At 35.4% G+C, this 58,028-nt stretch overlaps 1 protein-coding gene across 1 annotated transcript; it reads right to left on the bottom strand.

The window, feature by feature from the left end:
• Positions 1 to 5,924: 5,924 nt before the first annotated feature.
• On the bottom strand, positions 5,925 to 16,223 carry LOC113043055 (ETS homologous factor-like). The gene is made up of 9 exons (XM_026202171.1): positions 16,067 to 16,223; positions 12,791 to 12,899; positions 9,381 to 9,629; positions 8,512 to 8,568; positions 8,223 to 8,279; positions 7,616 to 7,684; positions 6,869 to 6,898; positions 6,489 to 6,684; positions 5,925 to 6,403 (listed from the first exon to the last, which is right to left on the bottom strand). Exons 2-9 carry the CDS (start codon positions 12,888 to 12,890, stop codon positions 6,304 to 6,306), a joined length of 858 nt encoding a protein of 285 aa, XP_026057956.1. The 5' UTR covers positions 12,891 to 12,899; positions 16,067 to 16,223; the 3' UTR covers positions 5,925 to 6,303.
• Positions 16,224 to 58,028: the final 41,805 nt, after the last annotated feature.

Here is a 58,028-nt window from a genome sequence, read left to right as displayed (position 1 = left end):
CATTGAAAATGTACCCCCCTGTGAATGCAGGTAAATGGAAACTGTAAATGGATGTACTTTTCGAACACAAAGAAACATGGTTTCAAATCACAAGTTTGAACTAAAGGGTCATTCCACAATCCCAAAGATTTATTCCGTCATGACTCTTGTGGCTTTTCTTATTGATGAGTGTTTCGACACTGACCTCTAGTGGTGGCAAAGGAACATCAGTTTAGCTCTGTTGACCTAAATGTTACTGCAAAGATTTCTGAAATAGTTTGTGGCATGAAATCTGATTTTTATGTAACATTGCCAGTAACTTAAGGGGACCTAATTATAGTGAATCAAGGCCATGTTTCCCATCAACATAATTATTCTGGTTTAACCATAACAAAGCACTTCCCCGTTCCACGTTAAAGTGTTGTTTACAGTAGGACAGCTCAACGTCTTGGAGTGATTGATTGATTCATTCATATTTTGTTGTTTGAGGAAGTTACCTCTAATTATCAAAGTTTTTTTAATCTGCGTATGACTTTGTATTGTCTGTGATGTAACATCAACAGCATTAACTGTACTTTGAAATGTTTGCCAGAATACAATTTATACATTAAAGAGGCAACGAAAACCTTGCTGTTTTGGAGTTTTTTGGAAACAGAAAACGTTCACACTTCGTCTTTCTCTCTTCACCGCCAATGTCTATCTTATCAACTTATTTTCTTTTAAACGATACTATTAAATCTCCAAATGGGAGCAACTTCATACCATTTACTGATGACTCGGTGGAACTGACTGAGCTTGTCTGTTCTATTGTTTCAAGTCAGATGAATTTCAACCTTTGTGTGATTGTCTCAAACATTTGTGACTCACACATAATTACCGTCAAACACTGTTTGGGTGTCTAGCTTAAGAATAACAATACAATACATATGGTCAACCAACCCGAGACATAACATCAGTGTTTGGTAAACATTTACAATGCACTTTTATCAGCCTTTAAACCTTGAATATCATTGGAGGACATACAGTACCTAATTTTTATTTAATTTTGGCTTATATATATAATCAACATCTTTTGATTTTCCCAAAGATTCTGGACCAGGAAATAAGTATAGGGCTGGTGCTGCTGTTATATTTGCATGGTGGTTAGTGCCATTGAGCCTACAGTAGTATGCCGGGGAAACCCCTCTCAGTGGAATGAGACTTTTACAGGAAACTAAAGTTTCTTTGCACAGGTTTCACCTGTTTAGTGTGTAATCATTGGTCATGAGGAATTCAATGACCAAAATATGATGATTTTCTACCATTTGTGAATGGCATGTGTTGTCAAAGTCAAGTAAAAATGTAGACCATATGAATAAACCACGGTACATCGTGTTTTGTGTTGTTTGATAATTTATTCTAAGCTTATATATAATTATATATATATATATATATATATATATATATATATATATATATATATATATATATATATATATATATATATATATATATATATATATAAATTAATTGAACAAGAGTCATACCTGAGCAGGAAGTAGGCCTATAGCTATACAGTTTCACAGTACACAAGTTAGGCTAGCATGAAAAGCATATTGACATTAATAGGCCCATAACATGTACGAATTTACTGAACAAATACAACTTACCACTTTTCTGTAGGGCTGCGTCACGGTCCGTTTATCCAGGTCACCTGTGTCTGTTTTTCTGTCAAAACAAAGTATTGGCCTACCTCAGCGAAACGATTTCTTATAAGATTAAAAAACTGAAAGATACTGTGCATTGGTAAAAAAAAAAAAAAAAGTGAAGACGTGTAGTTGTCGTTCCCTCAAACTGTTCATTCTTTCGCCATCTACAGTACAGACCAAAAGTTTGGACACACATTCTCATTCAAAGAGTTTTCTTTATTTTCATGACTATGGAAATTGTAGAGTCACACTGAAGGCATCAAGGGCTATTTGACCAAGAAGGAGAGTGATGGGGTACTGCACCAGATGACCTGGCCTCCACAGTCACCGGACCTGAACCCAATCGAGATGGTTTAGGGGTGAGCTGGACCACAGACAGAAGGCAAAAGGGCCAACAAGTGCTATGCATCTCTCGGGGAACTCCTTCAAGACTGTTGGAAGACCATTTCAGGTGACTACCTCTTGAAGCTCATCAAGAGAATGCCAAGAGTGTGCAAAGCAGTAATCAAAGCAAAAGGTGGCTACTCTGAAGAACCTAGAATATGACACATTTTCAGTTGTTTCACACTTTTTTGTTATGTATATAATTCCATATATAATTCCACATGTGTTAATTCATAGTTTTGAATCTACAAATTTCATAGTCATGAAAATAAAGAAAACTCTTTGAATGAGAAGGTGTGTCCAAACTTTTGGTCTGTACTGTACACACTCATGCATGTTATAAACATGCACGACTTTCTCTCTTTAAAAAACCTGAAAGGGAAATATGCAGAAAACTGGCCTATTTGCTGGTGGCTTGCACGCATGATTCACATTCTGTGTTCATGAGAATATATAAAGTCATAATTTCATGTGACACGATAGTTTTATCGTGAGTTGAACTCCAATGAATCAGAGCAGTTTGGCGAATCGAACTTAGGAATGATTCGATAATGATTCCAGCATCACTACGTCTTTTCATCAAATGTAGGCCTATCATATTTTATATTTCATGGACATAAGGGTGAGTAAATAAAAACAGACGTTCAATTTTTTTTTAACTGTATGAACTAATTTGGGGTTGATTCAGTCCTAGTGAGTAATATTTTGACTTGAAAGCTGTTCACATAAGTTAATAATCATTCTAATTGTATGTTAAAAGGAAGACCATAGATGTAGTGAACTAAGCAGGCAAAACGTAAAACATTTTTACACTGTAAAACATGGCTGACACGCAAAATATGCCATCAGCCAAACGAATGCACCTCATTTGAAACCTCAAAGGATTGTTTGAATGTGAAGCAAAAAGATAAGATGTATCCAGACTACACAGAACAAGCACAAAGCCTGCTCTGATCCAAGATCAGCTGATAGACTCCCGTCTGTTGCCACTGTCTTTATACCTGTGCTTATCTGCCATCTCTTCCCTGTTCTGGATGCTGCATCTGATGATCAAGATGCTTTAAATAATGAAACGTCTGAGTACAACACACATGGCACATTCAAATAGGCTCATAATCAGTGTAGTGTATTGAGATATTGGGTCGTTTAAGCATGTAAAGCAGCATGCTATTGCTATCTCATTCTACGTGTAAAGGCCTTATTTAGGGTGAAATGGATGAGATGCGCAAGTGCATGAACTGCAAAAATCATTTATAATCAGAATTTTGTTTAGCTTTCCTGTAAAATATCATTTAAAACATCTTTAAAGCAAGAGAAAAAAGTAGTTAAGTATATAATAATAAATCTACTGCATTGAAAAGTATGTCTATTAATGCATTTAATTAGATTAGATCATGTATGCAACATTTTTGGGCCAAACATATGAATCTGTCGGGTATGTGAGGCAACCCTTTGGCCCACTTCTGAATGTATTAGCATGTCGTTCCTGTGATTTGGCCTAACAGTGTGTTGAGACATGCACCGAATTGTCTTTTATTTTTACATTTTATTGTTCAGTCTAACAGCAGACAGTGTGAAAGATGAGACGCTGTGAGACATACTCATTTGCTCTACCTCAGCCTCTCTTCTCTCCATGCCATGGCCTTTGAGCGCACTATACATGGATTCCATGCAGAAAAGTTATGTTTTATGTGCCATATGTGTATAAGGTCAGGAGTTCTCAAAGGTTTTTTTTTTTTTTTTAACCAAAGGCCCCTTTCATTGCCCCAAATTATTCACCAACACCATGAGAAAATATACCCCCCCCCCCAAAAAGAAGGAAATACAATATTTATTATTTATTTAGTCTTTTTTTTTTTACACAGACCCACTTACAGCTAGTTACTCTAACATAATTTTTTGTTTCCTAATTGACTTTAAATCTTTACAAACTTACTCACATAGACGCATTTTATAATATCCGAAATGTATTGATGTTATCAGACAGTAATTTTATAGAATTTATTGATTGACCTCAATTGCTATGCATTAATACCTTGTTTAAATTACATTTGATACATGTAATAAATTATTATTTTTAAATAAATAAATAAATATTTAAAAAATGCATTTGAGGATGCGAATAATGTATTTTGAATTAACGTGAACAATAAAAATTTTTTAATTTGACATTAACTATAATAAAATGATTATATTGTAATTGATAAAAAAACTAATATATATATTTATACACAAAAACTCAAATATTTATTAAAGCTATATGTGACATAAATGAATTAAGGGTTGTATTTATATATTTAAGTACTGAGTATGTACTTATTATAGGGTTTGATTTAGGGATACTTGCATGCAATCATGCATAATTTATCGTTATTATAATACTAAGTACATGTAATGTGTAACAAGAACACTGTAAAATAAAGTGTTACTGAAAAAGATTATTTTTCATTGATCCCCTGCCATTCCTTCTCAGACCCCCAGGGGTCCATGGATTGAAAACACCAGTATTAGTATTAGACAAAAATGCCTCAGTCGAAGGTTTGGGATTCACAGTTACAGGAAGTACAGTATATTGTCTTAAGTGTGTTACCTACACATAATAAACTCCAGCAGCAACGCTTCAGTTATTCACATATTTGCAGTTGCTGTGTTTTGTTTTACAGGTCTCCTTCCGTGATTGGAGCCCATTTTTCCTTTAGTCACAGATAGGGAATGGAGAGATAGCACAACCGTGTAGTGGTACATTTTGTGGGTGCGGATAAAGATAAGGATTAAAAAAATATCAAAATAAATCCCTGTGAAATCACGTTTATGAAAAGAACTATAATACTCCAGAGAGTGATGGCAAAGAGTTGGAAGCTGAGAGAGGGATTTGCCTATGAAAAATCCGACAGGAAGACAAAGAGAGAGGCCAGAGAGTGTCAACGGCTCTTATCTCACGGAGCAGCAGGGAGCCGTTTATCTATCGTCCGGAGGTGGCAGCACTGTGGCCGTGACACGCACGGTGGAACAATTAACTCGCTGGCATTTCGTCTTATCTAACATAACTCAGCACTGACAACATCTTTGGCCACAGCTGCTGCAAATCATTAGCTATCATTGGCATCCGAGCAACAAAAAAAGAAAAGAAAATACTAGCTTGACGTCCAGCATTGTCCCTGTGTTTGAAGGGATGAGGCGTTCCCGGACTCTCTGGGACATTATTGGCTACTGGCTCAATCAGGTTGAAATTCATCATTTCTGCGACAAGTCTTTTCAGAATGTGCCCTTTATGCATCTCAGTCTCACAGATGTTGAAATGAATATAACTTGTGCATGATTTTTTTTTTTTTAGTATTTTATATTTTTATTATTATATTTAATATTTTGATACATAATATTGATATTTAAACATAATAAAATATGAGTATATTAAATACTTTGATATAACTATATAAATTCTAAACCCCCCTCTCTGTATATATATATATACATATATATATGTATGGTTGTATAATTATAGATTTAATTATATATTTAACATAAAAATATATTACATGTTGAAGAATCATATATTTATTAGATTAATAGAAAATTCAAAGAAAAGCATAAAATTACATCTTCGGGCTAATATTTTAGTTGCCATCTTGTCTAAATCTGGCACAATTTCAATTTGATTAATAGAAAAAAAAAAGACTATTAAAAAGGTCTGTGTTTGCTGCAAGAAATAAAAAAACCCTCTTAATTTGGTGTTTAAAATCACTTTTATTATTTTTTTTTTTCTTCATGACTTTAATTATAAAATGCACAACTTATAAACAAGCATTGATAAAAACTTTACATTGTGGTTTATTGTGGTTCATGCCATACAAGACCACAACCGTTATTTATTTATTTATTTTTTTACAAATCTTAGTCCTTCATTCCAAATCCTTTGCTGTTTTACCAGGGTAAGTCTACTCTAAACGGAGTTCATTCTACTTAATGAACTGCTCCCTGCATTCAAGACAAGCTAAGCTATTTAAAAGCAAAGCTGGAGTTGGTTTATTATTTCCAAAAGCCAGTTAACCAGCTTTTCATAGTTGATACAAAAACATTTATGCCTTTAGAGTCAAATGCATATAAAATAGTGGTACATATGTCATGTAAACATAGTAAAAATAGAATCAACTAACAACAAGTTGACAGACGAGTACTTCAAAAAACAACTCAAATGGCTATAATGTTATAAATACAGGTTTCACTAGGAATCTACATGTGAAGACAAAGTCCTTCACTTCTCAGACTCTCTCCAGCCTCGAGCGTTCCGGCCGAACTTATAGACAAGTCTACGTCCATCCACCCGTTCCAGGATCTCTCGTTTATAATAATACCTTGGGAGAGAAAGAAACATGCGAGAAGCTCAGAATATTGATCAGAGTCCTTTAAAAAGTCGCAAAGCTCCAGGGAAGATGTTACCTCATCGCTCGACTGAGTTTCTCGTAGGTCATACTGCTGTTATTTTTCTTCTTGCCCCAAAGCTGAGCCACAGCTTCCGACTTAAGGAAGCGGAAAACCCCCTCGGAGCGATCCTCCCATTTGATCAGGCCAGGGTTGCGCTCGGGGTTCAGGAGGATGTCTCGGATGAACTCCCACAGGTGCGTCCCACGAGGGTCTGTGGAAACATGAGACGTTAGTTGAGAAGCAGAAGGAATCTAAAACGGCCTCAAGACATCCACGTGCCAGAGGATTCGGTGCGTGCTGCTGTCAAATTCTCTAAAGACAACCGCCGGGTGAAGTTCAGGACACATTAACAAAAAAAAAAGATTGTGTAAGATGTGAAAAAAATTTCAACTCACTGTGTCTTTTGACTTGTGACCGCTTGGGATCTGAAATGAGAAAATTACAATGAAACCACTGTTTTTAAAGGGCCAGCTCATGTTTCTTTTTGGGTCATGGAAAACTTGTGAATAATAACTTCAACTTTGGCTTTTGGCTTAAGGGTACTTTGATGTCTTTTTGTAGTCAGTATTCATGTATTGAACTTTTCACTCCTTTTATGGGAATGGAGGAAACCCTATTCAGGAAGTGCACTAGTTAATGCATGTATTTTTAGTTCCTATGTTTAATTGTGTTGTTTAAGTTTCTATAGGTGGGCTGTAAAGATTTCATTTGTATCAGTAGCTTTGCAACAGCACTGCATGACTATCTAATTGGCCTGATCTCAGTCCTTTTTGCCTGCAGTGAACAAATCCCTTCAGTTACGCAACACAGAATATAAGGAACAATACAGCAAAGAGACCTACGGCAAATTGTGTTTTATTATATCTTCAAACCTTTGTTTATAAAAAGTATTTATTTGCAAGCAAGTATAGCATGCATATATTAATGCATTTGCAAATGCTTTTATTCAAAGCAGCTTTCACTGAATTCAAGAAAAATCCCTTTAAACTGAAATATTACCAATGTTTTTGAACATTTACCATGGTATTACCCTCAAACACAATCCCTATACCATGGTACAGGGATAGTACTTTATTATCTGGAAAGGAAACAAGGAGAATGCTGTTTTTTTTAGGATTAGGTTTAGGATTAAGATCGTTTACCTGGGCTTGACGGAGCTGGTGAAGATAATATGGTGTTGGGCTGGAATGAGTTTTTGATGTCAAACAGTTCTGAGGAAAGAGAACATATGACACAATATCGTTAAACCATCAGGTTAAATAAATAATCTTCTTGTTTTATCTGGAAATATGTAAACAAATGTGATGCTGGACTATAAAACCAGTCGTAAATTGCACAAGTTTATCTGTAGCAATTGACAACAATACATCGTATGGGTCAAAATGATCAATTTGCCAAAAATCATTAGGATATTAAGTAAAGATCATGTTCCATGACGATATTTTGTAAATCACCTATTGTAAATATCAAAACTTAATTTTTGATTAGTAATATGCATTGCTAAGGCCAACTTTAAAGGCAATTTTCATAATATTAGTTTTTTTTTAACCCTTAGATTTTCAAATAGTTGTATCTCTGTCAAATATTGTCCTATCCTAACAAACCATACATCAGTGAAAAGTTTCTTTAGCTTTCAGAATATGTATCTCAACTTCAAAAAACAAAAACAACCCTTATAACTGGTTTTGTAGTCCAGGGTTATAAATTAAAAAATAAATAAATAAAATCATTGAGTAATTTCACAGGTACCTGAAGTGTTGTAAAAGTTGGATTCTTCCTTAAAGGGGAGGATTGAACAAGGGAAGTCTGTTGAAGAAAATGAAGTACTTGGTTACAAAGTCTTTATATATATATATATATATATATATATATATATATATATATAAGTCTTTAATTATTTCAAGAGAATCTGTTAAGTTCTGTTTTCAGCAGCAGATGTGGGTCAGTGTTTTGTCACTGATATTATGTGAATTTTATGCTAGGAGGATTGAAATGAAACCAAAAGCTCTTTAGTTTTACTTTGTGTGTGGTTACTTACTATCTATTTCTGTTTTAATGTCCACTGGTGTGAACATATCTGTTTGACCATACTGACCTGTGACATAAGAAAAGAAAAAATATATCTCAATAACAGAGTACATGTTTTGCAAGGACTACCATAAGATTTCATCAAATATCATCAAACCAACCAAGTAACTCCCGCGTCATGTGGTCTTAAACCAGTTTAACTTGTTGGTAAGGTTCTCACATGTCACCTGTATATGTTTTTCTGGATTTTATTAGGTTTAGTAACACACTGTAATGGAAAGTTTATCAAACTTGACGGTTTGTGAAAATCTTGGTCTTGTTAGCAACACTCTCCTGGATTCATTATAGCATTGTAAGAAGAGGTAAGAAGAGGAAAGATGAACAAAGAGTCTGTCAGTCAATGTGATTTTACCAACTAGGACAGGTTTGAATCCTAAAAATATTTTTTAGCCTTTCTGCCTTTATAGGACTGTCGAAGAGAGAAAGGAAACGATTGGAATGGAAAGAGGAGAATGGAACTGGGAAAAGACCACAAGCTTGGACTCAAACTTGGGTTATCTAAAATCTTTAACCTTGCTGCCCACAAGGCTATGTCTCCAACCTTGATTTTCAGCCTGTATGAAACAACATTTCTATAGCACACAACTGACAGCAAAACTCTATCCCTACACAAAGCCAAACCATAACATACTCCATCAGAAGAAAACTGCAGATTGACGAGAAACAATCTGTTTACTGGTTGACAACCATGTTGATCCAGGATCAACAAGATTGTTGATCTAGGAACATGTCAAAATCACATTAACCATCTTGTTCAGGGTTGGAAGGGTAGGCACTAGACAGAGGTAAAATGCAACCTCTAATCCCTCTGTATCTTACCGTTCCACTTTAGGTCAGCCAGGCTCTGGAAAAGAATGGAACCCACGGATCCGGCTGCTCGGGTGAAGTCTTGGAAGCTCATGATGCACAGTTGCCTCCCGTCAAGGTCAAAGTTCTGGAAGGGAATGCTGGTGGCATCGATTTGGTGCATGTCCAGCGTCTGTTGGAGCCATTCCCACACCTGGTACTTGGTCCAGTTTTGTGGGTGTAGATCTTGAGACCAGAGTCGGCTCATGTAACTGGAATTCACTGTGGATATGTTGAGATTTCAGAAAGGGTTTAGTAAATGCCCCTGCTAAAACCTGGTTTATGACGTTTATGACCTGGTTGGTGCTACTCAATTTTGGCCTTTTTAGTGAAGTTGGTTGACCAAGAGAAAGTCTTGTTGTCTATCTAAAGGGCAACTTATAGAAATACTAACTGGACCTGAGTGAAGTGAAACTGTTAAAAGCTGAGGTGTGTTTTCCAAAACCATCGTAAGCTAACTATGGTCACAAGTAGAGATGGGCAGTATTTATGATACGTGTATTTCAAATATAGTTTCAAATTAGTAATTTTTATTTGATAGGGTTGATGAAAATGGCTTCATATTTTGTATCAATATGCTATAGTTTTGAATTTTTGTAGTTTTAAAATACTGTAAAATACTTTGTAAGAAGTCTAAATGGTGACATCATAAAAATGCAGCCTCTACTCAGTAGTTTGCCAAGACTTGTTACTACACTATTAATGTGTACGTATCCTCTATACTTTTATGGCTCTCAATAGATTCAGTGGTTGGAGTTGGAGGTTAATACTCCCTGACAAGTTCTGTTGCTACTTTCTGATTACGTTTTTGGCTACATTTAAAGTCAAAACATATTGATCATTTAATAATTGCTGAAATGCCAAAATGTTGTTTTCAACTTCCAAATAGGTGTCCAATGATTGATAAATAAATAAATATTTGATTGCTGAATGTTGTACTATAATTGAAGTAGCGGTTTAGTTTAGTAGGATCATGACACCATTGTATGAATGACTGCCTGACACATAATTAGTGATTCAAGCACGTAGTGCTGAAACCCTAGTATTATTCCGCCCTAAAACTGATCATGCAGTCCAAACCATGAAAGTTGGTCAGACCGTAGTAGTCATTCGGCCTATTAGGGGTGCTACAGTGAGCAAAAATGTGAAATATAGCATAACTCCGTTTGTTGTAGATTCAAGTTTTTTATATCACTGGAATCCTTGGCTCAAGACAAACAAATCTATCACTGATTTTATTTCCATTCTAGAAAAATATTCTGCCATTTTGAATTTTGTCCAAAACCTACTTTTGCGAACTAGTCATAGGTTTTTTCGCCTGATCGGACCCAAACCAGTGCAGAGATATTATCTGGACAGACAATATCAATAATTATCAATAAATAAATAAAAAATAAATAAATAAAAATAGTTATAAAGGTTAAAAACACTGTGTTGTATGAGAAATTATTATGATTATGATTACATTGAAACCTGAAAATGACATATAAAGTCTTGAAAAGAGAAGACTTGGAATAACTATTGTGTCACTTATCATTTATTTCAAATTTCTATATGTGTAACAAAATGTGTGTGCATGTATGTTTGTGTCTGTGTATGTGTGTGTATAAGCATGCTTATTCAATATTAATATAATCGTTTAACCATTTCTGTGTGTCTGCAAAGCTATTCTCCATTTTGGATGTGTTTTACTGTCAGCTATACATCAAGGTTTGTCTAGACTCTAAAAGTATATATACCTTAAAGGTCTTAAAGTACTTGAACCCCAGTAATTGCTGCTTGCAGCTATATTATATTATTATATTTATGATTAACAAACTAATTATTAATTATTAATTTAATTTTTAACTAGTTAGAAACTTATTGCTATGAATTACCATCAGTTGTCTACTTATGAATGACTTGTTTCTCAATGAGTCCGTGTTGCTGATGCAAAGTAGGCCTTTAGTTACCAAACACAAAGTAACTAAATTAGGCCACAATTGTGAGTCATTCGCAAACTGTTAAAATTAAACTGATGTTTACTTTACAACTAACCTTCATCTGGGAGATTACAGGGATATGTGAATATTTGATCTGTCAACTGGTTGCGTATGTCAGATTTATGGCGTGACTCAGACAGATAAAAGCTGTTGCTATCAAACATTATTTACTTAATCAACTGAGTCAGTGTAATGGAGAAATGATAGATCAAGCAGGCAATTGATGGAAGGTTTGCTAAGAAATTTCATGCTCCCTTGCAAAAGTTTTTATTAGTATTTTTTAAAAAAAAAGAATATATATATATTTTACATATATAGAGTACTTTATTTTGATACATGGTGTGGTTTGCTGTGTTTTGTAGTTTATTTTGATACTTTTAAAATCAAGATATTTGGTATTTAAATACATTTAATGTATCTTTATCCAACCCTGGTTGCCAGTTTTACTGAACTCTATTGTTAACAATGGAACTTGCAATCATAGCTGCTTTTGTGAAACGCACATCTGGATAGGAGCTGTTCAAGCATGATGACCAGCATAATCATAGTGTTATAGCAAAGTTTGCCGGTGAAGTTTTTTGACTAGTAAGGTCATTGTTGAAGCAAACTGATTAAGGAAGTCTTGTGTGTATCACTAGAACAAAAGCCTTCAATCCTGCTTTTGGAGACCCATCATCCAGCAAAGTTGATTTACAACCTGCTTCAACAAACCTACCTATTAGTTTCAAACAGTTTTGAAGACCTTGATTAACTGGTTCAAGGTTGGAACTAAACTCGGATACTTGGGACCAGTTGCATAAACTGTTTAGACTAGTCTTAAAAAGTTAGTCATCCAATTTTTTTTTCTTTAAGACTGGTCACAACTTTTTAAATCCAGTAATGAAAAGGTTGATTGGTCTTATTTGTATTGGAAAAGTAAGACTGAAATCCCATTGGCAACTGCTAGGTGGTCAAACTGGTTTTTAAGACAGTCTTAATATGGTGTCTAAGTTTATGCAACCGGCATAAAAGCAGGGCTGAAGACCTCTGATCTAGATCATTCCAGCACACTAGCATCACATGTGGGGACCAACATCCAAAACAAAATATATTCTGCCGAACAGATAAACTAGTCTTAGCAGTCAGTTACACAGTATAAAAAGTAAATACAAGAACTGCACATGGTTTCTAGATAAGTGTAAATCACTTTCACTATCTGTACATGGTCCCCAGTGCATGCAACTGATAACCTAGTAACTCCAGCAGTGACTGCTAGAGTAAATGATTAACCTGCCAGAAAAGTCTCCGCCGATTAGATTATAAACAAAACGTACAACCTAAAATCTGTACTGGAATTGTACTTGATGGAGGAATAATCACAAGTGCACTTTCTCTGGAGTTTCAGATAAGAAGAAACTTTACCATCAGTGCAGTTGTAGTGGGATGTCCAGGAAGCAGGTAGCTGGTTATCGACACTCACATTAACTGGGATACTCATGACACCGCTGGCCTGAAGGACCATGATCCAGTGCTATTGAAAGAAATGGAAAGGAATGTTTATTTCTTGCCACCCAACCAGAGATGTTTCTGCAACTTTCATACAATGCACTAGAAAAGTCCAACTTAGCCTCAGGCATAAAGTTAATGCCTTATACCTCTTTCCTTGTGGGATTTGACCCAACAACCCTTACCTCAAAATACTTACACTGCACCATCAAACTCCCTACTCAAAAAATGTTTAAAAAACTTGTTGCATGGGAGAGTAACAGCACACTTGCCGCCATTCTCGTAATAATAAACATACATACTGTGCCAGAAATTGACATATAATTAAGTGTAGACTTTATACCAGATTACAGTTATGTTCAGTGAGTTAAAACAAAGGTCTTGTATGTTCAAAGGGGTAAAGGGGGGGGGGGGTGAATTTTGCATAGGTGTCCTTCGTGCCACGCTCAACCACACATGCAGACACATTTGCACAGGAATGTGTCAGTGTGTCTAAATGCTTTGCATACATAAAAAAGGTCCACCTGTCCTTCAGTTTAACAGTTAGATCAATGGTTCAGTCATTCCATGTACTATATGATCATATGATCAGCGTTATACAAAGCACTTTTTAAATTCATCTAATGCTGTGAATGCATCTGAGTTGTGAGTTACAGGTTAGCTGAAAGCTACTGCATAAGTACCTTTTGTACAGAGGAGCTCAATGAAAAACATCAGCACGATTGAATTCCAATCAAGTATCCCGAAACGTTTGTCTGTTGAACTTTATAAAATAATGATTCATTTAAAAACCTAGATTCAGGGAATTATAGATCCTGGTCCAAAAGGTATGCAACTTAATTTTACAGCCACCTATGAGACCTAATAACTTCAATGAAAAATCCAAGATGGTGGAATTTTTTTGCACAAGACAAATATGAATTGTAGACTTAGATTTTAATGCAACATTAGTGTTCGGTGTGAATTTGTATGCCTATTTTATACTTGAGTAGCAGCATGCTAAAAATTCAGTTTTTGTGGTTTGCATCGTATGTCGACTATTACAAGATGGTAATTTATGTGGTTCCACGAGGTTATGAAATGTGGCTTTATGTTGCATTGGAAATTCTAACGTTGTTTGTATGCTCATGAGATGCAAAGAAGATGATATTTTATTCTATCTGCTAAAAGTGACATTTTAATATAGCCTTTAAGTTAACATAATAACCTATACTTAACTACAGAATCTCACATGACACAGGTCAGGTGATCTCCGGTGTATTCCTATTGGTTGTCCCATCAGGATGCTGCTCATATCATCAATGTAAACTTTTACTAAGGTCGTACATATGGTTGTTTTTGGCGCTTCAAGTTGCTGTTACTGTGAACGAGGTGAAGACTTCGCTAGGTTTTGGATTAGATGAAGAACAATTCATATAATGATCATATTATAAAAAGGAAAACAACAGGATATGAACATGTAACATATGATAAAAATGTGATTCAGTCAAATGATGGTAGCAATGACATTATTTACAAGAACTGAGTTTATTGACATTCCTTGGAAGGGTTGTTAACCTGTTTAGTTTGGTGTCTTTGTCAACTGTGGAAAATTCTCTGATACGTTAGTGTATAAAGCTGTATGGGACCAACTTACCTGTCTTATCTGTTCCACTAACAAACTTCCTACTTGAAATCTGACCTATATTTGTCTTTTTATTGATCCGAAGATGACCTAGCAGATCATTTTATGGAATGTGTGTAAAACTGGCGGGGGAGCTGTGCTAACAATAGAAAATGTTCACACCAAGAGCAAATAAAGGAAATTAAAAACTTAATAAGAAAAACGTTCAGTTAAAACTAAATTAAGATGAACTGAAACACTGAATTTTATCCTTCCTCCCACATATCAATTATTTGTATTCGTGCTTTTTGTTTTCTTAAATTGAACATTTCCAGTTTACTCAAATTAATTCATGAATAATTGTAAAAATATTTTATGAATACATAAATATTAATATTAATGACTTTTTTTTTTTTAAATAATTACTTAAATGTCTGAAATAATTTCTGTAGTTTTCAGTGTGCTCTAATCCAAATTATTCCTATCAAATATTTCTTGATTTCGTATTTTTATTCATTATTAATTATACAAAGATTTCATGAATATATAAATAATTATACTAATACTAATAAAAAATGCTAAGTTGCTTATAATATCCTTTAAACTTAAATTTAAAAAGTAATTACTAAAATGAATTAATTTGTGAGGTACAGAACTTTTACAGTTTTCTAATTAAGAATGGACACTTTGTGTAATCACAATCGGCATTTGTCTAGAACAGAGATATGAATCTATTCGTTTTATTTCCAAGGAAAGGTGATTCATAAATCAAATTACTAATGAATTGCTCTTTGTTTCTTTTAACTGGAAAAGCAGGTTGCCAGATTCTTTCCAGCATTATGAAACCAATCAGATGCATTTAATCCCAGACTGGTGTGTTACTACGGTGATGTCTACTTTAATGTATGAGGAAAGAAATCTAGAAACACATATTTGGGTGTTTATCACATTCCTTACAGTAACTGACCCAACAATGTGGGCTACAGGCTGTCAACTTCCTTTACCTATCAGTTACGGAGCAATACGGGCCATTTACACTCAATTTGTTTTGGTTGTACACAGTGTGCAAAGTGTTTCCAAGTTTCAGAGGCCCAAAAGAGTTTAGACACCTACAAATGTATGAATGTCATTGCAACAAATGACGCTTTAAGTAACTTTTTTAAACCTATAAAAAAAAAAAAAAAAATTTCTTTTTGCATTCTTATTCTTCTTATTATTTTTTTAAGTTTAACATTTTCAGTGTGGCACCTAATATTTCTATCAAATAGTTCTTGATTTTAAGAACTGGTTTAATGTGCATTTATGTAAAATAATAAATAAATAGCCTGTTTGACTTTCAAGAATACTGCATGTGTGCAAGTTAAAGTTTGTTTAAGGAAATGATGAGAAAAAAAAATAAAAATTGCCCAAATTTAAAAAGGCAGGACAACAAATTAATTATTTTTGGATTTTCAGATACAATACAACTATTGTATGCCACTTGCTAGATTAGAATAGTTTTCCATAATCATCTGGGATCGGCATTGAAGCGCATGAGTGAATGAAACCTTTCCTGCAGAGCATGAAAGAGAATTAAAGTGTTGTCTCACCAGAGATGTTGAATGTGATCCTGGTTCAGAGTTAAATGTCTCTTTCTGAAGTTGTCAGCGTCTGTATGGGAGAGAAGATTCGAGTTCAATGGAGAGGTTGTGTTGTGTACCTGTGACACTGCTGAGGCCTGCCAACCTCTGTGACAGAGTGCCACCTCGTTCACCAATCAGGATTTTTATTCCGTCTGCTTCCTGCTGCTTTGATTGGCTTATTTTCACACCAGGTGTGTTACAAGTAATTTGAATATGGTAAAAAAAAAAAAAAAGACTGTTGTAGCAAGTCACTTTCACTATGAACACGAGCAGTCTCTCTCACTCGCCCACATGCTTCAGCAATCCTGCCGGTGATTCATCTATTGATGTTTAACTAGAACCATACAGTTGCTCTTTTTGTTTTTACATTATTTTCCCGTTTTGACTCTCAGGGTGGTATTGTTATTAATAATATTTATTTATAATAATTTGTGGGTCATAAAAGACCAAAAAATATATTTTTGAATAAAGATTAAACATATTTCAGACAGCTCTTTATATACACGATACCAGTCAAAAGTCTTTGAATAGTACGTTTTTTTTTAAGAAGTCTCTTCTGCCCAACCAATGTACAGCAAACACAGTACGGTTTTGAAATATTTTTTACTATTTAAAATAATTGTTTCCTATATATTTTAAAATGTAATGTATTCCAAAGCTGATTTTTTAAGCATCATTACTCCAGTCATATGAACCTACAGAAATCATTTTAATATGGTGATGTGCTGCTCAAAAACATTTATTATTATTACTTTTATGTTGAAAACAGTTGAGTATATTTTTTTCAGGTTTCTTTTATGAATAGAAAATTCAGAAGAACAGCATCTGAAATAGAAATCTTTTGAAACATTATAAATGGTTGTATCATCACTTTTGATTTTATTTTGCATCCTTGCTAAATTATAATCTCAAATAAATGCAGGCTTGGTGAGCAGAAGATAATTATATATACATATAATATATACATATAATAATATAATAATATATTAACATTTACATTCTTACTGTTCAAAAAATGTATATGCATTTTATTTTTCTAGCTGTTATTTAAATATTTTTAGTTATAGCATTTAAAAAAAATCAGTTTAGTTAATTTTGTAATATGCTTTTGTCATTTTTATTCGTTTTATTTCTATTGAATAATATCAGTGCTCCTAAAATACGTTTAATTTCCTTTTTTAAAACAAAACAAAACAACAACAAAATATTTAATAATATGAATAAATATCACACACACACATACACACACACACACAAACACACACACACATATATATATGTGTGTGTGTGTGTGTGTGTGTGTGTATATAATATGAAATGTGTTGTCAATTTTTAATTTTTTCTATGGGGATACATCAAATTCTCCAAAACTGTTCACTAAGCTTAGCATTTTCCCCTGTTTTTATACAGTCTATGATTTTTCCCCATTCAAAACTACAGTACACAAGTGACATGTCTTGGGTATTCTAGTCTTTGACTGGTTAATCACAAAGTAGTAAATAAAGAAAAAAAAGACAAATTTAAAACAAACCAAATGACTGAGAATCCTTCAGAATGTGACCCATCATTAAATGCTTAAACCCAGACAACTCGTTAGCACAAGACAAAACTGCAAACTCCGTTGTCCAACAACACATGATCAAAACGTAAGCTGCATGTCTCTTGCTATCAGACGAATGCTTCTTCCCTGATCAGAGGTCTGATGCTCGCTGACAAACACAGGAACAGCAGGCCGCGAGCGCTCAGGTTAGCGGGAGGCTTTACGCTGTTGATTAAAGAGCTCTGAAGCTCTAAGACACATAGCCTAATGGCTAAATCACAGAGGAACTCTGCTTCACTCTGACTCAACATATGTGCTGGGTATCATCTACATCTGTGGCCTCACACACTTCGGCACAGCAGCTCCGCCAAAGCAGAAGCACGAAAGGATCTGCTGTCCTGATCTGAGATGTTAGTTTTCAAGCAACAGAGTTTGAATTGTGTGGAGTGTGTTGAGATATATTTTTACAAACCGAATAAAATGTGAATTGAATATAACAAGAACAGTGCTATTTTATTATCATTTATATACTATTATAGTCTTTAATAATGATTTTTAAAGAAATTAAACAGTGTTTGCATTGTGTGCAGATTTTGTAAAGTGAAGAGTTTTGAATAAACATAAAGTAAATATGCATTTAATATGATATAAACTGTTATTTTCTTACTATTTATATACAATTATAGTCTTTCATATTTTTAAGGCATTAGTTAAGAAGAATTGGAGTTTGCATAATTGTGTGTGCGTGAAATGAAAAGCTTTGATTAAAATAAAACAAATATGAATTAAATATGATACATTATTTTAGCATTATCTATGTATTATTATAGTCTTCATTAATATTTTGAATGAGCTTTTATTTTAATATTTTAGTTTTCATTTTAATTACAGTTATATATTTTTTTTTTAGCTTGAGTTTTTTTTTTTTTCAGTTTTCATTTTATTCATTTTAAACATATTAAACTGAATTTACTCCTGTTGCCAAGTCAACATTTATTATTTTCACTCACGTTAAGTATTTCTTCGAATATTTCTTTCAACTTTCAATAAAACAAAAACAATAATGATATCACTTGATATGAAATAGATTTTTTTATTTTATTTTATGAATGCAGTATGGAATCGTATTGTATTTTATTTCTGTAAGATCTAAAACAAATTAAGTAATAATGAAAATAAAAAATGTATATCAAAACAGCAAACCAATGTATTGCCACACATGAAACCTAGACATGAAATTTTGAAAACGTGAACAGTTCTTTATAGAACTAAAATACAAATTCAGTTTTCATATGTGTGAGTCCCATCTGATGCTGTGAATGTCTCATCTTACTAGCTTCAACTGTTGTAAGGCCCATTTTGATTTATAGACATATCTACCTTACACCTCATGTTCATCTGAAAGACTCCGAGCTGAAAGTCCCCTCAAAGCCCAATGAATTGTTTTCGTTTTATTTCATTGTACCCTTTCAAACGCTGTCAGGATTAAATTAAGATCTAATCTAGCCAGGCTTAGATTTAAGACCAGCATTTAGGCTGAGTCATGAGGAACCGCAGCCAGAAAAGTCCGTCTGAAAGTGAAATGTTCTCTCAGTCCGCGAGAAAGGGCCACAGCTCACGCACTCATTACAGACGAGAAATCCTTCATTCCTTCCTTCCTTCCATTCATTTCGCCCGATCCCTCCATTAGGCTCTCATCAGCACGTTCAAAGCTGTCATCTTTAATTTTTCACACGAGGTGGAGAAAGAGACAGAGAAAAGAAAGAGAGTGGATGATTTTATTAAGGTCAATTACAGCTACAAATGACAATTTCTCGGGCCAAATTGCAATTTTACGTCCTTTTTGTAAGAGAACAATGACTATGTAATTAAAGTAATGAGCAGCGCATCAGCCGAATGATTTGTGCAGAATGAGGAGTTTCTTGCATGTGTGTGTGTGTGTGTGCATATGTGTGTCTACACATTTGTCTATTTGTTGAACAACGCACGTGATGTTCGAGTTATTACACGTAACGTCTAATTACAGCAGATGAACTGAAGAGTCCTATGTTGCGGTGTGGTATGACGGTATGTGTCTGACTTCCTTTCTCTTTCTGCACAGCTGCATTCTGGGAGGAGCGGGTCAATACGCCTGCAGTTCATCTCCAGTCCACTTGATGGCACTGTGAGCTCACTAAAGTTGTGCTGCATGGCTGGAACAGCACAGGACCTGTATAAAAAAACATGAAAGCGGTCATCTAAACCACTTGTAACCACTTGGTATGTAATTTTTCATTTGAGAAATATAATAAAAAAATAAAAAAATAAAATAAAAAAAGTATATATATATATATATATATATATATATATATATATATATATATATATATATATATATATTAAATTTCACTTTGTTTTTGCTTTGCAAGTTTTACAAGTAGGCTAGTGGGAAATGGTAGAAAGTGCAGTGCGACTGCATGAACATATTTTGAGTAAAAGGCTGAAACAGTTTGTTTATGCGCTTAACTACCATATAATACCTCAGTGATTTGAGTGGTTGCTAAGTTGTTTTGGCTGGTTGCTTATGGGCCCAAATCACGAAAGCACAATGTCAAAACTACATACATTTTTTAATTGATTATATTTTAAATTATTAAATTAATATGATACAACATAAAACATAATTACATATTACAACATAAATATCAATTATAAATATGAAAATGCAAACTATGTATATATATATATATATATATATATATATATATATATATATATATATATATATATATATATATAAAACACAAATATTAATTTTAAATATAAAAAAATACATAAATATTATTAATAAATTTGTATTGCTATTAAATAATACATTAAAAGATAGCAGATGAAATATATCTGCATTGTCTAAGTGTTCTCCTATAATGCCTGATGAGGTTAGAGAACACCTGAAAAGAGATCAGAGACCATTCCTTCATCCAGAATCACTCCAGACCCTTTAGATTCCCAGCTTCTCCTCTTCAGTTCACTCCTCTCATTTTCTATAGGGTGCAGGTCAGGGAACTGGAATGGCTATAGCAGAAGCTTGGTTTTGTGCCCAGTGACCCATTTTTGTGTTGTTTTTGAGGTTTGTGATTGGATTATTGTGCGGTTGGATGATCCAAACATGCTCCATTATAAGATTTCTAACAGAGTCAGTCACTTTTTGAGTTTTTATCTGTTTTGTATTTGATAGAATGTTCATAATCATCCTGGAATACTCAAAATTGTGAATATGAATGGGAATATACTTCAGAATTATTTTACTCATAAGAATTTATAGGGTTGTCCTTAATTGTGGCCAATGTGTATTAGAGAAAAACACCAATTTCATAATGATATTTCCCCCCATTTTAATATCCAATGAAAGGTTAGATTTTTGTGAGTTTTTTTTATTTATAAAAAATCAAAAGGATTAACAATGCAGTTGAATTCTTTGATAATATTTACCAAGAGTGTTAATTTTTTTGGGCATGACTGTATATGTACTCACCGGCCACTTTATTAGGTACACCTGTTCAATTGCTTTGTAACACAAATTGCTAATCAGCCAATCACAGGGTAGTAACTCAACTCTAGATGTGGTGAAGAAGACTTGCTGAAGTTCAAACCAAGCATCAGAATGGGGAAGAAAGGGGATTTAAAGGGGGGTGAAATGCATTTCATGCATACTGAGTTTTTTACACTGTTAAAGAGTTGGATTCCCATGCTAAACATGGACAAAGTTTCAAAAATTAAGTTGTACGTTTGAAGGAGTATTTTTGTTCCAAAAATACCTCTTCCGGTTTGTCACAAGTTTCGGAAAGTTTTTTCCGAGTATGGGTCTGTGTGACGTTAGATGGAGCGGAATTTCCTTATATGGGTCCTGAGGGCATGTCTGCCGGAAGAGCGTGCGTTCCCGTATAGCAGAGCAGAGACATTCACTGATCAGAGCGAGAGACTGAATTGTCACAAAAGAAGTGTGTTTTTGGTTGCCAGGGCAAGCCAACCCTGCACAGATAAAAAAAAAAAAAAAAAAAACAGCATTAAGGGACCAGTGGATGGAGTTTATTTTTACAGAGCATCAACGGAGTTGTGCAAGTGTTTTTGTTTGTTCCCTGCATTTCGAAGATGCTTGTTTTACAAACAAGGCCCAGTTTGACGCCGGATTTTCACATCGTTTATTTCTTAAGGATAATGCAGTCCCAACGAAAAAGGATCACGAGTTTGAACCGCAGGCGGTGAGTAAAACTGCTTCAAATATCTCTGTGTTGTTAACTTAGCTATCGGCGCGTAAGCACATGAAGTAAACCACATGCGATGTTGGCATCAAACTGCACTTTCCACATGTACAGTTTTTTTTTTTTTTTTAGCAGTTTTCACAAGTCAGTTGAAATGAGTAGAACAGACAGGTGTTTGTACATAACTTTCGATATTTATTGCACATCAACAGACAGCAAGAGTTTTATCCTGCACTTCAAGTATTATCTTTGTAAGAAAAGTGTTTTGGGCCACTAGCTTTGTAGATGCGTGCGTGTGTCACACATTACATGTACACATTACATGCACGTTCTTGCCTTTGACCACAATGAATTTGAAGTAGCGCTTATATCGCCACCTTGAAAATGCCAACTTTTCATCTGATTGCTCCTGACTTGCCATTTCTGCTGCTGTTGCGAATCTGTGCTGTTGCGTGTGTATGTGTGTGTTTGTTTGGCGCCGCTGGCGTGTGTGCCGGCATGTGTGTAAAAACACTGGCACTGATTGGCTACCATGAAACATATGAGTCTGCCTTAGCTAATCATAATCGCTTATCTCGTTTTTAACCCACCTCCTAACTCGCTGTGTGAGCCAGGGGTGCGGTCGGATTGCATAGTTTATTAAATCAATGCATAGTAACGCATCGAATTTAACTTTTAGTAATGGTAACGGTGTTGTAACGACGGGAAAAGTAATTAGTTAGATTACCCCGTTACTGAAAAAATAACGTCGTTACCTAACGCCGTTCTTTTAAACGCCGTTATTCCAAACACTGGTAATGTCACAGCTTCCAAACGCTCTCAACGCAAAAGCCTACTGGCGCTCGTGATTCTTAGCTCCGCCCACACGTCACGCCTCCAGGCGCTCGTGTTTTTTCCGGGAAAAATCGGTACAGACTATCTTTCTCGTATGAAAATAATAAAACTAAAGACTTTTTGGAGTTATGAAGGATGCAGTACTACTCTATAGGTACTCAAGATTAACAGGATATTGAGTGAAAACTAGCATTTCACCCCCCCCTTTAAGTGACTTTGAATGTGGAATGGTTGTTGGTGCCAGATGGGCTGTTCTGAGTATTTCAAAAACTGCTGATCTACTGGGATCTTCACCCACAACCATCTCTAGGGTTTACAGAGAATGGTGAGAAAGAGAGAAAATATCCAGTGAGCGGCAGTTGTGTGGACAAAAATGCTTTGTTGATGTCAGAGGTCGGACGAGAATGGGCAGAATGGTTAGAGATGATAGAAAGGCAACAGTATGGATATCAGATCGTAGGGCCAGAATTTGGTGCAACGAACATAAAAGCATGGATCCATCCTGCTTTTTCTCATTGGTTCAGGCTGTTGGTGGTGTAATGGCGTGGGGGATATTTTCTTGGCACACTTTGGGCCCTTTCATACCAATTGAGCATTGTTTAAACGTCACAGCCTACCTGAGTATTACTGCTGACCACGTCCATCCCTTTATGACTGGAGTCAAGACTCTTGACTCTTGCCAGAAGATTGTACCCATTTTCTGATGGCTACTTCCAGCAGGATAATGCACCATGCCACAAAGCTCAGATCATCTCAGACTGGTTTCTTGAACATGACAACGAGTTCACTTTACTCAAATGGCCTCCACAGTCACCAGATCTCAGTCCAATAGAGCATCTTTGGGGTGTGGTGGAACGGGAGATTTGCATCATGGATGTGCAGCCGACAAATCTGCAGCAACTGGGTGATGCGATCATGTCAATATGGACCACAATCTCTGAGGAATGTTTCCAACACCTTGTTGAATCTATGCTATGAAGAATTAAGGCAGCTTTGAAGGAAAAAGGGGGTCCAACCCGGTACTAGCAAGGTGTACCTTAATAAAGTGGCCAGTGCGTGTGTATATAGTCTACACACACCCACACACACCCACAAGTGATAAATCTACAAAGACATACAAAATAATACTACTAATAATAATTCTTAAATCATCACTATTGTTCCCCAAATAATTTTTACTATCCACCACAACATAAAAGTAATTATCGCCTAAATGGAATCAAGACTTTTATAACCACACCATGTGGTGTATCCTCTAAATTTATTTGCCCATTTAATCATGTTTAAGGTAAAAACCATTAGTTTGATTTACTCAGAAACCGCACACCTCTCCTCAACAATCTGCACGATTGGAGGTTTGTAGCATGCTCCTTTTAAATTAAATTTGAATACATAAGTTTAAAGTTAGCAGGTCACAAATGTATGAGCGCTAGTTAAAGAAAAGCTTCAGTTTTTGTACCCCATGATCTGTGTTCTGTACTAATGGCCTTCTTCACAGCCCACCTGCAAGTCTGTGTTGTTAAGTTAGCAATGCTCTCTATAGAACCATAAGCCCCTGTTATCTGTTACATGCCTGGCAGCCTGCAGGCTACGGCCAAAGCAAACCTCCAGTGACCGGCGTCTGCTGGCCAGCACTGCCCTCTAAAATCACAACCGCCACGGATTTCTCTGGCTCTACTTGGGCAGATGGGCTCAGGGAGAGCTCGCTTCTGATTGGCTGGACATGGGTCGAGAGGCTTAAATTGGACAACAGAGGCCAGAGCTCCTCTGGAATGATAGTTGCTCTGAAAGCTACAGGGTGTGCTAGGGTTGTAAATACACAAACCTAGTCACAGATGGGTAAATCACACACACACTCAACATTTCCAATCAGTTCGGTGCGCTGCCCACATCCGTACGGAACATCACAAGTTCTTACAGAAGAACGTCGACAGGATTTTGCGACAATTATAGCACTCTTTTGTGTCTGCGAAGGGGTTTTGGGAAACAAATTAATTCTGAAAGATTCATTCAGACAGAACAGAACAGCGCTCCGGAGCTCAGCGGAGGGGAAGTTAGATGTTGGCGCTGACATCCTCTGGCAAACTGTGGGAATAATGATAAAAAACGCAAACAAACAAGCCAAATCGTGCGATTACACCAACAAAGCGCACTTTTAGGTCGAGCGTATCTCTCTCGCCAAACGCAACTGGGATTATGATTCACTGAAACGCATTGTGCTCTCAGGTTCCTCCTTCTGTTTTTCTCAAAATAATTTTTAGTCACTGCCCGGGTCATGATGTGCTTTTAATTTCAACGCTTTGCTATTTTAGCATTAGTATACAGCAGCGGTGACTCATTGCTTTGAGGTGACATGGTTTAATTGAGCAGTAAGTCTATTTCAGCGGCAGGTGTGGGAGCAGATGCAACCCTCTCCATGTCTTTTGTAGTAGATCTGATTTGAGGTCCATTAACGTCCTTCAATTCTAATCTTAACGCGAGAGACCTTGTTTGGTGCTCAACCAGTACTTACATCTGTATACATTCTTGCATGAGTGTGGCTGACTTTATGTTCTTAGATAAGTAATCATTTAGGCTGATACTTTTATCTGAAAAGATTGATAACAATTACTGTGACAAGCACCCAGAAACAGCCTGAGGTCAAAGGAATAGTACACACAAACATTTGTAGGCAGTGTTTATGCAAAATCATATGATTTTCTTTCTTCGGGGAGACACAAAAGTAGATATTTTGGAGAATGTCCAAACTGTTCTTTTACATTACGAAAGAACACAGACTAGAGCCTGTCAAGTGCTAATAAAGAAGAAGAAGAAAAACAAAACAAAAACATTTACCAAAAATATTATGGTGAATAAATTAAACTTTAAGCTGTTCCTTACATAAAACTATTGTATGGCTTAAAAAAATATCAAATAAAATGAAATTAAAATAAAATGAAAAGAATAACATTACATAAATAGAATGTTACAAAAAAAAACATTGCATAAAATAATACAACAATAAAATAAAATATATTACAATATACACAAAATAATTAAAAAAGCAAATCGAATTACAAAAATAATAATATAAACAAATAACAGCATTACAAATAAAAATAAGTTAAAAGAATGATATACAATTAAAGAATAAAATAAAAATATAAAAAATAAATAATGAAAATGTTAATAAAATAGAACAAAATAAAAAGAACAAGATTACATAAATATAATGTAATAAAATAACAAAAATAAAAATAGATGAAACAAAAATTACAAATAACCAATAGAATTTAATGAAAATGATAAAAATAGAACAAGACTTAAATAAAAAGTAAAATATAAAAAAAGTAATAACATAAAATAAAAAAATAATACAAAAATAAAGAAATAAAACAAAATAAAATAGAACATCACATAAATAGAATGTGATAAAATATATTTTTCATAAAAATACATTAAACTAAATAATGAAAATACATAAGAATAAAAAAATTATAATAAATAAAACATTTAAATAAAGTGCAACAAAATAAAAATAACAACATTTATGTAAATAGAATGTAATAAAATAACACAAATAAAATCAAAATACATGAAACTAAAAGAAATTAAATACATTAAAATATATAAAATAACAAATCACATTTAATAAAAAAATTAAATAGAAAGAATAGCATAACAAATAAAAATAAACAGAAATAAAAAGTAATATAAATAAAAAGAATAGCATAACATGAAAATAATAAAATTAAATAATAATATATAAAATTAATTAAATATATTAGCAAAGAAATTTAAATATATAATGAAATAAAACAAGCAAAATTAACAATAGTAAAGAATAACAAAAGAATAAAAGACAAAATTATAACAAAAAAAAAATTAAACTATAATATAAATAATACAAATCAAAATACAAATCGTAACATAAAATCCCTATTTTATATTAGTCATTACAGTGCTAGTGCATATTTCTAGGCTAGTGCATGTAGGATGGAGGTTATAACATAAACAAAATGAAAAAAAGAATAATATAAATATAAAAATAAATAAAAATAAAAAAGAATAACATAGAATAAAATAAAAAGAACAGTATAACAAATACAAAATAAAAGTAGCATAAAATGTTTGAGGTTTACGGACATCACTAAGCAGGGAAGAAAGGATAGAGCACAGAAGACAGAAAATAGAGGGTTGGAGTGACAATGACACAAAGAGAGGGAGAGAGATCGGGGGACAATTAGCATTCCTGTGGCCATTTGTTTGACTAATTATGTGTGAGTGATGTGACGTGGCTGCTAGGTTTATTAATGGGATTCCTGCTGTTTAATGAACATGTCACACTCCTTTTGTACAAGCAGAAGGAAAGAGACTCCGCAGCTAGCATGGGTGTGCATTAGATCATGGACTACTGCTTTCATCTGTAAAAAAGAGTGCATTGACATTTATTAAAAAAAAAAAAAGAAAACAACTACCAAGGGTTTACATGTTTTCACTTGACAGAATAAATGTTAGACTATTAAATCTGAAATATTTTAATATTTAATATTAAAGGGGGGGGGGGGGGGTGAAATGCTATTTCATGCATACTGAGTTTTTTACACTGTTAAAGAGTTGGATTCCCATGCTAAACATGGACAAAGTTTCAAAAATTAAGTTGTACGTTTGAAGGAGTATTTTTGTTCCAAAAAAAACCTCTTCCGGTTTGTCACAAGTTTCGGAAAGTTTTTTTCGAGTATGGCTCTGTGTGATGTTAGATGGAGCGGAATTTCCTTATATGGGTCCTAAGTGCGCGCTCTTCTGCCGGAAGAGCGCGCGCTCCCATATAGCAGAGCAGAGAGAGGCTGTGCACAGCCTGATCAGAGCGAGAGCGTTGCGAAATGTCACAAAAGAAGTGTGTTTTTGGTTGCCAGGGCAAGACAACCCTGCACAGATTACCAAAAGAGAAACCGCATTAAGGGACCAGTGGATGGAGTTTATTTTTACAGAGCATCAACGGAGTTGTGCAAGTGTTTTTGTTTGTTCCCTGCATTTCGGATTGCACATCGTTTATTTCTTAAGGATAATGCAGTCCCAACGGAAAAGGGTCACGATTGTGTGTTGGAACCACATGCGGTGAGTAAAACTGCTTCAAATATCTCTGTGTTGTTAACTTAGCTATCAGCGCGTAAGCACATCAAGTAAACAACATGCGATGTTGTCATCAAACTGCACTTTCCACATGTACAGCTTAAAAAAAAAAAAAAAAAAAAAAAACACGACATAAAGTGGAACTTAGTCATTTTCCAAAACCGCTAAGCAAATATATACAGTTTCAGTACATACCACATAGCATACTGCCTTTGCTGATGCTGCTCTTGTTAAATTTCAGCCTCTGGACCTGTGTCACAGCTTCCACATGCTCTCAACTCAAAAGCCTACTGGCGCTCGTGATTCTTTAGCTCCGCCCACACGTCACGCCTCTAGGCGCTCGTGTTTTTCCGTGAAAAATCGGTACAGACTATCTTTCTCTTATAAATATAATAAAAATAAAGACTTTTTGGAGTTATGAAGGATGCAGTACTACTCTATAGGCACTCAAGATTAACAGGATATTGAGTGAAAAGGAGCATTTCACCCCCCCTTTAAATAACTTCCCACCACTGCACCACTGTGGGGGCATCTGTTGTCCCTCTGGTGGCACTTGTACAAAGCTTGGAGGAATTCCTCCGCATATCCAATAGCTTAGAACAACTTGATGATGTAATAGAAACTATGGATTTTCTCTTTTCTAGCATTTTATATATGGTTGCTCCTTTATGCTTGAAGAAGATTAAGGAAAACAATATGACACCATGGTATAATGAGCACACTCGCAGCCTAAAGAGAGCAGTCTGGAAAATGGAGCGCAGCTGGAGGAAAACAAAACTAGAGGTATTTGATATTGCTTGGCAGGAAAGAACCTTATCCTACAGATACCCTGTCCTTTTGCAAGATTTTACAGTTTTACAGACATAAAATCTAAAAATATATACATTATTTATCAACTATAAATAATTAAAATTAAAAAAACTAAATATGAAACCAAAATAGACTATATTTTAAAATATATATGTATTAAAAATAATATATACAAATGACAAAAAACAACAAAACTACAAACAAATAAAATAAAATAAAATGTAATGTTCATTTAGTTTAATTTGATGTATAACTAAAACTAACACTGAAGTAAAAATTACTTAAAAAAAGATAAAGTCATATAAAAATAAATAAAAAATGACACTATAGAAATATTAAACTAAAATATAAATTTTAACTAAAATAAAAGTTGAACATTTCTCATTATCTTTAAGTTTAACTTTATGTGCTAAAATAACTCAAACTGAAATATAAATGAATAAATTATTATTATAAAAAATAAAAACCTATTTAAAATATTCAGAAACACTAACAGTTTCTCAATTATACTAAACAAATACTGCAGTCAGCAGTATACTATTTTGGAAAAGAGCTAATTTCAGTCTGACTAGACCATTCAGAATGTCAAAATGGAAACAATAATAATCAGTGGGTGCTTTTATTTTATTTTGGTAGTTTAAAGTCAAGCTTTTCACACACATTAGTCTTTTCCACACACATACTCACCACACAATGGATTTGCAGCCTGCTGTTGAACACAAACAATAGATTCTCCCCATTGGCTTTTATATGGCATATAATTGAAGCCACTACAGTTTGATTTTGCCCTCTGAGAGTCATTGTATATTTTCAAGCGAGATTGTCCATATTTATGCATTTATAAATCTAAATGTTGCACATGCAGCAAACAATCTAGATCATCACAACGCACAATGAGAGCACCAATGGCTTTCAATGAACACGTCCCATCATGTGTCCTAGTAGATGATCTGCATCTGTAGGCTATTCCTATGGAATAATGATGCTGTCATACAGCACTGCGAAGATGATAATGCCGATCGCGATAACGATCATGATCAAAATTGGCACAAATGGTGGTTGTCTAAATAAAAATTATACTGCAATCAGGACATTTTGTTTGCTGTTGTTTTTTCTTTAAAGCCTGCAGTTACAGGGCTTAAAGTCGGATTTATTGATCTCAGCGGTATGTTGATTAGGTTTAGCTTCAGTTCATACATGTAAATCCGCCATGGATTGACTTTTATGAACCCTAACAACATCCACAATTACTCCTACCCAGAATTCCTTAAAGCAGCAGCAGGAGGATTCTCCAGCAGTTATGGGGTGATGTACTTTTTGACAAGGGCACTCACAGTTCGCCACTTCTTTTTCAGGTTCAGGAATATACGAGAAGCCAGACTTGGAGCTCTGTGAAGTGTAGAAAAGAGAGATGTTATCATAAAAACAGATAGCAAGCTTCTCAGGTTTTACAGTACAAATATTTTCTTTGTTGGACTGTTTTCAACTTAAATGTGAAGTGTGTAATTTTTTGTGCCACTACCAAGAAATAATATCCACGGTGACACAAAACTGATTTGTTCAAAAAGACAGATTCTCTTAGGAAATAAAAACAATATGGTAGTATTCCACTCGAGATTCAGCCACTGTGTTTAGAGAATCTTTATCTTAAAGCTGCGGTAGGGAACTTTTGACGCTCTAGCGGTTAATAAACAGAACTGCTTGCGTCTTGCGGAAGAACATCGTAGCCGGAACTACTTCTCTCTGTTTATGTCTATGAAGAATCACAAAGGTACTGGGTTGCTCCGCCGCGGTACCCCCGAAGCAATCTGAAATAGTCAGAATATAAACACTTATTATAGGTGCACCCTAGTGATTCAGGACAAGCCAAAAAACACGGTTAGGAAAATGGATTCATGGTGCACTCGCTTATTATATACATTTTTCTACGTTTTGAACACAAACAAAGTTACGGACCGCAGCTCTGATTGGTTATTTTTTACCGGGAGCGCATGACTTTCTGCAAATGGCAATAGGACCACTGGGAGGAGCCAGAGGAGCTTGATTTTTTTCACAGATTATCTGTCTCATATTCTACTGTCAGGACATAATGACAGGTTTAATAAATATGTAAAACATATTGTTTTACAAAAGTTCCCTACAGCACCTTTAATTCAGTTTATTTATACCAGAAGGTGGAGATCCTAAGAACCTATCCTTATAAGTTAGTCATTTGCTTTGTTCATTCAACTGATTCATTCAAAAACACAGATTCATTTAGAAACTGAAAAATAACTGACTTCGGAAAAGCAAACTAGCATAGTATTCTTACTAGTGCTGTCAAATGATTAATCATAACTACTTAATGTATGTGCTTTGTATATTTATTATGTATACAGTATATAAATACACACATGCATTTACATGTATATATTTCAGGAAAATAGTATGCTTATATATTAAATATATTTATTTATAATTTTAATTATATTAATATAAATATAGACATGTAAATGTTAATGTTAATATTTTCTACATGTATATTGTGTGTGTATTTAAATATATATATATATATATATATATATATATATATATATATATATATATATATATATAATAAATATACACAGAAAACACACATATATTATGCAAACAAATTACTATTTCTGCCATGTAAAGTTATGAGAGAAATAATAAATGGAAAATGGTAGTATTCTATTTCAAATGAAGAGAATGATTCTATTAAGCGATTCATTTAAAAACACTGATTTATTCAGAAAGTGCCTCGAAAGTCTATATATATATATTAAATTACATAGTTGTGCAAGTTAATATATGACAGAATGTGGTTTCAAATTTATTCAGAAGATTCGTTCAAAATGATTCATTTAGGAAAGCACTTATGAAAATTAACCATGGTTAAACATGGTTTTACTACAAAAAAGGTTAATATAGTTAAACCATGGTAACCACAACTTAACCATGGTTTTGTTACATTAACCATAATTTAAACATGGTATTTGTAGTAAAACTGTCTTCACACTTTTACTTAAAAAAAAACATGGATAATTTTTCTATCGGCATCTGTTTTGGGCTCGTTAGTTGGCAGAGCATAAACAGACAATATTTAATACTAAAATAATATTGTAAAAATAGACCATTATTGTGATTGAAATGAATAATCAGCTAATGTAGAACAATTAATCAATACTTGCAAATATAGCCAAAGCAGGTATGCTGATATTTAGACCAATAACACCTGTTCTCATTGTTAAGTACAGCTAAATGTAGCATTTAATTTACACATTGCCTCAAACCTTAGCTTACCTAAAATTGTAACACTTTTCTCATGCAAGCACTGGTATTTCCTTCAGGAAATACAAATCTAGTTTAGATTCATCCCTCAGTTTGTAAAAAGGAACAAGTGGTGTATTTACAGTAATCCACTTGCAATGAAAGCCAAGCAGGCAAGCCGGGGCAATAAAGCTGTAAAATATGCAACTATCACACTGTTGTGGCACACAGACATTAGGTTGAACCCTATTAATGAGTGTTGTGTCTGTTCCAGGAAGTGCTTATAGGGATTTTTCATGCCTTAAGGAAGTGTCAAAAAAAAACAAAAAGAAAAAAACACACACTTTGCCTTGTCATCCCCAATTAGGACTCAAAAAGGTTGTGGCAGACCAGAGTGCACTTGAACACGAGTGTGTTTCTCCCAGCTGGTGGTCAGCGATTGCTTTAACAGATTGCCTGAAGGGAAGGGAAGGACGCCTCACTAAAGCAAGCTGCTGTGTCTCTCTTTCCTCTCTTCCTTCGACCCCCACACCAAACACACACATATCTATTTTTCTCTTCATTAGGGGTGAAGAGTAAACTGCGTTTCTACAGCTAATCAAGGAGAGATGAGGAGAGGCACTGAGGTGAGACAGCAGATATTACCACCGCTGCTTTCCCAGCATTCCCCTCTCGCTCACTCCACAGGGCTGTTTTACATTCACACCACATCACCAAGCAGAAGAAGCACTAGTCATGTCATGAGTAAAGCCCACTTCTCCTCTCTCTCTCACGCACGGACAGAGGAGGATGGAAATTAGCAATGAAGTCCATGAGTGTGTATATACACACTTAACGCTGAGTAGAGATACCTCTTCACATCGAGAACGATTGTATATTTCGCTCTGTGGGTTCTTGGTTATAAGGTTCTTCTGAAGATTAAAAGATCTTGATGTTACAATAATATAGGTTCTTTAGATCAGCTATCTAAAGATCTAGATATCAGTCTGTTAACAGAGGAAATGTAATGCCTTCCTGTACCTATTCAGGTTTTTTACAGAACTTCTTAAGGTTCTACAGCATCGTAGGCATTAAAGCAACAAGGAACATTTACAAGTTCTAATGAAGTCATTCAAAGGTTCTTCTAAGGCATCATGGAAGCTTCCAAAGGTATGCTATGGTATCACTGGAGCTTAGAATTATACTTGTATTAATCTAAAAAGTTATAAATTCCCAGATTCCATAGAAGAATCGTTGCATGGCATCATAGCAACTTACGAACATTTTCTGGCTGCATTAGAGCTTATGAAGGTTATACAGCTTTATTGGATCTTAGAAACTTTATAAATTCTGATAAATCCACGAAAAAAAAACTTTTTAGGTTCCTGTGGTGCCACAGAACCATTATGTATTCCCATAATGCCACAGAACCACTTTAAGTTCCAGTTAAGCCATGGAGGAAACTTTTTAAGTTCTTGTGGAACTATAGAACATTACATGACATCCCATGGTAACTAAGATTTACACAAGCTTCAGTCTGGACCCAGAACACCTGAGAAGAGATGATTCCAACCCCTAAGAGGAAATCTGATGATGCCAACCCCATTCATACATTCAAACATTCATACATTCAAAACATTTAATGTAATGATTGTTCTATGGCATTATGGTACCACCAAAATAACTTTAGTTTCCTCTATGGCTTTATTGGAATTTATAAACGTTATAAGAGCCAATGAAGCACTTTTTAAAGGTTCCTCTACAACATCAAGCTATAGAACTCTTTTCGGAACCTTTATTTTTTTTTATGTCTGGTTAAGTTTTTTTGTGATTGCGAAGTTTCAAATAAACTCAAAACGCACATATTTTCTTTCAAATGCACCAAATAAATTACCATGATGTTTTCAAATAGTTCATTTTCAGATGTAAGAACACTGAGTGGCTTTTCATCATCAAAAACTCTGAGCTTGAGCGGGGCTCTGGAGCTTTGTTTATGCTGCAGTATACTTTGATCACGCGGCTTTGTTTGGGTTGATTGCGCTGGTGAGGGCAGATCCCACAGAGATGTATCTGCTCTGTGGGGCTAAAGGAGAAAAGACATGGAGCTGGACTGACCAGATAACAGAAACACATTAATTGTCTGGGTTCTGCTGGCTGTGGGAGGTTTGTGGATCTGAGCTGAAGAGAAAAGGTCATTTCAGTACAGAGGTGATCCATGCGGTGCTGCAAACACGTTCCTACCATTTCTTACCGATGTTGTGTTTTATTTCTGTCTTTGTTCCCACTCTCTCGCCGTCTCTATCCATCATATTTATTCACTGCTGCATTACACATCCTTTTTTCCCTTATACCTATTTGCCTTGGCAGCAATTCCTATGATGCAACTAAGAAAACAGATTGGCACAGCAAAACATAATGATGATAATGATGTGATAACTTTGAAAGTGAGAAACAGACAGACGTGGACATATAATCATGATACAATTAGAAACTTTTGAAGCTATATTTATTTTCAAGCTAAGATAATATTTACCTCACTGTACACAATGCTCCATGAATTTACAATGAAACATATTCTTAAAGCATTTATTAATCTTAGTTCATTTTCATTTTAACATTTACTAATACATGATTAAAATCAAAAGGTGTACCTGTTCATATTTTTTAATGGATCTAACTTGATGGACGGTTGTATTTTTACAAGCTTAGATTAACACAAATTAATAAATACACCAGTTAGTAAATATTAATGTAATTTTCAATATTTACTTTTATTAAATTTTTATAAAGTTAAAAGTTGTATCTGTTAATATTACTTAATGGTCCAGATTTAAAATAAACTATTAATGTTAACAAAAATTATTAAATACCGTAACAAATGTATTGCTTATTGTTAATTAATATTAGTCAGTGCATTAACTTATGTTTGCCAGTGGGACCTAATTGCAAAATTACTTTTTTTATACATTTTTATATATATATATATATATATATATATATATATATATATATATATATAATATATATGTGTGTTTGTTTTATACTTTTGTATATTTAAATATATTATATTTAGTTACATATTATACTGTAATATATTTTAACATTAATTAGCCTTAGCCCTAAACCATGCCCTCATAGAAATTTTTATTTGGAGTGAAAACATGATTTACGAGGTGTTCAGACAGTGAAAACCCCTAAAAAGTATAATTTTTTAACATGTTTTACTTCATTTGTAGGGATATTTTTGTGCACACACATCTCATGGCGCACAAGCATTACCAGCTCCTTCACAGCTTGCAGCTGCAGGCCTTGAGGCTGATCAACTGTTCTGACCCAACAATGACAGCCTCCTCCCTCCCCCAGATCGCTTCTCGCCTTGTCTCTCCATATCACATCTCTCTGTGTAGCCACAGGCTGAAAGAGGTTCAGATGGTTTAAATGCTTCATTATCTTTTATTTTAATGGAGATTAGAGCGAGCCTGCGGTGGAGAGTGCTGCCTGTCAGGTCTGGTCTGCGCAGCTTCATTAACGTCAGCCTCTCTCCCCCATAAATATACAACATGCCTGCAGAGGACCAACCAGAAGAGATCGGCCCCTCCTGAGTCGATGTCGCAATAAAGTTGTAATGGAGGATGACTGACAGTGTGATCTCTGCATGAAAATACTTTGAGACAGGTTAAATTTGGATTAGTAGTCCAAAATTATCATCTGATGGGTTTAAAAAAATATTTAGGCTTTAAATAAATACATTTAAGATTTTCTGTATGCATTTGAATTGCACAAAAAATGTAGTATTACATCACTTGGTCACCAATGGATTCTCTGCAGTGAATGGGTGCCGTGAGAATGAGAGTCCAAACAGCTGATAAAAACATTGTTATAATCCACACGACTCATAATGCTTTCTCTTATAAACGTCAAGACAGATTGTGTTTATTTTTATTTTTTGTGAGCTATTGCTTCAAGTATGTGCATACTCTTATGCATTAAAACTACTTTTTATATGCATTTAAGCACACTTATATACTTCACCTGCAAATCTTTGATCTTGTGCTCATTTTTGATAAAAGGACCTCTTAGGCTTGATTCCTGAAAACATCCAAGGAAAGGCGGCAAATCCTTTGGGAGAAAATAAACAGGAGAGATATGGAGTGGGAGATGGGAGAGAGCGAGGAAGTATGATCTCAATCAATCAGTGCTGGGAGACGTCATCACAACCTACAGCACTTAAAATCACCCTAAACATCAAGTGGCATCTGATTGGACCGTGTTAATGCTCCAGTTCTCCTGGGATTTCACCGTAGCACTTCCCCACCTGTTTACCTGAAATAATGAGTCTTCAAATCAGTGGGAAACCAACTGTGAGATGCTGTACACCTGTGGAACAAATGCACATCCTACTGCTTTCACTGCATGGCACATACAGTATCTCAACTGAATTCATAAAACAAAGCAATCATTTAACAAACCTGTACCTGTATTGTTCTGTACTATACCTGTACAATCTACTGTCAGTTGCAATCCTTGACAGCAAATATACAACAATGTATTTGTTTGATGTGCCTTGTTTCATATGTAAGTCAGTTTCAGAGCATTTGCTCATTTGTGATACATTGCCAGAACATTCTCTGTTTGATGTTACAATCCAGCATATCAGAATGATATTTCCATAGACCAATATATGGAAGTGTCATATCTCAAACCTAAGATGTTTAACCCATGTGGATTTTAAATAAAACTCTCAAATGAAGGAATGAATGAATGAAGTGGTGGCCTAGCTGTAATATATTATGATACTAAACTATTAAAATAAGCCAGGACTGCAATGGATTGGTTAAATGTGACCCTGGATAACAAAACCAGCCATAAGTCACCTGGGTATATTTGTAGCAATAGCCAACAATACATTGTACAGTTCAAAATTGTTGATTTTTCTTTGATGTCAAAAATTATAAGAATATTAAGTAACGATCATGTTCCATTCAGATATTTGGTAAATTTCCTACCATAAATTCATCAAAACTTAATTTTTGATTAGTAATATGCATTGCTAACAACTTAATTTGGACAACTTTATATGTGATTTTCTATATTTTTTTCAACCTCTGATTCCAGATTTTCTAATAGTTGTATCTCTGCTAAATATTGTCCTATCATCCATCACACACACACACACACACACACACACACACACACACACACACACACACACACACACACACACACACACACACGCACACACACACACACACACACACACGTGCCAATATTGTACATCATCTTTACAATAAATATATCAATATTTGTATTGTGGCACAGGTATTGTTTTACAGATATACTTTTTTCATAGACATCATCCTTTCAAAGAAAAATGTCATGTACAATAATAACAAAAATATACACGTTTATGCAATAACAAACCAATTAAAAGCCATTATTATAAGCTATATGGAATACAGAACAGGCCCTGAAAAGTGTTTCTGAATTAGGGTACAAGCTGTATCGGACGGAATTTGTTGGAGGGAGGCTGAGAAAAATGAAGTTTTCTCCCAGCGTGCATGCTGGGATATCCAGCTGTCTGTCAATGCCACATCCTCCCTGTGATTAATGTCCGCATGCTGTGGGGAAAACCGGAGCGGAAGGCAGAAAGGAACGGCACTATGTCTTTGTCTCCGAACCCACACGACTGCACATCACCGGGGCTGTTTGTACACTCTGTATCCTGCACAGATTTCCAGACAAAGAACACTGAATGATGACTTTTGAAGACGCTTTCTGAACTAGATCCTTTCATGGTAGGAATGACTCTTTGTGGGAAACAGGGCTGGGATCATGGCATAATTATGACCCTCAGAGAAACTCAAAATTCATTAAAACCTGGAACAAAACAAGAAATACCTGAAACGAGACATGTAATCTTGCCACATGTCATAAGGAGAAGATTCAGAGCTCGTTACTTATTGATGTTTATTTTTGTTTTCTGAAGTGTCACCACACAAACAAATACAAATGTACGAGTGGTTGCATTTTCTCGGCCTCGTGCTCGCTTGCTAATCTTTTTCCTAGAAAGGCAGATATGAGCCTATTCAGCGCCACGGATAAAAGGGTGCTTTTGTGTAGCACGATAACATGGAGACCGAGGTGTCGTACTATCAGCCTCCTCTGTGGCTATAGCCTTCGTTCCTGGGTTCTTACAGTTAAGCCGTAGATTATTTAGGTGCTGTTCAATGTGTTCATTCACATCTCATCTCTCCCACCAACATCTCCAATGCAGAGCGGAGAAAAAAAGGTCAGTGTTAAAAATGAAAGCCCCTTAAAAAATGGCTCACCAGCCGTTTAATTCTGTCTCGACACAATTGTGAGTGCAGAGCGGTGCAAATGAAAACAGACGTGACGTGGTGCGCCGGGGTCTTTCTATAAATGCACTTCTTAAAATAAGTCTTAGTGCAACTAAATAGTGCTGAAAAAAATAAAATGCTGGTGGTTCAGTCACATCTGCCCTCCTTCCAGCATGTACTGAAACATGAATTATTTATATGTTTTTTTTTTTTGCCTAGTTGTTCCTGATTACGTCATCCCATTTGGCTGTTCATTGTCTTTCCTGGTCCAAAACATTGTCTAAACCAGTATAACCAGTCTTAGATTGTCGCCTAGTCTGGGAAGTCTAGTGTCTAGTGTTTTGAGTGACCAGTTTGGAGAGGCATTCAGACTGACCAGCTGAAAAGTGCCCCAAGATCCTCTAAAACCATCCAATGAACCACCTAATACTAGAAAGCCAACCTTAGCTTTTCTGCTGTGCTACAGTGGTCTCCCAGAATTACTAAAGTGTTTTTTGACTGGTTTAACTTGGGTGTCCAGCTGGTTTCTCAGCCTGGCCAGCTGAAAAGTGCTCAAAATCCCTCTAAATCCAGCCAATGGACCACTGAATACTAGAAAACCAGTCTAGGCTAGTTTGCTGGTCTACGATGGTCAGTCTCCCATCCTGACTAAACTGGTAAAACCCCAGTAAACCCAGCCAACAGACCACCTAAGACTAGAAAACCAACCTAAACTGGTTTACTGTTCTCCCAGCCCAGGCCAGTCTAGTGTTTAGCTGGTTTAGCTTTGGCATCCAGCTGGTTTGACTAGCCTGACCAGCTGAAAAGTGCCCAAAACCCTTATGAAATCAGCCAATGGACCAACTAATGCTAGAAAACCAGCCTTAGTTGGTTTGCTATACTACAATGGTCTCCCAGTCTGACTAAACTGCTATTTATCTGATTTATCTTGGGTGTCCAGCTGGTTTCCCAGCCTGTCCAGTTGAAAAGTGTCCTAAACCTTTCTAAAACCAGCCAATAGACCACACAATTCATCGAAAACCACCCTGAGCTGGTTTGTTGGTCTATGCAGTGGTCTCCCAGATTAACTAAAGTGGTGTTTGGCTGGTTTAGCTTGGTTGTCTAGCTGGTAACACTACTTTAAATGGTAGTTATTTATTTATTTAAATATGAAACATTTCATGTTATATCAAATAACCGAGTGATAGTAGAGGTCCTAATGTTCCTGCAAATTGACCCAGGATCATGATGGAAATAAAAGCCTCCTTTTCCCCATCTCTCTGTGGCAGAAAGCATTTGCATATGCAAACAGCTCTGATATCAGCTGTGCAATCTTACAGCACACACTGAGCCAGAATTCAGCGTTTGATGACATGTTTTAGTGTTATGCTTTACCACAGACGATTTAATGGTTTCCATGCTTTTTTTTTTTTACAGACACCTACCAGCTAGCCTGATACTTGATCGGGTTGCCGTGGAGATGGTTCTATCATCCTAGAGATGATGTTATCACCGTGGCAATGGTGCTATCTGCAGCGCCCATCTCTCTCGGTGGCCCTTGGTAATCAAATGAAAAATATGTGCTCGGTGGAGCTTTGTGAGATTAAGCTTTAAATGAAAGAAGAGTTTTCAAGGAGGATGGAGAGAGAGCCAGGGGGATAGAGTGTAGATTATGAAGCCTCTGATCAGGTCTAAACACTAGAAGAGGTACAAGGATATGCGCATTTATGTTAACACATGGGTAAACACATAAAATGGCATCAAAAAGTCCACATTGAAAATCAAAAATTCAGAAGTTAAAAATGGTAAGATTTGGAACATTTTAAATCAAAGAATATTTAGGTCACTAATCAAACAAACAAACAAATAATGTTTTATTTATATAGTGCCTTTTCCAAAGTTGCAGTACTTATATATAATATTGCTCAAATTAAATAGTTCTTCTGACAAAATAACCTTTAAATTATGTCAATATTTCATCATGCCATATTATTTCTAGGCATTTTAGTAAATAAAAATGAAATTTTGTCAACAAGAAGTAAAATATTAAAATATTTTTTATTATTGATTATTTATTATTATTCTAATATAAATTTCTTCATTATTGAAATTACTGACTATGAATGGATTATTTAAAAGTGGGTTATTCTACTTATCCAGAAACATTGCTAGTGCATTGTTAATATCTTGAGGGTTTATTATTTAATATTTAAAATGAACTTTTTCAAATAATGATAATTTAAATTAAAATCTGCATAATATTGATGAACATTTTTTGTTTTTTATTTTTTTTTATGTTTTCTTAGTTTTTTTTTTTTACCTGAAAACATATGGAAATTAATCATATTAAAGTATTTTAAAATGTATGCAAGTTTGTTTAATAAACAATTTTTCAATTAAAATAAACGGAAATGTTCTCTTGAGTAGAAACCACTGATGAATTGCTTTTTATGTGAAACATTTTATAATTTACAATTACTATATATATATATATATATATATATATATATATATATATTTATATATATATATATATATATATATATATAAAATGTTCATACTCATGAAAATAAAGAAACCTCTTTGAATGAGAAGGTGTGTCCAAACTTTTGGTCTGTATTATATATATATATATATATATATATATATATATATATATATATATATATATATATATATATATATATATATATATATATATATATATATATATATAATTTATGCTATACTTGTGAACAACTGTTTTTCCATTATAAATGATTTATTATAATTATTATGTAATTATTAAGAATCACTAGTTTTTAAATGTCAGTAGCTGATAAAAATAACCGTTCAAAAGTTGGGGGACATTAAAACTTTAACTTTAACAGTAATTTCAGTTATTATTTGTTTATGAGATTAAAGGCAGTCAGGCTTTCTTCCATAATTTGTAATTATGTTCTTTTTTAATTAAATTAGAACAAAGTAGACTCTTTAGGACCTCATGTTCATGTACAGACACTCACTGTATCCAACTCTGAAATCTCACAACCACACACACACACACACACACACACACACACATCATTCAATTACAGCCGAACTGGAATCTCAGTCAATACAGCCTGAACACAACTGCAAACACTCTCTCTCTTTCTCTTGCAGACTCCTGCACAAGCAAGCCATCAATAAAATTAGCACGGAGGGCTGCAACATTGTTTACGACCTTCAAAATGACATTGCAGGCCTCATCTGACTGCATTCCTCGTGCACGCCACTGTAAATCTGCGCCCATCTATGCTGCCTTTATTATAAAGCAAGCCAGTTATGGTCATGATGAGCGTAAAGCGTGGAGCTCCGCTATATACCTGCACTTCAGATTCATTTCAATTACATTAGCTGCTCGGGTTTCATTTAAAACACACCCCCACTTCCTTATCACCCCTGTAACAAACACAGATGGACGGCTAAATAAATGATCATTGTACAAGCACAAAAGGATGAGCGTGACTGTAAACATCATGATGGATGCCGGCTGGGTGTAATGTATCTAATATAAGAGAGTCTGTAATTAGGAATCAGGGCATGTTTGTATTATGTCAGCGTGTGTTTTATTTTCCTGTATCTATTCTTGCTTTGTTAGAGTCTACTAGGACATATTGACATTACTGTGTAACATCCATTAATCAAATAGTGCCTATTTGTACCGCATTTGTATTTCAGGCAGAAAAAAACAGGTACAAAACAACCATTATGTTTAAGTGGCTGTCAGTGGCTGTTCTGACCACTTAAAGTTTCACATGAGCATAAGATGCGTTCACCTGATGGTGCGGTTTTGTTAAACATGAAAGGGCACTGGTGTTCATAACTCATTTTAAAACATGTTACTAAATATAATAACTGCTCTAAAAGATGACATTCAGAGCTTTTCACTGACGCCACATTTTTGGGGTCTAGGCGAGGCTCTGGAAACTTTCTCTTTTCAAGACGATGTCATCCATCTTCAAACAAACATTTTAAGGAGAGAAGAAAAGGAAGAGGAACTTTTACCTGAAACTGTTCTTCTGCATAGACCTCTCAAGATACTTTAGATCAGTTGTTTAACCCTTAAATACATGAATGTTTTGCTAATCATTATTACATATTCGGGTCTTTAGTGACCCGGACCAATATATCCAGCACCGATGCATCTATAACGGCTGCAATAGCAAAAAACTCTTGTGACATTTAAGAACAATTACAGATGAATGAAATAAAGCCTATCTCGTAAAGTTTGGGGTCAATAAGATTGATTTTACTTTTGTTCTTTATTCAACCAAAAAGCATAAAATTGATCAAAAGTGACAGTAAATAATTTTTACTATACACACACACACACGCACGCACGCACACACACACAATACACCGAAATACAACTAATTGAAAATCTGGAATATGAGGGTGCAAAAAAAAAAAAAAAAAAAAATCCTATATACTAATTCCTATTTATAGTACAATATTTACAAAATATATTCGTGGGACATGGTTTTTACTTAATAACTCAATGATTTTTGGTATAGAAGAAAAATCTATAATTTTGATTCATATTGTTGGATGCTGCTACAAATAAACCTGTGCTACTTATTAGTTTTCCTGGTCAAGGATCACACACTCACACAAACTCACACACACATACACACACACACACACACACACACACACACAGACGTACATATATATAATATATATATATATATATATATATATATATATATATATATATATATATATATATATATATATATATAATTTTACTTTCTATTCATCAAAAATGAATCAATGAATCAAATGATGAAATAATAAAGATTAAGATGAAAATAAAAAGCCATGATAATAATGATAATAATAGAACATTTCTTAAGCCACAGAAAATCAGCATGTTTAAATTAACGAAGGATCACGTTACACTGAAGACTGAAGTAATGATGCTGAAAGTTCAGCTTTGCATCGCAGGAATAAATTATTTTTATAAATATATTCAAATACAAACAAAAATACAAAATAAAATGTTTTTAAAATTGTAATATTACTGAATTTTTGATTGTGCGATTTGATTTTTGATTGTGTATTGCTTAAGAAACAAAGCAATTCCAATTTGAAGTCCCTGTCCTTGAGAGAACCCTGCAGTGTGTTGAGTAAAAAACACATTCACCTCTCACCTAGAGCCTCCCCTGTGGTTGACAGTATATCCTCCAGTGGTTACTTCCTCTTGTTATTTAAAGAAAACTCACAGCACACACTGAGCCACTGACAGCAGCAAGAAAAGGCCATTTGATCTCAGTACCTTGGAGACAACACAAACACAATCATGCGCACACATACTCACCATAACAAGAAGGTGACTTCATTTGTATCTGAGAGTACGGACATGGGGAAATGTCTCAGGACGGCCTTGTCTTGTTGGTCGAGGAGTGCAGCGTCTCCTGTCCGCTCTCACTGGGGGTCACTGGAAGGTTCTAATTAGGTCCGCGGTGGCAGTGACTGTATGCTTCTGCTGCTGTGGTCACCTTCAGCTCACCACTGTCATCAGGTATTCCCACGACAACCTATTAGAAGACACAGACAGAAGTGGCTGAAACCATCTGTCACTTGTCTGTCGTCATTTCTTCTATCAACCGCTTCGGTGCAGTAGAGTCTATATTAATTAAAAGCAAACTGATCCCGATTACCCAATTACCAGCGATTCATTGGTGCACAGTTTTACACAAATATAAGCATAAATCTAATACATGTCAGAGAGAAAAATAAATGAGTTGAGAAATAAATACGAAACTTTTGTCCGTCATAAAAAAAAAAATTGGATCAGGTTCGATTTCCTGGGTTTTGGCATACGTACGTAGAATGCATTTTGATAGGAGAGGATGATGAATACTAAAAACAGAAAAACGCATGTGAATATTTCAGACTGGGTGTGCAAGGACCTTTATTTTCAATAAATTTAGATATTGCCACCATAAAGAAGATAGTTTAGACATTCTATAAAATACTATACAAGAAAAATTTACAATAAGCTTAGAAATCACCAAAACATAATGTTAAATTAAAATAATAAATATATATACCGTTGCGTTAACAATATTTTAAACTAATTTTAAGCAAAAGGTTCAGTTAGTTTAGATTCGTCAAAACAAATAAAAAAATAAATCTAAAGAAAAATAAGTGTTAAAAATTATAAATTCTCCTTAAAATTATAAATGAGCTTATAAAAATATGAATATACTGAAAATTTAACAAAAGACAAGATATAATCTTTGGAAACAAGTTATAAACATTATATTAAGTAATTTTCTTTCTTAAGTGAAAGTTTAGTTTAGATATTTGAATTAGTAACAAGGCAAAATATAAAAATTGCAATATAAAAATAAAAATAAAAATTTAATACAAGGAGAAAAAATACAAACAAAAACATCGTTTATCATTATTTAGAAATTAATAGTTTAAAGCCCATGCTAAGAAATCAAAAGCCATGTCGGATATGTAAATTAATTATTATTTTCAACTGGAATCTTTGAAAAACTTCACAAATTGCATGGAACGATTCATTCCAAATTGTATGCTTTTGGACTTAACTGACCGCAGCTGCTCTTGATTCGACAGCTCGACAATTCAAGAAGGAGTGAGTCTCCAGCTGAACCAAAACGAATCACTGAATTGTTCATGTCTGAACAAATGACAAAGTTAAAGTAAACTCACGAGTGTGTATTAAAGTGGTCATGAACTGAGAAACGTCTCTAGGTTGCACATGTAAACATGGTTCCCCGAGGGAAACGAGACACTGTGATGCTGTTTCAAAACACTTTGGGAATTCTATCAGCGTGCCCACGTTCTGAATCATGTGTGTAATCAGTCCAATGGATGGGCAAGACGTCACTGGTGGGGTTATATAGGAAGCTTAAAAGCATGTGCAGTGGATACAGTGGCAGCTTCTGATGTGGAATGAAGGGATGAAGGAAGCACTTGCAGGGATGCTGGAAGTAAGCCAACGAGACGCAGCATCAAAACGTTTTGGGAACGAGAATGTCCACGAGAACAGAGGAGCCAGGAGTGGCAAGGGTATCGAGGTCATATAACCTCACAAAGGTGAGCAGTGTGGACCAGCCCCCAGCGTTGCAGATATCCTGCATAGGAACACCTAACAAGAAGACCTTGGGGGCCACCATGCTTCCTTGACCTCCAGGGGTGAGGGAAGACCAGGGCACGTAAGGTATAGAAAAGCTTTGGCCAAACCGAGCGCAAAATCAAGGAAGGAGGGGGCCCTCCACATCAACCTCCTCTGGGGAAGGTAGGCAGAGCGTCGAGCCCTCTTCCCGGGGGGAAGAAACCACACAGTGCGGGCTTCTGATCCCTGAGTGTAAGAGCTGGATCTGGTGGATGAGGAAGAAGAAATCCATTCCTTCAACCAGATCCATCTGTGATCCCCACGGGCGCAACCACTGCTCTGTAGCACAACGTGGAACACTAGCAAAAACTCCCTCCGCAAAGAGAGCCTTCTGGGAGCAAAGCGTACACAGTGAGAGCCACTCGCAATGCGGCCAGTCCCTCGAGAGCTGACTCTGTGTGCTTCACTCCCAAGCAAACAACAAATAAACTGTGTGTATCCCCGTCAGTAATGTAGCATAGGCAGGGAGGAACACACATTCTATAATGCTGCTTGCTCTCGCCCTTATGTCTCATCTTTTCTGTAGCTTTGCTTTTAAGCTTCCTTGTGTCTACGTCACCCCACCTATGATGTCTCGCCCATCCATTAGACTGATTACACACATGATTCAAAGCATGATCATGCTGAAGGCATTCCTATAGTGTTTCGATGCAGCTTAAGTTCCTGAAGGGAAGGATAAAGGACAAGAAGATGCTGAGGAAAAAAATGCGTCTTCCTTCTGATCAAAATGTTAGAAAAGAGTGGATGAACTTCATTTTTCACAAGATTCAGACCACATTATTAAGAACTTAGTAAGGTCCTTTGTTCACTTCATTTCACTGAAGATAATTCAGTGCCGGATTTTTATAAAGATTGAAACTAAAAGACAATGCTGTGCCAAATATATTGGATCTAACAGTAATGTTGCAACACACAAGCGTGAGTAACTGTTTTCATTACATGGTCACTATTACTTTGTGTCTTCTGACAGATCATTTGATGTGTTGTGTTATTTATGCAGTTTTACCTTAAATCACAGCAGCATCCGTCTATGTGGAATGTACGCTGCAAAACATACACAACTATTAGCCAATCATAGCAGTGGGCCTTTACATCCAAGTCTACAGTCCGCAAATTACAAACTGATTCAACCTGTCCTCCAACCAATATGCTCGTATAGGTCGTTTGTCCAAATCCCTGAAATATGACCCATCAGAGTGTATACTACAATTGCGCCCCTATCGGCAAAAGGTTGTGTTCATATTAATGTTTTGTACTCTTTTATTTGCCCTCTGGTTTGCGTTTCGTGTAGCTCAGTTAGTAGATTATTGCGTTATACCTTGATATGTAATCATGGGTTCGATTCCAGGGGACAGACCTGCAAGAAAATGTATATGCTCATTAAATAACAATTTAGCATGATTTCTGTGAGGGTTAGGTTTAGGGGTGGGGTTAGGTGTGGTCATCGAACGAATAAGCCACCTACAGTAGTAAAATATGTAGGAAATACTGTGAGATCGGTGTAAAAAGCCCACACATTGCATTTAAATAAACGTGCGTTTTGATTGGTAATGACGTTATACGTCAATTCGTGACGACAGACGCTTAACTTTAAAACGTTAATATAGGTCGTAATAAATGCTTGCACAAACAACCTATATGGTAGTTTTTTGTTGGAGGACGGGCTCAACTGATTACCCTCGAGAATATCCCATATCTCATTTCCATCTCGAAATTCACACATATACACACACACTGCATCTGACCTTGCAACAATGACGCAGCTGGGAAACAAACAGGATCAGAGCAATTTCCCTAAATGGCCAAAAAGCCAAAATACGGGTCATTATTGCTTAGCATGATGTGTGATTTTAGACTGGGCTGTAAGATCGCCAGAGAAAAAGAGCGGATATCGGGTGGAAAGATTATAAGGAATGAAAGAGGTTACTCAAGCCAACCTATTGCACAACCTAACTATGTTATTAATCTGTGACAAATGACACTCATTTTGAAACTCGCTTTCCCCTCTGCGACCATTAAATATACACAGATACGACCCATCTCAACCTCTGTCACTCAAAATGGTGTGAAATGAGGAGGTGAAGAGTGATGATCATAGAAATCACTTTAAATGGGGATAGTGCAGTAACGTGATAAAATTATCTCAATATCATAGAATTGTGTTGTTGTTTTATCACTGTACTTGAAGAGTGACTTGCATACGTCTGTCAGTCCTACCTGAGAGAAAAGCACAGAGAAAATGTGCGTGAGGACGGTCTGAATCGGATCAAAGGCAAACACCTTCATTGGTGGTCTCCATAATTCAGCAGCTATTGCCGGGGTCAGATCACTCCCTTTAAGTCTCGAGCGTGGAGCTGCATCTTTAATACAGCCCTTCCACAGAATAATGATGGAGTCCGCCATGTGGAACGTGCATTTGTGAGTGCAAGAGAGAGAGATAGAGAGGGAGAGATATTGAGAAAGGGGACACAAACGCTTCACTGGGAGACTTTTGTGATCCGCGCAGACCAGAAACTATGAGAGAACAAGCTCCATCGCCCAGCGGAGGGACCCTTCACACTACTCAAACATTTACAAGTAGGATTTAATGAGAAATGAGGGGTTGATGGATTGAAAGACATGGAACTGTGGTACTAGACATTGCTTTCAGAAAGAAAATGTCAATGTCTCACTGCTCGTTCTGTTCATATATTATGTAATGTGCCAACTCTATTATTCTCTAGATTTCGAATATGAATGTTGAACCCAAGAATTGAGGGACAGTTCAGAAAAAATACAATTCTGTTATCACTTAGCCTATTCATCTCATGTCCATCCAAACCTGTAACTTTCTTTCTGTGGAACACAAATGAAGAAATATTACAAAAGGTTTACCTTTTTTATATTATGGGGACCAAGGGCTCTTCAGGTCTAAAAACGCTCCATAAAAGATTTGTGTGCTTTATTCGAAGCTATATAATTTGTTTTGTTGTTGTTGTTGTAAAAACAGTTGGTGAAAAGTTTTTCCGTCAAGAAACTTTCTAAATGCTAATTGAAGAATGCTGAATGTAAGAATATGGTCTTTCCACTTGGGCAATAATGTCTTTAGCAGTAGATAACGTTAATGACAAAAAAAAAAAAAAAAAAAAAATGTGTGCAGAAATTGGTTTGTTATTTTGGTACTTTAAGCCTTGTTAAGTGTTTTTACACTTAATAACTTAAAACAGTGGTTCCCAACCTTTTTCAACTCACGGCACACAGAACCAAACACATATGTTTTTGCAGCCCACTGCAAAAAAATGTACTGACCCCGCTATCGTTGGGTTAATAACTAGATTGTTAGATAGCTGGATTGTTAACTGTCTTTATTGAATGAACTGGCAATGAACAGAAAATAACTCGGGCTGGCACCGCTTAGCACAACTGCTGTTGTTCTGTAGCATATGCAGCACAAATATCGAAGATAAATTGGCGGTTTATTCTTAAACCAATCAGCGAGCTTGAATAGTGGAAGCATAGTCACAGTTTAATATTATTTTTTTTGTTGTTTAATTTAATATATATATCTGTAGCCCACAGATTGAAAACCACTGACTTAAAATGTCCTAGTAGTAGCTTAATGTTAGTAATTACTTAGAAAACATTCTTACACTAAATCTCATGGTGATTCAAAACAGGAATGAACACTAATTTGTTTTGACCTCCTTTAAAAACATAAAAAAGAAACCCAATTTGATTCCTTTCAACGAACCTGTTAAATGAGTTGACTATATGACTCATTCGATTCAGTTGCTTTGAACCAATTGTATGGAGTTAGAAATGTGTCTTTATTACATGCGAGAAAATAAAAGATCTGAGAGAAAAAAAAAAGTTTGAGAGAAAAAGTTATCACACTGATAGCAAAAAAACATTTCATGAGAGAAAAAAGAATATTTGAGAGAAAAAGTTTTCATGCCAATAGCAAAAAATAATAATATTTGAGACTAAAAAAAGTTTTGAGAGAAAGTATTTTCTCATAGAACATAAAAAAATATACATTTGAAATTTTAAAAATTACTTCTGAGAAAAAAATCTCTCTCAAAATACTTTGAAAAAAAACTCTCAAATATATATTTTTTGCTATCAGTGTGAAAATATTTTCTCAAAAAAAAAAAAAGCGTTTCTCTCGAAACGCTTTTCTTTGCTCTTGATGCAATTTCTTGCTCTCGTGTCAGGATTTTGCTTTCACTGTGAGAATTGTGTCATGGGCGGGGCCACGTTCCTATTGGCCAGTCGGGTGAGCATCGTCTTGTCTTGGGAGTCGAACTGAATCATTACACCATTGTTCGGTTCACCTGCATAGAGGCCGCCTCTGCCTTATGGATAGTTAAGTTCAGCACGGACACTCCAATGTTTGGGTAAGATGATGACACACAGCTGGCTGAGCAAGTTCAGTATCACTGAAGATTAAACATTAAAAATAGCACTCATATTCATGAATGAATGTGTATTATATTATTTGCTTGCTAATTGCTAGTAAAGCTAACCAGCCATCATGCTAGGTAAACTTGCAAACTCACCTGGTTTATACTATGTTTAAATCAAATGCCAAATTAATGTTTTGATTTAGATAGTTTCACGCCTTATTTAGTGAGTAGTGAGCAGTGATTGATATACCGTTTGAAAGTGTCCCACCTAGTTTTGTTTAAAATAGTCTTTGTATGGTTGTTGCACATGTTTAGCTACACTGCATGTATAGCTCGCAAACTCAGCTACACAGGGCTTATTCTAAATATTTTTTACCATCTAGCTGAGGTCTAGAGCTGACAAGGTAAATTGCAGGTCTAGGACTAACTCTTACATTAGCAACCCACAAATATGTTTGTGCCTGTACTGTCATGGTAATTATTTTTTCTTTTAAATCTTTCAAACGGTATGTCAATCACTGTCTAACGTTAGCTAGTTGTAGGGTTGCCACCTTCCATGCATACTAGCGTTAGTTGAAAGTTGTGCGGGAGGTTGTAAGAACAAGCAGTTACTCTTCAGGTGCTTTGAGGCTAGCAAGTGCAAAGGTAGAAACTAGCTCACTACTCACTAAATAAGGCGTGAAACTATCTAAATCAAAACATTAATTTGGCATTTGATTTAAACATAGTATAAACCAGGTGAGTTTGCAAGTTTACCTAGCATGATGGCTGGTTAGCTTTACTAGCGATTAGCAAGCAAATAATATAATACACGTTCATTCATGAATATGAGTGCTATTTTTTAATGTTTAATCTTCAGTGATACTGAACTTGCTCAGCCAGCTGTGTGTCATCATCTTACCCAAACATTGGAGTGTCCGTGCTCACTGCTGAACTTAACTATCCATAAGGCAGAGGCGGCATCTATGCAGGTGAACCGAACAATGGTGTAATGATTCAGTTCGACTCCCAAGACAAGACGATGCTCACCCGACTGGCCAATAGGAACGTGGCCCCGCCCATGACACAATTCTCACAGTGAAAGCAAAATCCTGACACGAGAGCAAGAAATTGCATCAAGAGCAAAGAAAAGCGTTTCGAGAGAAACACTTTTTTTTTAGAGAAAATATTTTCACACTGATATCAAAACATATATATTTGAGAGTTTTTTTCAAAGTATTTTGAGAGAGATTTTTTTTCTCAGAAATAATTTTAAAAATTTCAAATGTATATTTTTTATGTTCTATGAGAAAATACTTTATCTCAAAACTTTTTTTAGTCTCAAATATTATTATTTTTTGCTATTGGCATGAAAACTTTTTCTCTCAAATATTCTTTTTTCTCTCATGAAATGTTTTTTTGCTATCAGTGTGATAACTTTTTCTCTCAAATTTTTTTTTTCTCTCAGATCTTTTATTTTCTCGCATGTAATAAAGAACCAAAACTCACTCCATACAATTGCAGCTGCTCTATAATCAACAATTCCCTGACAGCTCTCCTGTTAACAACTCATTAAACATTACATCAAAATGCGTGGATGATCTAAACGATGGGGTGAAAAGGAAGGTGCTAATATTGAATTTCAAATAAATATTTAAATCATAAATATTTAGATTACTGAACATAATGAGCAAAAATGTTATGCACTTTCTAGTGCAAGTCGAGTTTTGAGTTTTTGTTGCTGTTTCTAATAATAAAATATAATTTTACACTACAAGTGTTATTTAAATGTATAGTTTGAGCTGGTCCTAAATTAAGATTCGATTAATTAAGACTCTGTCAAAATGTTCCCACATTCTGTAGTTTGTGAATAGCACTCTCTGTCTGTTCCATTCAATTAAAGAATATGATGCTGCCAATGCCATTTTGTTTAACCAATAAGGAAAACAAAACAGTCTATTATCAGTTCTGACAAACTCTTGGGGCCAGTTTTGATAATGTAATTCAGTTCTTGCATCAAAGTCTCCTGTTAAAATGCCCGCCCTGAGAGTATGAGGTTGCCTTGTCCCATTGTGTGTGTTGCTACTCAGGCTTACATTAACTGTTCACTGATGGCAGAAAATTGAGCGTATACCGAGCTCAGTTCCACGCCTCTAGGGCCCCAGATCACTAATCATTTGATGCTGAAAGCAGCCGCTCCCTCTGCTGCAGGAACGAAGGGTCAAATGCATGTTAGAAGCGAGCTGCTTCTTACGCAGGACACGTCTCTCCCCACGTGCCTCTGAAGCAGCAGGGGACCCCATCAAGAACGGGAAGAGAGCAGTAGAGGAGAGGAATGAAATAATTTCATCTCCTGCACTGTAATGCTCCCCCTTAAATCAGCCTGTGAGGAGTGTGCGCCAAGGCTCGGGGAACGGGAGGGAGGCAAGAAAAGCTGGAGAGAAAGACAATGGTAATATCGGGCCTGCTTTGATGAAAGATCTCAGGCAGTGGACACACAGAAACAGATCTATGTGGATGATGGAAATAGAGGGAAATGCATGGGAAAAAAGCTTGAAGGGATTAAGAATGGGACATTTTGTCCGACACATAATTTTTTTTTCATTTCCACCACATCTCACTTACATTTATTCATTTAACAGATGTTTTTATCCAGGCGATTACAAATGAGAGACATCACACGCAATTTGTCTTAAGATCTCAAATGAAGAAACTGCATTTGATTCATATATTCTTTGGCGGAGATGACATTTAACATGTTTTGGGAATGAAATGGTCAACTGCTTTGCCTTGTATGTCTTATAAGTACAAAATATTTCATACTTCTTACATAATTTGACAATTACAGCTTGACTGGAAATGAAACTAATAAAAAATTTTCAGTTCAGTGATATTTACCTTGATTTTATGTTGTTGTTCACACATTTTAACAGCTATAATAATAATAAAAAAATACACAATATATGTTAAAATGGTGTGTTTATTTCACTCAGACATTATCATACATATCATATTTAATTTTCATATTTAATATCGAAAGTCTTGGATGATTCAATACATAAAATAACACAAACTTGAATTTTTAACCTGAAGGGATTTAAGTCACTCTAAATGCCAGAATCAGATTTTTTGCTTTACAAATGTTTTTCAGCCCTATGCATCCCTATGTACTTTCTTCACACTAAAATATTCAGATATTGCAATCCACAGTGCTATATTGCAATAACAAAACATTTCTTTCAGACACTGATTTTTAATTGTCTGGACACTGAACAATTCTTTCAGGGATATGAACTTTTTCCAGGCAACCTGGCATCAGACTCTGTGCAAATTTGTTGTGTTTCAGTGCAAAAAAATTGTGAATATTTAAATACTTTTCTGTTGTTTAGTCACATCAGAGTGTGACCGATACCTTTCTCTGGGCCAATGAGATTACATATGCAAACTAGAGATAGCCCACACATCTTGATGTAATTTGGCACAAGTATGTAACCTTAAAAAACAGACGTGGTCAGATGCATCTGCCCTTCTTTCAAGGGTCTGATTCCATTGGTCCGCCTGAGCTGAAAGTGGGTCACAGAGAGCTGGGAGAAGGTGCTGGCATGCTGCTCACTTGGACCCAAATGAGCTGTAAAATGGGCTTGAGAGGAACTGGAGCCTCTCTACACGCACCAACCTACAAACAAGACAGAAAAACAGACAGTGAGAGAGAGAGAGCGAGATGGAAAGCTCAACCAACAACCCAGCAGGGTCTCTGCAGCCATTCCTAATCTGGCTCTTTTATCCGGTCCCTGTGGTCAATGCCATCTGTGTGGAGTCCCACGGCAACTTCCTCCAGACCAACACACACAATTTGAGGAGCGAACAACCTCCCTGCCTGCAGATCTCTGGTTTCTTGGAGAGCTTTAGGAACTAGTTTCTCGGTTAAAAGAAAATAGCTTGATGGCTCACTGAGGCAGAAGGGCTGGCAGACTCTGACTAGTTATCCGTCACATCAAAGCACTCTCTTCCGCTTGACTGGGATTTGTCTCGCCACAGATTTCAAGATGTAGTTTCAGGGCTTTGTGCTCTTCAAAATAAATTCAACACGTCACCTTTGAAATCCAGAGATCATGCTATAGACGGACCCCCATGAACTGGTCAAGACCAGCATCAATCCTTTAAACCCCCAACAATGCATTTCAGCAGCTCGTTTGGACCACACAGGATTGATTTCCTGTCTGATTAATCAATTACCGGTGACCTGCATAATCAATAATCCCTCACTTGGGGTACATACAAAAACAGTCAGGTCTGAAAAGAAGGCTCTAATCCAGCACTACTCAACACTGTTTTGCAACTGCAATAGTAACAAACATGTCATCTAGAGTTAATAAGAACCAAGACTGAAATGTACAGTATGACCACATATACCACATAACAGTAGAAATGTGTCGACTGGTAGAGACTTCACTGTACCATTATAATAATAATAAAAAAATGACACTAAGAAATAAACGATGGCATTCACTTCAGAGTTTATCTGTTTATCAGACTTTAGTTTTTTAGTTGCCAGTTGCCAAAAGGACATCAGAACTTGCTGCAATAATATAAAATGTTATGTATTAATAGGGAATTTAATGCACATTATATTATGGGCTTTGAATTCTATATTTATGCACATTAATGTATATAATTATAGGGTGCACAATAAATATGTTACTGAATAATAATGCACAGTCACTTCTATATTAATGCACATTATTCATGAACATTAAATAATTATTGCACGGATATATATTGTGCATGGATTTTATATTAATGTAGAATTTAAAGTAAATCAGTATGCATTAAATCAGAATTTGTATCAATGTGTGATGATGACCATATAATTTAATGTAATCTCAAATAGAATAAATTATGAATAATAATTAATTAACATTTTATAATATTAATATACATGAAATTCTAAATTAAATGGACATTCAATTTGATATTAACGACTGACATGTCAGTAATATATTTATATAGAACTGAATGTGCCCTAGTATATATTTTAATGCACTAATGTGTGTTAGTGTGGATTAGTTTGGAATTTGATAAGCCATACTGCACTATGTGGAGCTTTTTATTTGATATAAGAATTATTAGTCATGCATTATCTCCATTAAGTTCAATATATTTCATTTGTACCTTTCATACTTTCAACAATATATTCTGTAATATAAACATACTCAATATTAAAATAATAATAACTAAAACATCCCGATTGGCGCCCCCTGACATTTCCAATGTTTAGTATCCCTGCTGTGATCCTTACATTGTTGTTACTGCATCAAACAGTATTCATCCTTAGTGCTGATTCCTAATCTAATATGGTCTTCTTCTATCCATTCAGCCTTCCTTATGAGAAAAGAACATTGAGCAGCTGAACACATAAAAATAGGCCATATGTACACATGTACAGATTGAGTTTCGGGGAGGAGGAAAGCGAGGGGGGAGGGGTGGGCTATCAGTTCTCGTTCAGCACCGGCATAAGCATCTCACGCCACCACAGCTCATTCGCTCAGCACACCTCATTACCGGGCCACATCGACTCGAGCTGATTGGCTGAAACCAATCAGATGGTGAAATGAGTATCGAAAGGGGGTGGGGGGGGACTTCTATCTCTTCTCTCTCTTTTATTTCACCCTCTTTATCTTATTCCCATTCCTGGTGCAATGAAAAATTAACTTGCCCTGTATGGCATCCCGGAAAAATTGCAGATGCTCCAAACACAAAAGGCAGTGCACGATTGCCATAACCTCAACTTAACCCAGGCTATTTTCTCAATTTCCGTTCGCCTCTCTCACCTGCAGAAAAACACCAGATCAGGTTGATTTAAAATATGAACAGATGGAAATTCATATGGATTAATTGGAGCTTCCGGGAGGGGATGAAATCTTCATATGAGATTTGGCTAATGCATCATCAGCATCATCAAAGCCTCACTGATGAAGTCTTCAGGGGCTGGAGGACAAATGGCCCTTGACCTGCTACTAATGGATGTAAAACTCAGTAAAACAACAATTACAGCCTGTGGTTTACCATGACAACCAATACTATAATGATGTCACTGCTGTAACTTACTACAGTAAATGGCACTCATAAAATATTAGCAGGTAAAAGTACTGCGAAAATGTAAGGCTCCAGCCATTAACAGGTGAAACTGAAAAGTGTTCAGCAAATAGAAGATTGGGTTCAGGACAAGTGCAAATGACTAGATTTTGGTAAAAGATTATGAACAAAAAATATTACTTGAAAAATATGAAGTCAAACTGTTTTTCTTCAAAAGAACATGCACTGATGAATTTTTTTTTTTACCAGGAACGTGCTTATACCATGGTACTTTTAAATGCCATTAAAGTGGTTTTGGGTCAGTAATATTTATTTATTTATTTAGGAAAGAAATTAATGATTTTATTCATAAATTAAACTGGTAAAAAGGCATTGTTAGATTTTATTCTATTTTTTTATAAATACTGTTCTTTTAATCTTCCTATTCATCAAAGGGTCACAAAAATATATATAATGGTTTCAACAAGAATTTTAGGCAGCAATTCTTTTCATTTTTTTTTCATTGATAATAATAAGACATGTTTTTGAGCACCAAACCAGCATATTACAATGATTTCTGAGGGATGATTTGACAGATTCGAGTAATGGGCTGCTGAAAATTAAGTTTTGCCATCACAGGAATAAATTATATTTCAAAATACTATTAAATAAAGCAGTAATTTTAATTGAAATATTATTTCAAAATATTAATGTTTAACTGCATTTATCAATAGTGCAGTGAAATACAATTGGTTAAACTGGCAATGGGTGGGTTTCACAAACCAAAACATAGTCCAAAATTCCGGCCCGGAATGCACAGAATAACTGACTGTAGAATTGTTTTTCAGATAAACAAATGTGTTAACTTGGCATGTTTCTTAAAAATCTGCAAACATACTATGGTATTTTATGCTTTAGTAGAGTCAGAATCTTACATAAAGCACCTTTAACGTTGGATTTTGTAAATCAAATTAACATTGATATTTGGCATTGAATTTACATTGAATTTCTGCCGAAAAATTGTACTAAATATCAATGTCTTATGAAGTTGTGTAACTGCTAGGTTTCTGTGAAAATACTCCAATTCATCAGCACACACGTTGATATTTTTCAACATGGGAACAGAGGGATCTATTTCAGTCTGAAATGCAAGAAGACTATATTCTCACAGACGATTACAATCAGGCACTTTAACAGACTCACTCAATGTACAAACCCAAAACCTTGTCTTCCAAACCATCACCTGCTTTCTCACCTCTTTCTGATTGAACATTCTCAGAAAAGTGCTGCTTTACTACTTGAAATGGAGATAGAGATAGAAAGGGAGTAATAGAAAGAGAATAGAAAGGAGAGTAAAAAAGTCTTGGTTGCTGCACACCGTGAGGCTTATCAGAGGGCAAATAACAAGGGAAACCGCTAGCGCCAGTTCCCTTCCCTCCACCCCTATTATCTTGTTCATCTCACACTAATGCCTCTCTCCCGTTCCAACAAGAACCCTCACTGAGACGCCGAGCTTTCAAAGGATTATTAGAATTCATTTGTTGACGGTAGGTGAGAGACTGCTAGAGCATACCACACATAAAAAGATGTGAGATTAACAGCCTACCATCTAATATTTCGCACATGTACACACAAACGGAATGTAATTCATCGTGCCATTATGGTCGCCGTCTCTCCATCTTTCTCTCCTGGATATTCGTTATGGTCTTAATTATCGATGCTGATGAATTATATGTGCTCTTCACATGTGTCGACAATGCCTTGGTTCCAAGTGGACTGTGGGACTGTGAAACGAACCACACCAATGCATGATAACGTTCAGTTCATAAGCACACTGTAGACATTATGAAGCTCCGCCCTCTAGTTGTCCTCTGTTTTCTGTATACATTTCCACAGCCTGAAAGTCAAAAAAAATGTATTACTGAATTGCTGTTTTAAAATCTTCCCGGCCTACTGACATTTGCTATGACATCCATTTCAAACAATACAATACTCATAATAACTTCTGTTAACTCTACAATGAGTAAACCCACTTCACCATCTAATTACTCTTCAGGTTCGATTTTCTGTGTTTTCGCATCCGTAGCCAACAAGTTAAATGGAAAGTATGACAAATTTGGAAAAAACAAAAAAACTACTGCTGTCAAACGATTAATCGCGGTTAATCGCCTCAAAAATACAAGTTTTTGTTTACATAATCTATGTTT

This window comes from Carassius auratus, chromosome 25 (assembly GCF_003368295.1).
Source record: "Carassius auratus strain Wakin chromosome 25, ASM336829v1, whole genome shotgun sequence".
NCBI classification, from domain to species: Eukaryota; Metazoa; Chordata; class Actinopteri; order Cypriniformes; family Cyprinidae; genus Carassius; species Carassius auratus.
Note: the sequence above shows the minus strand (reverse complement) of the source record. Positions and strands in the feature narration are given on the sequence as shown.

What these genes read in the sequence shown, in the direction of transcription:
- LOC113043055 (XM_026202171.1), bottom strand. Translation starts at nt 12,890, where the DNA reads ATGGTCCTTCAGGCCAGCGGTGTCATGAGTATCCCAGTTAATGTGAGT. An exon ending in CATTAAAACAGAAATAGATA is followed by an intron (nt 8,280 to 8,511) that starts GTAAGTAACCAC and finishes TTTCTTCAACAG; the next exon opens with ACTTCCCTTGTTCAATCCTC. An exon ending in ACCAGCTCCGTCAAGCCCAG is followed by an intron (nt 6,899 to 7,615) that starts GTAAACGATCTT and finishes TTCTCATTTCAG; the next exon opens with ATCCCAAGCGGTCACAAGTC.